This window comes from Hirundo rustica, chromosome 7 (assembly GCF_015227805.2).
Source record: "Hirundo rustica isolate bHirRus1 chromosome 7, bHirRus1.pri.v3, whole genome shotgun sequence".
In the NCBI taxonomy this organism is placed as follows: domain Eukaryota; kingdom Metazoa; phylum Chordata; class Aves; order Passeriformes; family Hirundinidae; genus Hirundo; species Hirundo rustica.
Genome location: NC_053456.1, coordinates 18,571,863 through 18,628,731, shown reverse-complemented (window position 1 = coordinate 18,628,731; position 56,869 = coordinate 18,571,863). Strand labels below are relative to the sequence as shown.

The 56,869-nt window shown below is 36.8% G+C and overlaps 1 long non-coding RNA gene across 2 annotated transcripts; it reads left to right on the top strand.

Moving 5' to 3' along the window:
• The first annotated feature begins 6,778 nt into the window (after positions 1-6,778).
• LOC120755147 (uncharacterized) lies at positions 6,779-56,526 on the top strand. Of its 2 annotated transcripts, none has more exons than XR_005701650.2 (5): positions 6,779-6,858; positions 46,276-46,435; positions 48,768-48,851; positions 49,114-49,164; positions 53,571-56,526. It is a non-coding gene; the product is annotated as an uncharacterized LOC120755147 (long non-coding RNA). The 2 variants fall into 2 exon arrangements; XR_005701651.2 differs by lacking the exon at positions 6,779-6,858 and adding an exon at positions 45,297-45,349.
• The last annotated feature ends 343 nt before the right edge of the window (positions 56,527-56,869 follow it).

The window sequence follows — 56,869 nt, the reverse complement described above, 5'->3', positions numbered from 1 at the left end:
CTATAATCCTGAACTTAGCAGAAGGTAAATCAGGCTCTAAAGAAATATGGAAAATATGAAATCTCCTCTCTGTTTGGAGTGAAATTACCATTTTTTGAAAATGAAGTTAGCTAGGTGCAAAATCTAGTTTCTTCTTGCAACCACCACAGCTCACACTGCACTGTGAGAAATTAAAAAAAAAAAATAAATTAAAATCACATTCCTCTAAATCCTTCTAAAAAAGGGAGGGAGAGCAAATGGAAACATGGTTATATTTATTCTCATACACCTTATATTTTTTTCATATGTTTCACGTAGAAACAAACATAGAAACTTCTATTCTACAAATAGATTGTAGAGATTACAGTACTAGCATATTGAAAGAAAACCCCAACCTGATGCTTTTCTATTTTTCAGTTTTCCTGAAGTGAATGAGATTCTTCTCTGTTTAAAAATTACTGGGTCATCTGTAGAAGTTGCACAAAATTAAATGATATTTAACTTCAGTGGTCTTTACTGAAAATCTACAGGCAAAACTCTGTCATATCTGCAGTGATATGGGTAGAAGTCCTGGAAATCTCAAAAACTGTCAGAAGCCTTTTATTTCTAAAAAGTCTTTTGTGTTATACACTCTTTTAGTTTTCTAGTCTTCAATCCCTATTAATCTGCTGTATATATATTCAAGTTTGTATGGATATCTGTTACTGTGTTACCATGTAATTATGGTGTTTAACAGCATTAAAAGAAATTGGACTTAATCTCCTAGAGACAATGTGCTTTTTGGTTTTAAATGGTCCTGTTTAAATACTTCTCTGTTCCAGAAATAACTGTGATTTTTAGACTGTCTTCCTAGAAAATTCAGTCATCCTGGGAAGTGGCATTTGGTGCACTGTCAAAATACTTTTTTTGTTATTTAACTGTACTCCACAAAAGATTCAACTCATCATAACATGAAAATTGCCTCTTTAAATTAAAACTACAACAGCCAAAAAACCAGACAAGAAATCTTTTTAAGAGTCTCGCAGAAAACATAGACAATAATCAGACAAAAATGAGACCCACACCTGAAATCATTGCAATTTGTTGAGGACAAGTGATCCTAAAAATCACCCACCGTCATCCTCAGCACGTGATACATTATGTATCTTCTTGGATTGTGAATAAGCAGTAAACAACAAGAACATTACAAAGCAATAAACCAGTATCTAGTGAATCGTAGCATAAAGAAGACTTCCTTTGGAAAGTTCAGTTGAGAGCGTATGTCTATAATCCATCCTATTCTCTTGCTTATAAAAATGCAACCTGCTCAGCTGTGCTTTATATGTAGATGAGATTAAAACCAAATTTAACTTTTTGTAAGTAACTGATGACACACAAGTTCCAATTTTCCAACTGATCTGTCCTACTTTTTTTTTTTCCTAACAACCTTCATTGTTGCCGTAGCTCAAACGGTAACTTCTCTCACTATGAGGAAGATGGGATGACCCCATAAGGTGAGATCCCATAACTGAATGTTTCCTCTGCTGTCCACATCTCCAAAAAAACCACAAAAGGGTAAAGATGAATTGAAGGCAGAAGAATAAAAGAGTTCTTAAGGATCTGCTAAAAAAAAAAATTATCACTTTTTATTTGAAACACATTCAAATGTTTGACCGAAGCACAGTTGCTTAATAATTAGGCAAGTGGTGAAACAAGTTGCAGGGACCTTAGAGAAACTAGTTAGCAGATGTGGTGGTGGAGAAGGTCTGAAATGTTGATGTGTCCCAAGTGTGAATCATTTGTGCCCATTTCAAATCCAGTTTTGCATAAAGTTATATCAACAAGTGTAATGGTGTAACCAACATGGAGGAAATCGCACAGAGGAACTGAAGAACTGCAGGTGATAAACAGGGATGAAATGTGAGTCTGTGCCAATTCACTGATTAAACAGGGAGGAACAGCAGTACATTATAGAGGGCCTTTGTGTGTGTATATATATACACACATGCACACATGCATAACATACTGTAATAATTTGGGGAACTGTTTGTGAACAAAGGAAGTTTGGGAAGCTTCATTTTTACCATTAGAGCAACTGCTTTTCCTAGTGTAAAAGTTTGTAAATGCTGGGGAGATGTCTGACAACATGTACACTTTCTAGAAAAGCAAAAATTTAATACATCTTCCAAACTGTGAAAAGCAAGGCCAGTTTAGAGATGAGTTAAATAAGAATAACTAAAGTGAGATGGTTTGTAAGTTGCCTGTAAAGAACTGATAGATTTACTTAGAAACTAAAAGCAGAGGAAAAAGTTTTCCTCTTACGGGGAAAAAAAGAAAAAAAAAAAAAAAGGGGAAAAAAAAAAAAAAAAAAAGAAAAAAAAGATTTTTTACCAAAAGCCATTCTTCATGGTCTGCAATTAAAATTCCTTTCATTTGGTCTTTCCCTGTGGAATCTTTTGACATTAGAAAATGTTGATGAAAACAAAAGGGGGAATGCACGTGTCACAAAAAGAATGAGTTAAGGAAGAGATGAAGCCAAAATCTATCTATATGCTTCTCTCTAATACATCTATGCTATATGGCTGACCATACAGCACTCCCCTTAGTTGTAAGCTTTTCAACAAGGGGAATTCTGGGGCCATCCTGTGTACGCACTCCCTTTCATTCATCCATAGCAAAAATAGGACGATGCAAGTGCTAACAGGGTACAAAACAGACCTACAGGTATTATGGGATTTCCATTCTTTTCCATGTTATGTGGCTATGCTAAATTAATATAAATGTTTCTGAGTGTGCTAAGGGAAAAAAGATGTTGCTTGTTTTGACAATTTTAATGAAGGTCTAACCTTTTACATTAAACATCGGTTGCCTTCATTTACTTTCTGGCAGCAGTTTGTATGTTTTCAGCAAGGGACACAATTTAATGGCTATATACCAGATTATTTAAATGAATGGTTTTAATGAGTTCTTTGAATAGGTTTCTGTAAGAAGTAAGCATGAAATTACTTTCTCAGTTGGGATTTTTTTCACATATTTTAAGAAAAACATATATAATCACTTTACAGAAAACATGGGCCTTAGTTGCTTTAGCATTTCCACACCTTTGTGTGCTAATAAACTAGTTATTTCTTATCAATGAGACACCAGTATAGTAAATTGATGTTTTAATATATTGTTACTTCCTAAGAAACATTTTTTCCTATAGAAAAGGGGAAAATACTTTTCCTTTTAACAGAACGGGATTATTTAACTGTTCAAGTCTTAATAATGAAAGGATATGGACAGGCCGGATACAATAAGCCTAAATTAAAAGGCTCCAAAAGTGGACTTCATTATTAACTTATTAATACTCCTAAGAAAGAAATACATCCAAGTTCCACTGGGATAACCTCAGGTGAATTCAAATTACTTTGAATTCACCAAGTGATTTAGCATCAGAATTACTGACCTTGGTATTTACTGACATTTACTAGTTTTATGTTATTTGTTGCAATATGAAGTCTTAAATACATCCAAATAAATAAGTTTGGGCAAAGTCTGAATATATTTGCAGTTGTCTATAATGAAGTCTTTCACTTCTGAAGCAGCAGAGTGTTCTTTATATGATTGATGTTCTTCTTTAAAAGTGGCTTTATGGTTTAGTGTGATTTAATTGACCGGATATGCTCTATTAATTTTTTACATATACAAATAACAGCACTGCAAAGAAAATGCAACCTGAATGAGAGATTTTAGAATATTTAATCAGCAGTATTCTTCCTCAGAATAAAGTATGTTTTTCCTTTGGAATAATGTAAATAAATGGGCCTGGTGTTGAAAGTCTGGTAAGTCAAGAGGCAGTCCAAGCAGGGTTCCAACATTTGGCAGTTTATTCCTGAGTATAAAGTTAGTAAAGATATTCGTTTGTGCATAAGGTAACTGATGTAGTTCTCTGGCATTTTGTTTCAATTTTTCAGATTCCACTGTGATTTCTATGGCTTTGACTTAGTTTTACATATTGCTGCTTCTAATTTTGTTCTAACTTTCTTTATGGCTTCTGAGTGGAACCACTAAAACAATCCAAGGAAAATGCATCATCTCATTCTTCCCTCCTCCTGCCCATGGAAATGTACTATGGCTGAAAGATATTGCATCTTAAGCAATGAGTTCGCTGAAACCTTTCTATGGCCTTTTATTATATTGTGATATAAGTATCTTCTTGTGTCGGTGACTTCTTGATGATAGAATTATAGTCAAGATGTGCTTTCTGAAGGCATCCTAATACAAATGCTGTTGTTTTCATGGTAAGTTTTTTATCTCATGGTATAATATTTAACTACTGAAATACTTAGCAGTCATTAAAATTAATAAACACCATGGTTACCAGGAACCTCTAAAGTCTTTAGCATTAGCTTGATGCACATCAAATGCTTAGTAAATACCTTTAAATATCTTCAGTATTGTTTAAAGAAAAGTATTCAATTTTCTCAAGAGAATAATGCTGTTTAAGTCCAAAATAGTATTCTTTCTCACTCAGTAAGGAACTCTTTGTTCCAGTAAGACTAAAAATAGAACCAATTTGCTCCTACAAGATTGATCATGTTTGCAATACTGAATGATTTGCTTCATAGGAAGAAAAGTTTATTTTGTTATCTTAAAAATATTTCTAAGCTCCACCTTAAAAGCACTTGAGCATGCCACCTAGAAGCAACCTATGGCTATTTTATATGGTCTTTAAAGTGCTCAGTAACCCCATAAAATTTTAACCTTTATTTTATTGGTTCCTGTTACTTTGTGTGTTATATGTTTAAAGCCAATAAAAAGATTTTTTCATGAATCACATGAATTTTTATTCTACTGTTCACATAAAAAACCTTTATAATACCTTTTAGCACCTCAGTTTTGTGTATGAATTATATAATTGTCTGCAGGCAATATTCTGAGCTGCAGTTTCTGGACCAGAAGACCCTGGGTATTAAAATGAAATGGGTAAATGACTTGACTGTATGGACTGGCAGAGTCACCTGCTGCAGAACACTTGATTGTGAAATCAAGTATTAATATGTCTTTAATTGTGAAGCGAGGTATAACTTACTCAAAAGTGATATTTTGTTTACTTTTTGTTTTTTAACTGATAAGTGAACAAAGTGGGGAATTAAAATGTGGAAGGTATAAAATACTCCATCAGCAACCAAACCTTGCAGGGGCATTTCAGTTTTCACGCAGAAGAGGTGAAAGACTTGGTGAAAGACTTTCTAGCTATTATAATGAATGAAGTCACCCTATTTAAGATTACTAACCTTTTCAGTATCCATTACTTCTGTGAAGCATTTTTTGAGTTTCAAAGAAGTCTAGCTTCTCCCCAGATAGTTCAAAGAAATCACAGACATTTCTCAGGCAAAAATCTGATGCCAAATAAAGGTTGCAATTTGACCAAGCCTGTCATGTTAACGGCAATGAAAGCCAATGGGTAAAATGACAGTAAGCTTCTCATTGAAAGGGAATCAATACTGCTCTACAAAAAGAAGCAAATGCTTTTGAAAGTTTTAGAGTGTTTGTAAATAGCTTCATTTGGAAACTCTTCTCTCAGCTATAATGTGAGACCCTAAGATTAGCTCAGTTGGTCAGAGCATGGTGCTAATAATGCCAAGGTTGTGTATTTGATCCCTGCTTAGGCCATTAATTTAAGAGCTGATGATCCATGTGGGGCCCTTCCAAGTCAGATTATTCTGTGATTCTGTGAAATATCTTGTTTTTTTCCTCTTCTAAAAAGCACAAGCTAAACACAACTGCACACTAATTTACCTGTTAGCTTGGCAATTAGCACCAGTCAGAAACCACTAAAATGAAACAGACCAATAAAATTAGGCAGTAAGGAAAGCTATAGATAATAGTAGATCATGAGAGCCACTGTTAACAAACTGATGCAAACAGTCCACAGGACATCCATGGGAGTTGTGGCCAGTGCTTCCCATTCCCAGCAGGGCACAGCAGAGGGGCAGTGTGAGGCTGGGGAAACTGCTCTGGGTTCTCTCTCCATTCCTTCTCTTGAGGTGTCTGCCCCGCCCAGGCACTTACCTTCCTACCACCCAGTGCCTCAAAGTGGCTCCGCAGCTCCTCCACAGTGACAGGAACGTGCTCCACCAGCTGAGATCCACCTAGGGTCTCCTCCTTGAACACATCTGCCCTCCTGCTGTCTGATGACATCTTCTCCAGGGCAATCCTATCTGGCACCAGGGATGGCGGGAGTTGCGAGTGCTGGAACATCAGGCCTGGTCTTGTAGTATTGGCAGACTCCCATCTCTGCTTGAGGAGCTCCACGGAGCCCTTCTGCAGGGGCAAGTCTGCCAGCTCCAGTGTGCCCTGCCAATGGAACATGTACCTGGGGTCAGAGGCCAGTGCATAGTGCCAGCAGAGGCCACCACAGAGTGGCTCGGGAGCCCTTGTGGGTTGCAGGACAGGCTGGGGCAGAAGCCATTTCCCAGTGGAAGATGTGAGATCCAGTAAGATCAGATCTAGTAGGAGTCAGTGAAAGGGCTCAGTGTGTTCATACAAGAGGAATATATAAATTACAGAGTGAATTAAAGGTGCTGTTCAGACATTTTATTCTTAAGTTTGACGGCAGAATTGCTGTCGATCATGAATGGAAAAGTAGCAAGCATGCAATTAGTGAGAATTCCAAACAAAGTGGGGTTAATGAATGAGTGCCTGGTAATCAGTGTGTGCTGCATGAAAGGTGTTTTGACAGGTGATTGCTGATTTCTTTAATACCTGATACAGCTGTCTGTGTTGTGGGTTGAGTCATAGCGTTTTAAAGCAGCTGCAAGACAGAAGGGCTACTGCATTAGCTGGGAGACTGCTTGGGTAGCCTGGAAACACAACCCAGCGTAGTTCTTCTAATTGCACTGTAGCTCTTGTCAGGTAAATTGCTAAGTGTTGATATCCAACCTTTCTGATCAGTTGACTGTGCTCACAAAGGCTTTGTCTTTCTTATGGTATGCTCGGGAAGGAAAATTGCCATTCTGTTGTTTTGCACCAGTTGATGAATTCTGCTCCCTGTTTCCTAAAATCGGCTACCAACAGGTTTGATTTTGATGTTTTCTGCCCTGTAGCAAATGCTCAAATATAAGTTTTCACATCTCACTCTAAAGGAGATTTGAGTTAAAAAAATATGAATTTAAAATAGTAACAAGAAAGAAATGTTAACAAGAACTGTGGCCCAACTAGTAACTAAAATCTCAATTCATTAGTCCCTTTCTTTTGGAAAGGAATTTTTGTATGTGTGTAGCTGTCCTTTAATATGCTTATGTTTGATAGAGTTTAATTTAATCTGCATTGTTGGGAGTTAGACTTTGGGGTTTTAAAGTAATTTTTTAAACCAGAATTAATGTGGTCTGTAATATTTTACTTAGGAGTTAAAAACATATGCAGAGTGCTGGATATTCAATGTATTCCAAGAATAATTTTAAAAGGAGACTTCAAGGTCCACCTTTCTTGAAAAATATGGAAAGGAGTTTCTTCACTCACAGTTTTCACCTTCTGTATAACCAGAAGTTGGCAAAAGACTTGTTTCTCCTTTAGTTTTTTGACAGAACTACATTTTGATTATGGCTAACATCCTGCAAGTTTTCCTTAACTGATACAAGCTGTCTCCCAAACCCTTCCTGCAAGCAAAAGAGTGAGATCCTTCCTTCTCCTACCATATGTACTTCTTCTATCAAAGATCTTGAATGGGTCTGGCTTCTGGCCCAGAGAAGAACAGCTGTTGAATTCCCCAGTTGCAAGAATGTTCATCCTAACTCACAGCTGTAGGTTAGAAATACTCTTGATTTATGCTGCGCCTAAGGATTGACTTTAGACTGTGGAGCAGGCTTTTCCTAATTTGCTTGAGAATGCTTATGCAATACCTACATTCTGCTATATTCTGCTTTATTGCTGGTGGGTCCTTTTGTTGGTTTCAGTAATTTTCAGGGTATGTGTTATGCTGTCTTTCAAAAATAATCTGGAGAACACGTGCTTCTCCCTCACAGCTTTCAAAACACTGTTTACTAATTGTGGTAGCTTCTTTTGCTCTTGTCTTGTGTGGGACCTATGGCTGAAAGACAGTGGGTAAAACGAGTATCTGCTTTGTTCACATGCATGCGTTGAATGAAGGGAAGTTGCGTGGAAACTCAGTAGTTTGTGAAATTGGATTCCCACCCCAAAAGAGAGATTTTATTGCAATATCTGCATTTGTGTCAGAAATAAATATGAATGTCGGCCCGAACTTGGCTTTCAGTCACTTTCTAAATATGTATTTTAATAAAAGTGTACCTCTGAAACTCGGGGAAGGAGGGGAGAACCAAAACAAAAAACCCAAACCAGGTCTGGATGTGTTCTAGAGGTCATTGGAGGTTTTCACAATTTTTGTTGCTGGTGTCTGTGATCTTCTAATTTTTTTCCTTACTTGTTCATAGTTGTTTCAACCACTGTAGAATATGAACATTAATTTATGTCAAGTGAGATATTTGAGGAAAATTTGATATCTAGGATTGTAATTTATTTTGTTTCCTCAGCTTTTTAGTGCCTTATCCTTTCTGAAAATGTCGGAAGAAAATAGAGGAAATGAGAAAAGCATGGATTTTGACTTTGACCTAGTCATTACTATAATTTCATACTAATGCTGCTGGTTGTAGTTTTTAACTTTTACTGTCCATCTGTAAAATTATCTTATTTAAATGACAGAGAGAGCACATACTGTTGCTTTTATCAAGTATCAGATTTTTTCTTTTATTTTGTGTCTGCTATTTTTGGCTCTCAGCTGTCTATATTTGTCCTCTGGCCTATTTATTTCTCTCCCAAACATACCTTGATTTACTACTTCCTAGTGACAGTACTTATTCCATTATCCAATTAGCTGAGATGCAGGAAAATTTGGATCTGTGGGTCTGTGATTTTTCTCTTCTGAGGAGATGCATAATAGGAGACTACCCACAAATGGGACTGGTGGCAAGGCAGAACTTACAGTCTGTTACAGTCATGTTTTCAGTCCTATGGCACCTGCTCATAACAGGTAAGTAAGAGCCCATAAAAATGAGTAACATATTTTAAAAAAATATTACTGTGATAGGAGTAAGGTTTGAGTCAGATTAAAAGTTTGCTGGGAGCATTGTCCTCTCATTTTCCTTAGTTTGGAGACTCAAGTGTACTTCTGTGGCAGAAAGTGGAAAAATGAAGATCACAGTATGAAAAAAATTACATTAGTTAGTGAGCAGTCATTATGGGAGAAAGGGATGGTGGAATTTTTGTCAAGAAGGTACCTAAAATGCTATATAACCTTCACAAGTAGGTCTTTATGAATGCTGCCTATAAACCTTTTGCATTAATGTGTTTGTTTTATGAGGCCAGTGAGTGTACAGCATTCAAACACTGCAGTCAAATTGTCGATTTTCTTTTTTGTGTGTTTCTTCTCTGGGGTCTTTTGTGTCTCTCTCCCGTTAATTTAATAAGAGGCCTACAGTAATTCTTCATTTCATGTTATAAATCTGATAAATGTATGCTTTTTGTGAACTTTTGTGAACAGCTATAGGAAGGTCTATAGATTTTGTGGACTCAAGAATTGCAGGGATCCAGTAAATGTCAGGTTTTGTTTTTTTTTAAAGCAGAAGTCATTGATAAATCTGTCTTTACAGTAGGATATTAAATTGGTGTTGTTTTTCTTGCACTGTCAATGAGACATGCCTTCCTCTAACGTTCAGACTGTGTATTCCATTAGTAGGTGAACATATGCATTCAAGGAAAGCTGTTGAGGAAGACTATATTAAGTTCTGCTTTGCGCTCCTTTGGCAAAATGGCTACCTGCATTTTCAGCATATTCTTGCTGCCTTAAATGTTTCTTACATGTAAACTCTTTCATTTGTTCACTACCAGGGGAGTAAATAGAAATTATAAAAATGGGAAAATGATACAGTTTATTTGTAGAACTATTTATGAATAATGTTGCTTGTATCCCCATGGGGTGATACCGTCATGCATAGTGTACTGGTAAATCTTCTCCTAACTTTAGGAAACAGTCTGTAGTCAAATAACTGGCATTTGCCACTGCATATTGATCTGAATTTCTTTCTCAATTAAAAACAAACAAAAAACACCCCCCCCCCCCCCCGCAAAATAACCACACACACAAAACAAACCACAAAAAAACACACAAACAAACAGAAAAAACCCCAGAACCCCCCCCACCCTAACAAAACAAACCACAACACAAAAAAGACTCTCACACCAAAAACCCCAGAAATATCTTGAGGACAGGATGTGACAAGTCCCTTTCATGATCTGCCACACTACTTCATCCAGCTCTTGGATCTGAGATCTCCCTTTCTCTTTTACCCTGATTCCAATTAATCTTCACTGTCAGGAACCCCTGGCATGAAGCTCCATTGGACATATTGGGATAAATTATAGAAAAACAGCACATTGCAAATGAAGACTGTTTGTCATTCAACCCCATGTTTCCCCAACCTGCTGAAGAAGACCCCCCCGGGATCTAGAGGAAGCTACAGATCAAGAAGTCATTCTGGGAGAAATGGATGATCCCTTATTTTATAAGAATATCCCTTATTCCCATTCTGGGAAGGGGCTCAGAGGGATGAAAGAGGGGATCAGTATCTGCCTAAGTTCTCCACTAAATCTAGTCAAGAATAGAATAAAATTGTTCCGTTGGAAGGGAGTGACAGCAATCCTGTAGTCCAACTGCTATATTCTCTGGCCACATTACTAAATAATCTATCTTTTACTTAGGACTCTTTTTATCTGCACAAAATAGGTGGGCACATGTTTCTGACACGGTTGCTAGAAAAGCTTACAGTTTCTTCTGCAGGTAAGCAGAGCCTCCAGTATCTGTAACATTTCTTCATTTACATTTCAGACACTTCTTAACAAAAGCAACCCAGACTAAGTTTATGAAGAACTAAAATAGTTCTTCATTACTATAAAATGTAAAGCACTTCCAAATTCCAAGTCATTTTTGAGAAAATACATTATTTGGGGCTATCATTTAACATGCCAACCTTTATCCTGATATAAATATGCATAGGTAAATAATAAAACTTTAAATATTGTTTAAGCTTTGAATTATGACAGATGCTCTTCTAGCTAGTGTAACAAGGTTCCAGTATTTTAAGACAGATCCCACTGAAACATTAATTTCTCATATCTTACCAGCAAAATCAACTCATTTTATCATCTAATAAGAGAGAACTAGAAAGTGCATAATTCATATTCATGGGATTGAGGCAAGACATGCTTATTATTTTTCCTTTTATCCCACCATTCTCACTTATTACATGAGCAGTATCAGGCCACCCACTTGGCAGCCTATTTACAAAAACAAAACAAAACCAAAAAAGCACGAATTGCATATTTGCACTTTCTTACCGCTGTGTTCTTTGCAGTTGAGTTTTCTAGTTGTGACTCTGCTGCGCTCATTTTGAGTGTATTTAAAGGAAGACAATTTTAAACATTCTCTAATTCATCGGTCTCATTTGACTAACGAACATGAGGCTTGGTAGACACACGTCTGACAGTAGTTACGAGATACCAAATCTCTTGCGTGCTTGCGTTGCCAATGTATTATTTAGTGAGGCATGGAGCTAAGGTATGCTTTCTGCCGTACCTCTGGCTGTGCTGTGTGCGCTCACCTTACACTGCTTAGCCCTGGCAAAGGCTGCAGGCAACAGCTTTTGTTTCAGTCTCTTTGGCAGGAAACAAAGCACCTTCCAGTAAAAAATTGTTGGTTCCTGGGTACCTTGGAAGGGTTTGGAGAAAAAGTACAATTGGCAAGTCGTAAGTCAAATGGTTAATAAAGTGCTATGTCAATTCGTATAATTCAGACCATCTAAAGATACCACGTTCCAATGCAGCTGGCTTTCTTAATAATAAACAGAATTTCTTTTAAGCAGTTTCATTGTGAACCAAAGCACAGAGAATAAGTCATACAGAAAAAAGTTAGAAGGATTTTTGAAGATCTTCCACTCCCTTTCACTCTGTTTTCATCTGCTATGTTCCTGTGTTCATCCGCTATGGGGTGATACTCTGTCTTTTTTTCTCCCCCCCTGTCCTGGTCCACATTCCAGTGACAATTGCATGTTAACAGGTGAAGACTGTGGTCAACAGATGCTGCCTTTTGGCATTTGTCCACCTCACCACTGTGGACAAACACAGATGAATTCTGGGTTTTCTGGGCCGCTGACCCAGTGGGCAGGCATGTGCTACTCAGCAAAGCCAACCTAGCCTCCAGAACTCCTTTTCTGAGGACACTAGCCAGGGGGACACGTCCAGGGACAGAATATGTTCTGCAAACTTTCCCCAAATGACTTGGTATCCTTAGGGACATGTTCTTGGGTGGACTATGCTGTAGATAATAAAAATACCCACACATGGGCAGCACCTGTTTTTCATTGTTACTCTCCATTACTTGGCTAACTTCAGGTTCTCTTGCATAGCCAGCTGGGCAGGAATAAATGTTCAGCCAGCTCTGGCATGCCATGCTTGGTTTTCTTTGATTTACGCTTGTTTTTTCTATCTTTAGCGTAATTGAAACATTTTTGACTTTCAGGCTAAAGCTCCTTGTCCCATAGAAGCTTAAAGGACTCCTCAGCAAATTAAAAGGGTACACCAAGGTACCTTCTTGTTTCCACTCTTGTGCCATGTTTTTTGTATCTCATGAAAATGATAAGAAATCTTACTCTAAGAACAGAAGACCATCGAATATACAAAATAACAAATTTACTTAAAATATTTTAAAACTCTTTCAGTTTCCCCCCATACCTTTCAAATAGTGGCAAAACTTATACTGTAATAAAACTTACTATGCAACAGGTTGATTATATGTGACTCGTGCTTCAGTCTAGTGTTTAATGAGAGGTGGGTAGAAATCTGTGTGCAGAATCTCCTCTATCCTGCCCTTGGCACTTTTATTTACTTCTTTGTAGTTAGTACACAGAATTGCCAAATCACTGTGAAGGTTTTTTCCCCTCTTTCGAGTTTGATCATGGCTAAATGACTACAAGGCAACAGGGAATTAGGCCTCTTGTTTTATGGTGTGTTTTAAACTGAAGGTTCAGAAAGCTCATGGCAAATATTGCTGAGCATGAAATCCCTGTTCTGAGGATCATCCATCTCATTGCTACACCTCCATAATTTCTCTGCGCTCCCCCAGGTCTGTCCTTGTGAACTGGTAGAATGCTCCTATATGCTTTTAAAGCTCTTGTAACTGAACCTAACTAGAACTACAGAGGAACTTAAGCAATTTATTGCATTTAGCTTTTGCTTAAGAAAATATATTTAATCTCTTACAGTTTTTAAAATAGGATTATGTTTTAAAATAAGAATTTTCTTGATCAATATCAGCTTTCTGTCATTCCTGATAAGTCTTTAAGCAAAGTCATTTTGAGGCTATTTTATGTACATTTCGGTCCTCTGAAAGTGGCTGTCTTGGTTAACCTGTTCTTAGCAAAAGTGAAAGTAGAGAGAAATCCTACCAATACCTCTTTGTTTTTATAGAGAATGAGGGAAAGAAATCTTTAATGATATAACATAAATTACCGCAACTTGTTCCTCATGGTTATGATAAAAGGTGATTCAGATTTGCACATTACCTGTCTGCTTTAGGGTACCATCTGTTCTACATTTGTATTTGGCTGACAGTGAATAAATGTCCTTGAGAATAGATTGCAGGAGGAGGGTGCACAAAAAAAAAAAAAGTTTTAATGTTGAGTTTTAACAAAACAATCCCTGATACTTGAGTTAAAATAAGGAATTCTGAGTTATGATCTATTTCAATGTAGGATTCGGGGGGGGGGAGGATTTCCTGCACAGATAGAGCCAGTGAAATGGAAGTAAGGAGTTTATAACCTCATCACTGTAGTCAGTGTTTTGGGAGCCGTGAATTGCAGCCACATGTAAATGTTACGGCTTCATCTTGGCCGGAATATATGAATCAGCACACAGAGCAGTATCATTTTGTGAACTTGTGAGCAGAAAAGTCTTGGCAGCATGCATTAAATATCTGGGTGGAATTCCCAGGATTATGCTATGATTCACTCAGATTGGATAACTCTTTAATTGGTCAGTTATTTTCAAATTGAAAAATTGCAACTGGCTAGCTTGTTGGGAAGAATGTGTTATGACTGTTAATGATAATTCTGGTAGTATAATTTACTGAAAATAGCCCTCATGTAATTTCAAGAGACAGTGGCCTCCATTAAAAGCACAGCTGATGACAGTGGATGGTCACCCCTCAAACTCTGGAGACCAGAGCTCACTGTGCTTAATCGCTCATTATAGAGAAAAATACTAGGATGCCTTAATTTTGCATTTAATGTCTCTCAGGAATGTCTGGTGAGATGATGTATGACATTCTTTTCAGCATGATTGATTTTATTCATAATACTAAGAGAAATCCATACTGAGGGATCTTGAAACAAGTATATTGTAGTTATCGCAACCATCTTTCTGAGAATGTCATGAAAAGGATTTCTGGTCAAGTTTTCCACATGAAAGACAGTATTACTAATATATATTGTTTACATTATTTCTGTTCTCTTAATAGGTATTGTTTGCCATGTGCCTTCATGAGGGAAAATAAAGGTTTCAGTGGAGCAGTTATTATTCTTTTGAATATATAGTTATTTATTATTATTATTGCATCAAATTATTATTATGATAAGCATGTGAATATCCCCTGGGAGTAAATGCATTTTGCGTTTATTCTTCCTGTAGTTCAGCACATGGGAGCTTCAGTGTGTTACGGTCTGGTATCAGTCAAGACAATTGTAGCATTGGATGTCAGTTTTGACAATACTAAACAATTTGAAAATTATTTGGTTTCAAATTTGATACTGTGTATGAAACAGAGAATAAAAAGGTTCCACCTTTTTGAGAGAAGCAGAGATCAATGTGGACAGGCCCTGAGGTGACCTAAGCAACTCACCAAAGCTCAGTACAAAGACTAAGACAGGCTAGTCCAAGTGCCTTGCGTAACATCTGTGCAATAGAGGAGTGATCTGAATGAAGTATTAGTATCAAGACAGACCTTAAAGACAACGTTGAGAAATAAAATGAGTACTAAAAGGCTGAAGCAGCACTTTGAGATACTTGGTGGGCAGACAAAAGGTGTGTAACCTGACCAGTATAGGGAGTATGCATGGAATAATGTACCTAAAACTCATGCTAAACAAAAAATAGATGATGCAGAGAAAGCATATCTATTGTTCACCATTCTTGTATTAGGCATGAGATTTTTGTATCATAATGTTGATTGAGTGTATGTAAGCTGATCCACTTTTGCTGTAACTAGAGTTAAATGTAGGGAAACAGCTTCTGACATGATGAGAAGATCTTGGCATGGATCATGTCATAATGGAATCTTTTAAAGTATTACATACAAGGTTGTTATTTTTTTTTTCCTCTCTCTTTTAAACCTGATTAATCTTTTCATCTCATCACTAGGGTTTTATGGCTTGAGAGTGTCCATATCAGTGCCTGTGGTCTTCCTCTGGTTTCTCCTAATCTCAGAAATCTTCCCACTAGAAAGATTATGTGGATTTTTTTTTTTTTTTTTTTTTTAATAAGAATGTGGTAGGGTTGGTGACTGGAGAGGAATATTCTTTTTTTGCTTTTGTTCCTTCACAGAACAGTAGGAGCCATGTAGTAAGACATACTTTCAGTGAAGTTTTATGCCCAAGAGGCACAAATAGGTCTGTAATGTTACTGTTTCAGCTTGTAAGCCCAAGGCCCTACAAAACCGCCAAAACAGGGAAGTAAATAAAACGTGAGACATATGTGAACCTGTGCTGTCAGATGTACTTAGAGACCTCACAGAATAGGGTATTGCTGTAAATGTCTGCATAGCTCTCTTTGCAAGTGGTTGCAAAAGGATGAGGGTAAAGACAAATGGAAATGTGTTAAGATAGACATTGTCTCTGGCTGACACATATTTGCTTGTTTACCTCTGAGATCCACCAGAGCTGAGCATAGTACTCCAGACAGCATCTCATGATGGCAGAGTAGAGGCACATCAACTTACACAGGTTTCAGATAGACTGTTATGTGTTCTCTTTCTGTTTAACTCCTGGAATATTCATGATTTTCAACTTACAACTGCAAAGAAACTCCACTTGCTTTGTAGTTAATTGTCTAAATAAAATTTACTCTAAGAGTATGATACTAAAGGGTATTCTGAAAGAGAAGGTGCTGAGAACACGCAAATAACTCACAGCTCTTCTGCCAGCTGTGTCAGAAAACTGCAGCCCATTTCCAAAGTAATAAGCTTAACAAAGATAGGTCTTACTGCAGAGGCAAGAGACAGATTTATAGCCTCAGGATTGGCAAGTAATGATTTGGAAAAACAGGTGTTATTTAAAAGATTTAAGTATTCAGAATGCCTGGTAGCTTTTAGGTTTTAAAGTAGCCTGAAACAGCTTTGGTCCATTGCTTTATTTCTTTTTCAGTCTTGTGAATATATTTTCTATGGTCTACTTGAAACAGCATTGCAGGATGGCTTTGCCTTCTGTCAGGATGTTCTGCAAGGAACCTCTCTGTCTTTTGTCTCAATTGGATTTGCAAGAGCACTGTCAGGAGGACATGACAGCATTTACTGTGTCATATGAATAAATCTCAGCATCAAGACTGCTTGCTTATTTCATCTTCTTGTCCTTGTGCTACACTTTTCACCCTGACAGTGAAAGAGGTTTCATTACTAACAGTAGCAGAAATAAATTGATTTTCTTCTGGGAAAGATAGTGTTAATACAGTCTAAAACTCTGAAGAGAGAACAAGGATTTTTGATACATTTTCAGTTGTATTTCTGACTGGGCAGGGGAAAAAAAACACCCAGGAGACTTTACAAATGGCTTTTATGAAGCAGCGGAAGTAAAAATTATTCTAGAGCAAAACACAGTATTCTTTTTATTATATTTGCATTCAGAAGCATCCATATTGTACTGTTCCGGTTTCAGTTATGTGCGCAGTCAGTAGCTGTAGAAAATTAGTTAATCTCATGAAATAATCTCATGAAATAAACTTAGCAAGAAGTTTTCAGTGAGTGATTATGACAAGTTTTACAGGTCAGAGTATCAGGCCCATGTAATGGGGGTTTATAAGGAAAAAATGAGGGAAAGTGGACAGTTCAAGTACCATTTTCAATGAAGATAAAAATACCAGCAGTTGTTAACCTGGAGGAATTCTACTGAGGAATGAGTGTGACATCATGTAATTGAACAGAAAAAGCCATAGCCAGATCAACTGCAATGCTGAGTAAAACACATACAAATCATTAATTTGTTCTGTTGTTTTTGCTGATGGGTTTTATTTACTTTTCTCTCCTTGAAAACTTTCCACTTAAGTGGATGACATATAGGTAAGTGGTAAAGAGTAGTATTGGAAAATAAAATGTAATTTGTGTTTTTATTTATATCTCTTTCTTAATCTGTGGTGTACCCAGGAATGCAAGCTTAAAAATCCAACAGTAAATAGAAGAAATTAAATATTCTCATCTTTCTTTGAACAGTTAGGAGCCCTTCTAGTGCAGTGTTTTAAATTCTTGTCCAACCAGAGAGGACAATTAGACCTTCTAGAAAGGACAGAATGGTTGAAGAGATTATAATTTTTATTGGCTTGCTCTGTTTGTTTAAATGTGACCGTGAGAATGGTAAAATCAATTAAATACTTTCTTATATATTTATCTGAAACAAATTGTTCCTTCATTTGTTTATATGTTGGGTGGTCACATTGCTCACACTGCAACTGCAACTTAGGACTGCAAATATCTAGAGTTGATTCAGTATGAATGCTTGTTTTGTTACTCTTATATAGAGGTATAATGCTTTTTATTGAAAATGTCAATTAAAGGCAGGCTATCTCTTCACTTGTCACTTGAAGTACTAATTTGAGTAAGATGTTTTAACAAGGATTGGATTTCTTTGTTTGTTTTGGTTTTGCCTGCCCTGGTGAGCCTTGAGCTGATGCACACACATTCTTACAGCTAAATATGCAAACTACTATCTTCTCTTCACTTTTTCTTTATTCCTGATGCTTTATGTGAAATGGAATTACAAGTTTTTCCATGTGATCCCATAGTTCTTCTTCCAATAAGGTTACAATGCTCTGGCTTTCCTCCAGAACCAAAGCAATCCCACCAGCCTGCCCATAAAGAAGAGTATTTCCTTGGGCAAAAAGGCATTTAGTTTAATTTGCTTCATTACTGAAACTGTCTCAATGGAAGGGACAGCGTTGGTAGTGTGCACCTTCTAGATGGTCACAGTGGGAGTTTATTTGTTCACTAGGTCTTTCCATTAAACTTCTGGAAAGATACTTGGATTGAAACGCCACTGAATTAATTTTCCTGCCTCTGAAGCATTTTGCCTCCTTTCACCTTCTTCCTCCTTGAATAATTTCATCATAAGTCACAGTATATTTGTATGCTGGCAATGCTCTAACAGAAGACCTGTTTTCTATTATATGCAATGATGCACAATTTTTTTCTGAATGAGATTAATTTACAACTTCAGAAGCTGCTTATACTCCTCTCAATTAAGCCTGATGTGTCCTTATTGCCAAGAAAGGCAATTATAATTTTTGTAATCTGTCTTCTAATTCATAGGGACAATGACTTCTTTCTTCTTGACTTAAGAAGACAAATTATTCTGTGATTACTAATCAAAGTTGTGGCTAATTGATTTTGGTTAGCTTGCCAATGAAATATTATTTCTGTATAACCACAAGATAATTAGGGTGCTAGGAAGGAAGAAGGAGGATGTGCTCTGTGAGCTCTTACTGAAAAGCCTCCTCAGAAGAAAAGGACAGTGCTAACAGGAGATGGTAGTCCTTGGGCATTACATGTGTTTAGGGCCTGCCACAGAAGATATCAAAGTGCTCTCCGGTCTCTGCTTAAACAGAATGAATATTTCTTTGAGAACTGGAGGTAGAGGGTGTAGAAATTGCTAATAACGAGCCCAACCTTTTAGCCGCATTTACATTATACTCTTTTAAGCAGGTAATGAAATAATATCCACAGTATCATTAATTTTCTGTAGGACCTCCCACCTCACAGATTCAGTGAAGTGACTGTATAGGCTTGAGTTAAAATTGATTAGATGAGTGAAGTCATTTGTAGGGCCTCACAATCTGCTCTTTGTCATTTTTACCGCCAATCCATGGTATTTTCGCTTTCAACTCCCTGTCTATACTGTAAGAAAATGATTTTTAGAAGAATGTGATGAGTTTTCTGTGGTGTGTTAATAGCTGCAGTGGAGCCAGTGGTCCTGCTGGGATTCAGAATTCTTTTAAAATATGAGGGATGTTGTTTAGAGTGCATGGGGATATATATTTGAGACATTAGCATTACTTTTGGTATTAAAAGGAAACCTTAAAAATAATCCAGGAAGAGTTTAATATCAGGATTGGGACTTTTAGCATGCATCAAAGCTTCCCTTCTGGCCATTCCTTGCCTTCCTAAACCATGCAGATTGGCAGCAATGTTGTTCTGAGGCAGCCGTGCTTTGAGTGTCTCCTAATACTTGTTAGCTGTGGCAGGCAGCCCCCACCACAGTGCCTGTTTTATTATTTATTGGTGCACTCCCTCTTTCTGTAATTGGAAAAACAAAATGTTTGGATTCACACAAACCTGTTACAGATTACTGATTTCTTTGTTTTCTCTAATAAGATTTAAGTTCAGAGTGGTTTTTCAGCAAGGAGACTAATAGAGAGAATACTAAATAAGGAAAAAGTAATAATTCTGTCAGTATGGCTTTCCTTTCAGCTCAGTTTATTCATGGTCTGGGGTAAGCAGCTACCTGAGAATTGTGGAAAAGAGAATACACCAGAGCATTTATCTTAAGAATTTAAAAATAAAAGTCTGGTATACCCAATAGCATTTTTAACAGCGAAAGGGACCTAAGGCATTAATATGTAATATTTTCAGGTGCATTTGGTAATTTTTATCACGTATTCCTAGTCCTGTATTTGTGTGACAACTATTTGCCCTATTAGGCTGTTATGGTTTAACTCTAGCCAGCAGCCAAGCCCCAGACAGCCACTTGCTCACTGCCTTACCAGCAGGATCAGGGTAAAAGATACAGAACCCAGGGGTTGAGGTCCAGTCAATTTAATGTGTAAAAGAAAATCTGCGCACACAAACAAAGCCAAACAAGGCGCTCATCCGCCGGTTCCCACGGGCAGGCCGGTGTTCAGCCATCTCCAGGACAGCCAGGCCTCCACCACATGTAACGGTGACTTGGGAAGACAAACACTGCCGCTCCAAACATCCCCCTTCTCCCTTCCTCCACAGGTTTGTATGCTGAGCGTGACCCCATGTGGTGTGGGATGTCCACCCCTGTGGTCAGCTGTCCTGGCTGTGTCCCATCCCAACCTCCCATGAACCCCCAACTTCCTCTCCGGCATGGCCGTAGGAAAAGCAGAGAAGGCCTTGTCGCTGTGTAAGCCCTGCCCAGCAATAACAAAACATCTCTGTGTTATCAACCCTGTGTTCAGCACAGGTACAACTCCCCACCAGCCACTGTGAAGAAAATTAACTCAACCCCAGCTGAAACCAGCATAAGGGTATAGTCACTACCAACAATCAAGGATGTGCAGCTTTTTTAAGTGCAAAACCCCGTACCAGCTTATCCAGAGGTTATTAGATGTGGAAGGCCCTTCCCCTGCCCAAGCAGATGAGGCTGCCTTTGTGTGGCAGTGCTGCTGTTTTGTGCAGATTACAGCCTGCATCTGTTGTGGTGAGCCAACCCACCACCAAGGGCAGCAGCACATCAGGAGGGAAACCCTCATCTCAGTATACAGGGAGTCTGATACTTTAGACTACATTGTTCTCCACATGGGAAACCAGAAATCTTTTTCTGTAAGGATTGTTTGTTTTTAGTGTATATTATGCAGCCAGACTGAGATGAAGAGTGACTTGGTGTTTGGCTAAGTAAGGCTTTGATAGAAATGACACATCCTGTGTTGTAGCCTCAACAGAGGCCCCTCATCCCCTCCCATCTCTGCAAGTCCCAGCCTCATACTAAAGCCACTCTGTCACCAGAGACTCCCGAAATAGCCTCATCTGCAGAGCTGTTGGGAAGTTGGGACTGTTGTCAGCCCAGAACTTCTGTGCTTTTAACTGCAGAGTGTTTGAGTGGTTTAAAATTAGTTCAGTAGAACTGTAATCAGGAGCATTTATATCTATGCGAATAAGTACTTTTCAAGACTTGACAACAGTTGGGCCACTCAGAGTGTGTGTGGCCAGATCCTCTAGGAGCAGAGTGGGTTTTTTTGTAAGCTCCCTGCCCTGGAGACTGTCTCTAATGTTTGTTAAGAGCCTGAACCTAATATTAATAAAGCAAACGTCATTAGCATATGACTGCTAAAAATTCTGGTTGGCTTCATATTAGAGAGATGCACACACAGAAAAAAACCTGCCTAGGATGTCTTTTTTCTGTTTTATCGAGGGATAGGTAATGTTTTTCTTCTTTTTTGCCACATTAGGAAATTCCTATGTAAAAGAAAAAAACCTGAAAGCTGGTTATATGTACAGTCTTTTTGAGAGGAAAAAAAAAAAAAATCTCAATTTAAACACCTATATTTAGATAATTTTGTGGGAGAGAGACAACATAACATAAATTTAAAATTTGACTATATTATGCCTTAAGGGAAAAGACAGTGATGAAGAGTGTGGTTTTTAGTCAAGAAGTAGGTGTCATAGGATTCAGTGTTGCCAAATTCAGTGTTGCCAAAGCAACATTTTTCCGTAATGCTGCTGTACTGAAATTAGTGGCTGCTGTGCAGTGATAGATGCACAATTGTATGGTCTGTAGAGCTGTGCATGTCAGGTAGCATTCTCTATGCATACACCCCACCTCTGGTGTGCTTGTTGTGCTGGACTTGATGTTCTTAGCTGCAGGTTTATGTTAAACATGTGAGCTGTAACAGATGCTTTTTAATGTAAAACTTTATAAAATTGTTTTTCTAAATGAGATAAATTCTCTGACATAGCTTCTGGAGTTGTTGAAAGACACCCTTCAGGCAACAATATTGTAGTACAGATTTCTGAGTGTCTTTGAGCTGTACCATGAGCAAATCACTTGCAATGTCAGCAATATGTATGTATTTTGTGTGAGACCCCAGAATGTCAAGACTTTTGAGGCTTCTTGAATGCTTGAAATTTAACTCTGTTAGTAAAATGTTGATCCAGTTATGTGTGCAGTAAAAGTATTGCTGTAATCTACTTAGCTGCAGCTCTGCGCTGTTTTCCTCTTGCTAAACCTCCAGTGATGAGGTGCAGCCTTCTTGCTAAAGAACATTCATGTTTCAGCCTGATTAACATTTTTAAAATATTCATGAAAAGAGACTGAGAAATTTTGCTGACACTGTTTTTAGAAGAACTAAATGCTCTGGAGCACATATTGAATTGTATGTGGCTGCTGTAGTAGAAAAAAAATACCCTGGAGATGTCTTTTTTTCTGGGCTCCATGACAAATTTTACGTCCATCTGCACTTTAGTTTCACAAGAACATAAATATCAAACTATTTTAACTTGCACCCAGCTGGAAAGTATATACTTTATGAGAAGAATGACATTTTTTAAGAGTACTGTATTCATAGGTTATGGATCTCATGTGGATAATAAACTTGAACCCTACACTGTATCTAGTATTACATTATGGAAAAACTTGTCTTTTAGGAAAGTTTTTAGATTGTGTCCTTGCTTTGTGGAGGACTCAAAAAAAGGACAAAATTAATCTTGTATATGCCTGTAGGTAATGGTTAAAAGCCATCTGAATTTAGAAATTGCTGTTGTTGTTTTCCTATGGAAATATGAATTATCTATTTATCTACACAGAACCAGTTGCATCTTCAGATGGGAGAGAAGAAAATATTCTCTATGCTGGTCAGAATTAATTCTCCCTACTTCATCAATAGAATAATTATCTCTGCAGTTGTCAACAAAATACAACAAATTATTTTGTGTTCCAAGATAATACAAAGTAAAAAATATAACACAAATGCAAAGTATTACAAAGTAACTTAGTGATTACAAATTTGAACTTGATGATCTTAGTATTGACCTGGCGCTAAAAACACCGACATTGTGGGTTCAATGCCTGTATAGGCCATTTGCTTAAGAGTTGGACTGGATGATCCTTGTGCACCTCTTCCACCTCAGACTAGTCTTTGGTTCTGTGACCTTGAGGTCTATGAGGAAGTGATGCTGAATGATTTTGTCTGGTAAAATGAAATACCAGTTATTTAGGAACATACATTATAACAAGGAGAAAAAAAAAAAATAAAAGAAAAGCTTAAGGGGAAAAAAAAAAAAATGAAAAGGACAAGAGAAACTTTAAATATGGAGAATAGGGACCAAGAAGAGAAAGTCAATTAATGAGTTAAGAGACAGACAGCTGTCGTTGCTGTGAAATTCTATGATTTCTCTCATACACTAGCTTTCTTGTGAACAGAAAAAAATGGTAGAACTAAAGTATATGCCTGTTTAGGAAATTGAATACATTTTCAGTACAGTGATAAAATATCCATTTGTTGTTTTGTGTCCCCACTTCCCCCCAAGGCAAAATAAACAATAAATTACAGAAATGCCTCTAGCAGAATTTTCCTGTCAGCATTCTAGGAGTCATGTCTTCTGCAGACAGGTTTTGCTCCTCTTGCAATTCAGACTTCTACCTACAGTACTAATTGCCTAGGGAAAATACTGTGTGTTGATCTATTTAGTTTTTGTGTAGTCTTTTCACTTTTCAGATGTTCCTATCTACCTCCATGCTCAGCTTAAAATCCTTCTCTCCAGCTCTAGCTGCATTTTACTTTTGCTGATCTCAAGCTCAGTAATTCTTCTCCAGCCTCTGCTTCTATAGGAAAGACTCCCCTGAGTTTATTCTGAATGTATTTTAACTGTCATTTAAAAACAGAAATCATGTAAAAGTTTTCTCAGTCTATTTTGTTTCATCAAATGCAGCTGGCAATATTTCCTTCATTCTAGCCTAAAGAAGATAAAAGTCAATGGAGTCTGAAGTCTGTATCAATGCACTGATAAGGACTCAGATTGACTCAGAAAGCCAGAAAGTTAAAAATGTATGATTCTTAGGATAATAATGTTATTACATATGTAAAGGTAGAGTTGTATCACACAGCAAAAAATAATGTCATGTCAAGGTCACTGGAGTGTATATGTGAGAAATAAGTATTTCTGATTTATTTCTCATAACTCCGCAGTCTTAATGTATCATTAATACAGATTTCCACATTTAAGATCTCCAAGTTTTACTAAATGGAATAGGAAAGGGCTAGAAGATGGCATTAAGTTTTATGAAGGACTTAGGGCGGCCTTAAATGTGTATATGGAATTAAATATAGAAGAAACTAATTTTATCTTTCCTTATTAAGTATTTCTAATGGATTTTTCAGTCTAGTATGAATCAGTGTTATTAGATAGCATTAATAATGTCTAATTGGGTCTTTTTTTCTTGCTGTTCTTTGATATCAGATCATCAGTATACTGAGAATACTTCATGAGTAGGTATTTCAAATGCTGTCTCTTTTACGCACTTTATCCTTTCTAGTTGTTTTTCATGTTAGCAAACAAGTATTCTGAAAACCCAATTTTGTTTATATTAGCCCTATTTAATGTAACCCTCTTGTAAGGTTTTCAGGATGAGATCTTGGACTTTGGCTTTTCCATCTGTTGCCTGGAATAAAACAGCAAATGTTTCCAGACGGTGTAAAAATGACGATATAAAAGCAAGTCTGTAATTGAAAGCTTTCAAGGTGCACAATATGGCAATATACACACGTGATACAGTATTTCTATAATTTTTCTGGAGTTATTTAATTAGTGTATCTATCAAATATTGTCCAATTAGAAGAGCAGTTGGTTGGGTAATTTCCCCATGGGTTCTGCTTCATCGGAGCCCTCCCCAGTCTTTTAGCCCTACACTTTATTATGTCTACGATGTGTGGTGCAAAACAAAGTGTCTTTGCTAGACTAAGGGCAAGACTCCACAGAACTTTGAGAATGTGTTACCAGGAATGTGTTAAATTATGTGAGAGGGCAGGAAAAATATTAGAAGTTAAAACTATGTATTAACAGTCTACAAAGCTACAAATATATGAAAAAAAAAAGCTATAAAAAACTAAAAATCTTTAGGCATCACATCCACTAATTTTTTTCTGGATAATAGCTGGATAATTTTCTGGATAAGTTTTTAAAAAGCCGGCTCTTATAAATCTAGGATTTTTATTAGAAAGACAGGATGTTAAAGCTGACTCTAGAGATAGGAATCCAGAATCACGTGGTAGTGGTAGCTCAGGTCATGCTGTGCATCATACTTGGATTTTCAACTATTGTAGAAACTGCATTTTCTCTACAATGGTAGCATTGCCCTCAGTGTGGTAGCAGTATTTTGCTCTGTGCGTGTTGGCAGCATGTGTTACAGTGGCCAGGCTCTTCTCGACAGTAACGAAGTTCTATTTTATGGTCAGCAGAAGGGGAAATGCATTTCTTCTTGTTTCATAAGCAGATAATCCCATGTTAGATCATCTAGGGTAGATTCAGAGCAGTTTTATTTTCCTGCAGAGGAACAGCCTAATCACTGCAGAAGTGATTAGGGCTGTGCCTGACCCTGCCATTGTCTCTGGCCCTGTCCTGAAGTTGCTACTACACTTCTCGGTTCCCATTGGTGCAGTGGCTGGTGCAGCCTTTTTGCTGTGCTGCTTGCAGCTTGCCTCCCCTTGCGGAGCAGCTGCCCCTCAGTTAACCAGTAAATCTTTCTACAATTCTCTGACATTGGGGGGGAAACGTTTGTGCGTAATGTTACTGGCTGATAGGTGTGATTCCAATCCATGACTAATGGTAAAGCGCAATTGTTATTCCCACATTGCCATTAGGGATGAATATATTATTTTAACGTGTTCTCCACCCACAGAAATTTCTCAGTCTCTTCTAATTTGCATGGCATTTTACAAACAGCTTTTTAGGAAAATTGAGAGCATTGAGGAAAAAGAGACTTGGTGCAAAAGACTCATATTGCATTGCCAGCCACACACAATAAAAATTGCAAGTTAGAAAGCAGTCTATCTGTTAAGGAATTAAAAGTGAAGATAAGCATCTATTTGAGTCATGCAGTGCATCCCATAATCATTATACAGAACTGCTGGTCTGTGAGCCAAGCAGTGCTCCAGCAGAAAGTAAGGGAACAGTTCAGTATGTAGAGGCAGAATCTGAGAAAATATGTAGATGTTATTAAAACTAGCTGAAGAAAGTATTCTCTAAGTCTGCCTGGTTTGTTTGAGATTAAAGCTCAAATATAATGATTTAGGGGAGCACCTAATCTCTTTTCCTTATTAATATTTTTTCCTTTGAATTAAGATAACTTGAGAATTCACAGTAATTAAGATCTTCTTTATTAATGCCAATGTCAAATTTTCATATTCAAAGGGCTTTGAAGATCTTGGAAACTACAACAGGAAAAGAGATTGAGTGTGCAAGAAGTAGAATACCTGGTAACTAATGGGTCAAGACTGAGCAAAAAAAAAAAAAAAAAAAAAAAAATAGAGTATTTGAGCTTTGCAGTCTCATTTGATTCCCAGACTAGATTTATGCCAACTGACTGCAGTATGGAGCAGTCTTGGAGATATTCTATAGTCTTCCAAATGTCCTCTAAATAGCAGCCTGCTGACAGAGAAGACAGAAAGTCTGGTAGTGCCCCTTGAGCTTCCTGTACTGAGGCTGGAAGCTGGAGTAGAAGTGCCAGCTTTGTGTCTGCCAGAGGGACTCTGTACGAATTCTGCAAAGACAAGGAAGTTTTTGGCTGGGGAAATTGAGTTTGTTTCTGGTCTTTGTGTGGCTAGAGAAACACGAAGGGATTCATACACACTTGAGGGACTGAGATTTTCAGTCTATGATGTATATTTGATGCATTTTATGCTATCTTATTTGGAAATAAATCCAGGCATGTACAGAAAGGAGCTGTTCAACATTACCTTATTGCCAGAGCTCCAGCAGCGTGCTTAATACTGTGCAATATTTTATGAGTTACTGGCAAATTCATGGGTAGTGTTGTCAAGCTAACCATATGGTTGCTTTTAGAGAAATCTACCAGTTGATTTGCTGGGTCAATTTTTTGATTGATTAAGGCAGTATCAGTTAGTTGACCTTCAAGTTTAGTTATCTGAGAAAATATTATTTTTTGGAGCAATCTGTAGGCTGGCAGTGACAAACACCTGAATTGAGCCTAAGTTCCGCAATTTACCTGAAAAGTGTCAAGTGAACAGCTGTACTAGGTCACTGTGAAGATTTCACTCATCTCCCTAGTGAATATGGCATGTGGGACAATGTTGTGTTATGCTCCAGAGAAATGAGACTTGGCTTCAGGTTCAGCTTGTTTTTCTTTATCCTATTTCTGTGGTAGTACATAAGAGGACATAATTTATGCAGTGTGTCAAAACATAGTGGATTTATTTTGATTGTCTGATGTGATGGCTCTGTAGTTCCTCCAACTTAGCAGCATTAATGTTCTGACCAATTTAGATTCCTAGTCGGAAAAGAGGATGAAAGACTTCTATGTCACAGCTTTTCTTCTTGGTCCCTACCCCTTCTGGCACTCAGACTATAAGTGAAAATGGGAGTGATGAAGACCTTGCACTTGTTCTGTGGCTTGACTTTTATTCTCCCTATTCTCTCCCCTGTTTTGTGAATACTTGAGGCCTACTGCAAGTTGTATTATTTTTCCCTATCCTATTGGACACCAAAAGAAGGAGGACACCATCTGTATGGTAGCTACCAAGAACCATGTTTACATGATTTGAGACCCCTGTGCTATCTGATATAAATGGCCTGGGTGAACCTGTTCTCCAGTTGTCTGGGAAAGGCTTTGTATTTCATGATTTTATGACCACCAACAGCTTTTCCATCAGTTATGATGTTCTGTAAAGTCAGCGCCAATTGCTTTCATGTCATCTGAGAAAAAGTGCACATAGCCTAGAATTCTGTATAAGGATGTTTTGAGCTCCATTGCTGATTTACTGTAGGCAGGTACTACTTGAATATCAAAAGGATCATAATGAAAATAAAGGTATTATTACAAGATTAAGTGGGAATGGTCTTGGACAGCTGAGTCATATTTGACATAAAAGGTGACTTGAGTTTGCTATAGTAGAAGTATTCTTGGAACTTACTAAAGCAGAAAATACTATTAATATGACAAAACTATAGCTTCCTTTTGGCAATTCAAGAACATTAGTAATGTGTGCTGTGAAGTTAGATACTATGTCACTTGCCAAGCATCACTTGGTAGTCTTGGAAATACTTGGAGATTTGCTGATTTATTAATATATTGTCTGCTGCTGTTTATATGATCAGTCATCTGCTCTCCTTGCATGTCTAACAGCCCTCTGGGAATTAAAGCTGTATTTCTATTATGCTAATCAAAAGTTGGTATATAAAGTATTTCTGCTGTCAGGGGAACTATAATGAACAAGAAACACTGAACATGATCTGTCTGTGAATCACCTCCACATGCCATCTCCCTTTTTGCCTTTTCATCTTTTTCTCCCTCTAACAGTCATCATCACAAAGTAGTTCTTCAAATAGTTATTATTTTAAAGGAAATAGGATGTAAATGTGAATTTTAAAAACAAGAACAAGAGGCACTTTTCTCTTAATTCATCAGAAATTTTGACACTTTTGGGTTTGAACACTTTTATAAGCACACATCACACTGCAGTGATTTTGTCTATGGAGAATTCACTCCTAAATGCCCTGTTTCATGGTGCTATTTATTAAGGCCCAAGTACAGCTTTTTAGACATTTCCTGCACTAGTTAGCATGTGCATTCTGAAATAGTGATAGTTTCTCTAGTGTCAATGTTCTTGCCTACAGTGCATTATGGATACCCTTACACAAAAAATTTCAGTCACCCTCATTCATTAACCATTCAAAATACTGGTTTTGTTTCTGCTGTGGCGCTGTCTTAGTGGCAGTAACTTTTCTCTGCAAGGATTCATTAAATTCATTAAATATGTTCTATTTTATTCTGATCAAATATATAGGAGTAAAAATAGAATTACTTTTGGTATTAAAATAGTAAAATAACAAAATTACTGTGAGATTTTTTTTTTAATGTCAGTTATGCAGAAACAGGTTCATCATAACATGGATTATATCTGTCGTTTCTTTTGCATTTTAAGATCAATTCTTATGATCTCTTAAAGTAGACAATACTTTTCTTTTAGCACTCTCCAGTGTCTGGCATTGGCTCAGTGATAAACTATGACACCTTATGTACCGATGATAAACTTGTGTACCTTTAGAAGCACTTGTATATTCCAACACAGTCCTACCAGGTGTTTTGTTGCTTGGCCATACCAATGGAATATTAGTTCCCTACATGAAGGTGCAATTAAAAAAACACTTAACAAAATTTACTATTTTTTCATCTAGATCTCATATTTTTTTAGCTGTTGCTGGTTACTGCACAAAACAAAAGTTCTATCTAAAGCTCCAGGCTAAACTTCAACACTGGCCAGAGATTGTCTTCAGATTCTGGTGTTAAATTTTAACCCACATATGACTCAGACAATTATTTCAAACTGTAGCTAAGCAGTTGAACAAATTTTTTAATTAAATGGCTTCAATTCTTGTTGAGATTATTTTTTAAGTACTTTTAAAGACTGTTCTATTCTTTCTCTACATTCTTCCTTAGTCATCTTTTGGCTACCATGCAGGGCAAAAAAAGTAAACTTGACAGACTTTTCATTTATTCCAGGCAGTTCTAGGATTTGCCCGTGTTCTGGAGCTTTCCTGCTCTCTTTGATAAATGGTAGTTTTATTGGAGTTTTTTCAGTATTACTTTACTCATCGGGTGTTGGGAGTGCTTGTAAAGCTTGTTGTGACTAAGTGAGGAGATGTTCAATGATCATCTTGTCCAACATTTTTAGTACCCATTTTCTATTTCAAGGGCTGGTCTTAAAACAGTTCCAACTTGTTCTGAAGGTCCTCACAAGTTCCAAGTAAACAGCAAGTAATTGGCCTTTGTAAGTATAGTTGGTTTTGTATTTAGGCCACCCGGTCAGGAATTTTGGTTCAGTAACAATGCAGTCAACTTTCTATCAGTAAATAAATGTAGGAGAGTTTCTTATTTGTGAAACAAAACCTGTAACTTCCTTTGTAAGTTGGGAGACTCCTGGACTCTGTATAGGGGTGTCATTAACTTTGACAGATATGGAATTAGACCTTGATGTGTTATCTTTTCTGTATTTATTGCTAAATAATAAATTTGGAAAATAAATCAGAAAAGGGTTTATGAATGCTGTGGAATAGGCTAAGAGGGTGAGGAGAATTCAATGTCTTGCATCAGGACAGAGCTTGCTAAAACGATGAAATAGATTGGATTTAGGAAAAAAGGGCTCATGAAGCTGAAAATAAAGCACGCATCTAGATCTCACAGGAATTAATAGTAAACTTAATAATGTGGTGTGTATGTGATAAGAGTTATCTCCCTTGTACTTGATTTTGAATACATGGCTAATTCACCTATAGAACTACTTTTGTATTTAAAAATTGAGTGCACAATTATTTTATCTTGTCTCTCTACCTTAGAAGAAGAGCACTGAGCACTGTGCCATACCATATTTGTACTGGAGCATGTGCAGCTGAGCTGGTTTTAGAAGTGTTTGACCAATGTTGGCCAAGGTTGGGTTGGATGTTAGCGATCAGACCACTGGACAGAAACTTGCAATGGTTCATACTAAATACTCACAAATAATTGTTTGAAAAAGGCATACTGAATAGAAGGAAATGGCCACTTGGTAAGTCCAAAACAATTGAGTTCAGATATTTAAAACACAGAAGAAAGTTATCAGCTTTAACAATACTCAGAAAGCAGAAACACTGCACCGTAATGATAGAATTAAGTATAAATGTTTAAACAGAACCATTATGAAGGAATGAAACATAGTTTACATTATGGAGCAGAAATAGTTCTGTGACTAGAGCATTTTACAGCATTTGTAACAGAAGTCTTCCACTGATATCATACTCATAGAAACAATAGTTTCATAAAATATAAAAAAAAGGTTTATGCCCCAAATAAACAAAATTTAGCTATAATCTATTTTAGATCATATACAATATATAAGCTTATGGAAAACAAAATTTATTTATTTAGTGTATAGTGTACACAGCAGACATGAAATAGAATGCATCAAAACATCATAGTTTTCTCATTTAATTAATCTAGAAATCAGAGAGACCTTCAAACTAAATTTTCAAGGGATCATGAGATCCTGAAAAGAAGAGAAAGTAATGGTTGTAATTGCTGCTTCTGTTGAATCTCTAAAAATTACTTTTATCTTCTTGATGTGTACTTTTGTATATACAATGCCAATTTCAGAAAAATGGGTGCATCAGAATATACGTATTGTACCCAAAAATGTGCGTGCTGTATTGGAAATAGTCTGCCCTCCAATTTCTTTCTTGTTGAACAAATTCCTGCTCTTTTCTACTTAAATAATATTATATTAGAAGCTGACTTTCATTTTGATGTGATTTTTATTCATAACAAAGAAAGTGTTCAAGGTTCTCCTACTGAAAGTAAGAGAACCATAATTTTATTCTTAAGTTTTTCATTTTCTTCTTTTTTTCAGACAGAGTTGGGATATAAAAATAGAAATACATTTAATGGTGCAAAGTGCCCGGGGGCTTAAAGCCTGCAATTTGATGTTTAATTCATAATTTTCCACAATAATTGTAGTTATTTGTTGATCTTCATACAATTCTTTTCAATATTTATTTGAATTTAAAATTAATGACATGAGGTTTTTTTCTGGAGTTTCAAGATCAGTTTTCCAGTCATAAAACCAGATATCCATATGCCATTCACAGTGAGCACTTTTTGCAAAGTGCTCAACTACATCAATTATTTAATGCTTTACTTCATCTGTTTCTGTTTGCAAGGACTGCTTCCTTTCTGTAGACATTAATAACCTTGATTTGCTTTTTATATGTATTAAGTCTAACTTAGTATTGGTCTTGTTGACTACCTTAGGTTGAATGACAAAATAATTGTGAAGGTCATAAAGCAGAATTGCACTTCGCAACTGCTCTGCAATACTTACAGTGTTCTTGGGGTTACATTAGTGGTAACTTTTCAAGAATATGAAAACTAGGAATCTATGTCTTTATGGGCAAGATTACATATATACAATTAAAGACTATCCAGACTTAGTCTCCTCCTAGAGCTACAACTGAATGAGGATTCAGAGAAAGGATGGCTGGTGACATAAAAAAATCACACCACAGGAGGACCAGGATGAAAAAATGTATGTAGCTCTATTTAAAGCATGTTATTCTTGGATGGGATCAGGTGATTGTGATATCAGCTCTCCTTTTATCTGCCTTTAAACGTTTGGGTAAACAGAATACATTGTTAACAGTTAGCCCTGATTGACTTCTTCAGAAATTCTAGCTGTTTTTTATGGCTGCACAGTTGAACATCTTCAGTGAACTATTCTTAAAGTTGGAGATTCTAAGGAGAGACCATGATGGTCATTTTCTGTGATGTCTTGTTTTCTCCATGGAAACCGCTAAACTGTAGTCAAAAAAGCTGTGCAATTACTTTGAACTGTCCTGTTTAGCTTAACATTGACATGAAATTGGCTTATTTCCATCCCTATAAATTAAAGTATCAATTATTAACAACTATACAGAGAATTTGTCAGAAAGGTGCATGGGCACAGTTTAGCTGAAGGAGTAAAATTATCTGTATCAGTTGGAGGTAAACTGCAATGGTAGAAAGAACTGTACAGGGATAAGAAGAAGTTGATAGAATATTGTATATGAGATCTTACATCAAGTAAAATGGTGGTATTATTATTATTATTATTATTATGTTTTATTTTTTTATCTTTCTCTGTTTCCCCTCTCCTTCCCCCTCTTCTTTTCCAAATGTGATAAATTGTGCATTGAGATGCTAAGGATGCTAAAGCTGAAGTGGCTCAGTGATTAACATTTCAGTGAATAAAATATGACTTTTTAAATGGTTGTGTTCATAGTACTATTTTAGCTCTGTGCTAAGTGTATAATTCTCATATTTCTGCCATTCCTGAATGGAGAAAATTAAGACAAAAGTATAAACTTTGTTTCTGTCTCAAGCAGTGAAGTGCATCCTGGGTTCTGGGGTTTCAGGTAAATACGTGGGTGTTAATCTTGTTTTGTCATACTGATTTCCTGGCTCATAACTGGAAGTCAGAAAGTGATGTTGAAGTCTTATCAGTTAATCTAATAAACCTTCTGCATACAAATACTTTGTGCAAAACAGGTTATGAAATCTAAGGTTAAGCTGAGCCGTATAATATACATTCAGTGTGGAAAGCAATCTAATCAATGACCTGTTCTTTCCCTGAGACAATGATCAGGAAACACATGAACACATAACTCTTTCCTGAATTAGATGCTCTGTCACAGAGTGCATTGCAAAGTATTATAACAATTGACTAATAGAGAACATATGGTAAAAAGAAAATAATCATAGCAAGAGTAAGTACCGAGAACAGAGACTGCTAGATAATTTGAAAATGGCACTCAAAACCAGAATATATATTAAAACATCAGCAAGAGAACTAAAGTGGATATAGAATAACATTTTCCCCATTTTCCATGGAGAATCATAAAAATAATGAAATCAGTGACGTCTTTTATTAAAATGCAGAAAATGCATCAAATTAAATTTTTGCATAGGAAAAATGTCATTGTGAGTTTTATATGTGAAATTTTACTCTTAACCAATTTCTGTCAGCAGAGCTATAAAACATTCTAATAGCAGATTCTTTGTGTTAGCAGTGCAGCTTTCAAAATGGATGAAACACACAATACTACATAAATTTTAAATTAATGCAAGGTCTTTGTGTTTTCTTTTGCACAAATGCTTCCAGAAAATGAAGTCATTATGTTAAATAAGATGGTTTGGGAAGACCTTGTAGGTGATGTGTGTTTACATTGTAGAGAAATATCAATTTCTGCTCTACTGTAGATTCTTTTTGATAAAGTCACAAATGTTGAGACAGATGTGTGATGTCCTATGTTATATTTGTACCATGCCTACATTGAATATGTGTGCAAGGTTTTTTTGCCACCTGATTTATAGGGGAGGGACAGCGCAGTAACTAGAAAATGTAAGAGGGAATTTGGTTATCTTTCTACTCTGAAGAGAAACTTCTGCCCATGCAAAATTGCAGGTGCCAATGCAGCTTCTGTTTGTATTCCTGGCAAAATCCTTAAGTTCTTAAATCTATGGTAGAGGTGCTCTGGTAACCAGACGAGACAGTTGAACTTTCTGGTTCTGCTGAGATTCCTAAAGCATAGCAGGTTTTTTTTACCGTCTTTTCCCAGACTTGGAAAGGTTAACATTTTGGATATTTGGGAATAAATTCAGGGTTTGTACCCTAGCTGAAGATAAAAATGTTGTTATTGGCTCATATTTTGTCTTTTTCTATTGATGCCTCCTATTAGTGAAAACGTAGTAACTACACTGTCCCTGTAGTGTGAAATACATGGAACACTCCAAAAAGCATTAAAATAACCCAATGACTTTAAAGATGTGTACAGAAAGAAGCACACATCTAAAGGTCTGCAGAGCACATTTATGTTTTGGGGGATTTTTTTTTTTGGTTGGTTTGTTTTGTTTTTGTTTGTTTGTTTGGGGGGTGGGTTGTTTTTATTTATGTTTTATTTTTTGTTTTGCGATAAAAAAAATTCTTTCTTTCTGGTGACAATTATACGTATGCAAAAGGAACTGATGTATTGATGAGAATAAGCTGCCAACCTATATTTTTTGATTGATTTGCCAGTAGTAAGAAATGTAATTAAAAAATATTCTCATTATGCATTAATTGCTGAAAATTACTAATGGCAAAATAGCTTTAGGAAATGTTAAATACCCACATCTTTAGTGGTTTGCTGAAATACTTTCTTGCAGCCACAAGCTGCAACATCATCAGGTCAGGTGGGCATTTCCTCCTTCAACTTAGAGGGTAGCTTTGAAGTCAAATTATTATGTACAAGGGTCTGTAATATTCATAGAAATATGAATGGAATAATAAACTCTGATTTAGTCGAGCACTAGAATTTGAATTAGGCACTTTGGCAGGAGAGCTGAGGTGGCTCTTGTGACCCTTCAGTGCTGTAACACATCTGATTTCATATCATACTTGACTTCATCCTTAGTCTGTGCTGCATTTCTTAAAATCTCTATTTTGTATTTATTCTGAGGATGGGGAAAGAAAAAAGAAAAAAAATCCATGTGTTTTTTCTTTTAATAATTAAAAAAATGCTTTGATACATCTTGCATGATAGAAGATGTCAAATGAAGTTATCAAACAGCGAGTACACATTCATTTAGCTGAAATTTCTATTGGAAATTAATAGCAAAAGATTGGAAATTAATAGTGAAAAATGTAGTAGTCAAAGTAAAAAAAAAACCTACCAAGTTCTTTATTTGGTATTTAATTCATTATTTCATGAGCTAAAAAATATTAGTATTCCTTTTAAAATGTTGCAACTAAAGCTATTAAAATCAATGAATAATTTTGCAAATTATCCTGTGTTAGAAGGATTTTATAAATTACTTGGTTAAAGAAATGTATTTACCTAATAAAAATTATTTACTATACAGCATAGTAGCAGTTATTTGCAAGATATATGATACTTGAGTGTACAGATTTGAGATGACTGATGTTGACAAGAAGATGCTCCAGTTATCTTTCCAATTTGGCAAAAATAAACAAGGTGTCAGGCACTGAATTGTCAGGGTCCTTATCTTGATGGTACTGTAATACAGAGGACACAATGAATACTGTTTGTAATTATCCATAGAGACACACAAAGATGGAAAAATGATACTTCTTTTTAGTTGAATGGTGGGAAATAGACTTTGAGGAAACTGCTCGGAGTCCTTAAGCCACCCCACACAGTGTAGGTAGGTATGGTACAGAAGGCATTTCCCTTCCTATTAATTAGAAAGAAAGAGAGAGAAACAAAAAAGAGAATAGAGGAAAAAACCACAATCATAATGTATAAAATGCACATCACTAGATATGAGGGACTTGCTGATTGATATAAGTAATGCAGAAGGGCTACTCAGTCCTTTCTGGCATTTGTGGAGTTCTTCTGGTGAAGTAAGGAAATTACTACGCCTATTTTACAGATCCTGTGATATCTAATCCAACTTAGTTGTCTACAATATGTCAGTGCAAGTCTGATTCATTCAATATATATTATTGCATAGGTAACTGTAGCAATAAGGATTATTTAAGGTTTTATCACAGGATAGCGTATATTAAGAGAAGAACAGTTTATTTATAGGAACCAGGTGGTTGCTAGTTCTCAGTTTTAATTGCAGCTGAGGAGTCCTAGAACAAGGTATGTAAAACAGATGCTGTTACCCTTCCACTTGTATATTTTTGGGTTCAGGCTGTGTCATCTTCCATGTCACAGCATAAATTAGAGTTATTGTAAGGCAGCTAAATTACATGATTAGTGGCCTGCACAAGATCAAGATTGTGGTAGAGACTGATCAGGCCTAAAATTCTCCCTGGGTCCCCTGTAAACTGTTCAGCAATTAGTTGGTACTGACATAAGCAGACTCTACTGAGGATTATCACTGTAATGGTGATCTTTTCATGTTAGTGTAATATTTTTCCACATAACATCTGTAATATATCTGCAAATTTGTCACATTTTTGTTTGGGCTTTTTTTTTTTTTTTTTTTTTAATTTGTTCTGCTTTATTTTCTTGGGTAATACAGCTATTTGTTGAAATTTGTGTCAGTGGGAACTTCTTAGGTGATTTATTAATGATTTTAATGTTACTTACATATTTTTCATAAATTATGAAATAATAAACTCATAAAACACACTATCAGGAAGGATTATTTTTAAATAAAATATTATTTTCACTAGATTTTGCCTAGAACACAGAAAAAGAAACCAGGTTTGAAACCTTAAAAGGTTTGAGACTAAATTAGAACACTGTATAGAATAAACATTTATGTATACTTCGGGTTTATCACGGCATAACTTTAAATGGAAGTGAGATCTCCTTTATTTTGCTGGCAGATAACACATAAACTACATTTAATCTTAAGTAATACATTACTGTTTCTAATGGACAGGTATATAGACATGATGGTACCCTGCAGGGCTGGGAATTGGGCTTGGGGATCTCTTCCAACTCAGCTCATTCTGTGATTCCATGATATATGTGATACTTAGGTGTAACACAGAGCTACTTACAATCTGTGTCACAACAACTACTAGAACTTCAGTGGGTTAAACTGGAAAGGGGGCTACTGAAGCATTTTAGATAAAGCACCTGGATTAATAATATTTAAAATGGCAGCCAAACAGTTGTGCACCTTCCTGCTCAGTGTAAGCAAATGGTTTTCATAGGCCTTAGAAGGTTGAACTTAACAGTAGAGCTAGACCCTCATGTATGGGAAGGACAATATAATCCTTTGGACGTTTGGATGTTAATATAATATGCAGGAGTAGTTCAACAAGTCTATTTGCCGTTTAAGTTCAGTAAATAGTCAAAAAACTGTGGAGTTTTGTTAGAATATATTTTTTCAGGGACACGTGTATAGATAATGTACAGTGATGTCGTTTCAGTCAAATATAATGAAAGTTTGAAAAGGTCAGGAGGCCTCAGGAATCTGGGCATGGGTGTGGTTTGAAGCATGCTGAGTATGAGGCAGCGCATTGTCAGAATACCTACATCTTTCACAACAATCAAATCTAACCATTCTTTTTTTGCTATTTCTCAAAAGAACTGATTCAAAATCTAAAAGCTCAGTTGTATTATCTGCTAGTTTTTCTGTGAAAATAAGAGCGTGGATTACTCTTCTGTTTAAAACTTAATTTAGCATCAGTGCGTTCCCGTGACCACATGCTCTCTGTTCTTGCTCTGCTAAGCTTGCCTAGAAGCTGATCTGCATTGTAGCTAATCAAGATGCTTCGCTTCACCTCACCTTTGTCAGCGTACAAAAGCTCATGTCAGGGAAGCTTTCAGAGGTAATCAATCCAGAAAAATAGATCAGCCAAAGGAAAACATGGTGAATAAATATTTCATTGCACTATGTAAACCTGTTGTTTTAAATAGCAAAACAAACAGCTTGGGCTGTTTTCTTTACATATTTCAATTTTTCTTTTTTTTTTTTTTTAATACAGGAATAATTTATGTGTTCATATGCAAGTATCATTCCTACAATTGGAATGATTTGTGCAGTATTGAAAAGCTTTTAAGTACCTTGACCCCTGTCATATTTTGGGAACTGCTTCCCAGAATGGAGTGATACGTCATCTCAAGGTACTAATGTACTTTTACTAGAGCATCCTGTGTTGATTATTATGGCCACAGCAATTTGTTCCACCTTACTCCTTTTAGAGGGGCCGTGGGCTTTGCACCAGAGGTTATACAATCTTGACATCCTAAATACTATGGATTTATGCTTGAAACAGTATTTCCCTGCCTTACACTACTAGGAATGTTGTTCTCAAATTGGGAATCAATGGTGGACATGCACACATATGCCTGTTGTTTAGTGTAGGAGTTTCTATGGTCTGTAGCTTAATGTGTGGGTCTGCAGTTAACAGGAACTTAAAAGCTAAGTGTCACAGTTGAGTGACTTCACAGCCATGTAATCTCCACATGACAGTAGCAACTCAGTTAAAAATGGAATGAAAGTGATTATTAATGCCTGTGGAATAATGGCTTGTGTTTATCAGCTACCTTTTCCATGGGGATGAAATGAGATCTAACTGTATAAAGACAGCAGGTCTGAGTTGAGACTTTTTTTCATAAATAACAACATAAGGTAGATGCATATACTCTTTTCCAAATTTTTAGACATGCTGAACCTTTCTATGATGTTCCTACAAGCTGCAGTTCCTTTCTAAGCATGAAAATTCATTAGATTGTAACTGTTTTACATCCAGCTGGTGGCTGGTCACCAGTGGTGTTCCTCAAGGCTCAGTACTGGGTCCAATATAGTTTAATATCTTTATCAATGGTCTGGACCACGGGATCAAGGGCACCCTCCATCAGTTTGCAGACACCACTAAGCGGGGTGCGAGTGTTGATCTGCTGGAGGGCAGGAAAGCTTTGTAGAGGGATCTGGATGGGGTGACTCAATGGGCCAAGGCAAACTGCCTGAGGTGAAGTGAAGTGCATTTGAGTTACAACCTCATGCAGTGCTGCAGCCTGAGGGCAGAGTGATTGGAAAGTGGCCCGGTGGAAAAGGACCTGGGGGGAGGGAGGTTGCTTGACAGTGGCTGAACACGAGCCAGTGTGCCCAGGTGGCCAAGAAGGCCAGTGGCATCCTGGCCTGTGTCACAAACAGTGTGACCAGCAGGGCCAGGACAGTGACTCAGTATTGGTGAGGTCACAGCTCGAGTGCTGTGCCCAGTTCTGGGCCCCTCAGTTCAGAAAGGACATTGAGGTGCTGGAGCGTGTCCAGGGAAGGGCAATGAAGCTGGTGAAGGGTGTGGAGCACAAGTCCAGTGAGGAGCAGCTGAGGGAATCTGGGGGTGTTTAGCCTGGGGAAAAGGAAGCTCAGCACCTTATTGCTGCTTGTAAATACCTGAAAGGAGGTTTTAGTCAGGTGAGGGGCTTTCTCTTCTCCCAAGTAATAAGCAATAGCAAAAGAAGAAATGGCCTCAAATTGTGCAAAGGGATGTTCAGTCTGGATTTTAGTAAAAAATTTTATGGAAGGGGTTGTCAAGCATTGGAACAAGCTGCCCAGGGTAGTGGTGAAGCCAACATTTCTGGAGATGCTTAAAAGACATGTAGGTGTTGCACTTCAGAACATGGTTTAATGGTGGACTTGGCAGTGCTGCATTAACAGCTGGACTGGATGATCTTGGAGGTATTTTCCAATGTAAATAGCTCTGTGACTCTAAGTTCAGTTGCTTATATTTGTACCTAGAAAGAAGGATTTTTCTTTTAACTGAAAGGGGATGTGGCTAGAAAGAAAAACATCTCCATTCTCCATTTCCAGGAAAAGCTGATACAGCGCTCACATCCACACCAGGTGGCCCAGCAAAATTTTAACAAAGTCCTTCATGATCTTTGAAGAAGCTGAAAACCTTAATTGATGGTTATGTTTGAAACATAACCATCTGAAATGGAAGGTTATTATGTTTACATTTTTAGTGGCAATGAAAGATCCAGCTTTTACTCTGCAGTGCTCAAGTCCTTTTGGTTTTATGTTTGTTTTAGGATTCCTGAACAAAGGATAGTATTGACCAGGGGTTGTAAAAAAGGTAGCACATGAAGGATGTTGTATACATAACTGATGTGGTATATGTAATTGTAGTATTTGTGCTTAAAGGTGAAGAATACTACCTTCTCTAAATGTGTGTGATAGAACACCCGGACTTTTCTTGTTGCCTACCAGCGTAAGTTGGCCCATGTATTTTCATCATGTGTTACAAGTATGTCCTCCAGGCCTCTCTGGGAACATTTCCTTGCTTGCTTGCTGAGTAGCTGGAAGTAGGATGTTACAGTCATTCGTGGTGTTCTCCAAAAACTTTAATTTTCACGTGTCTTAGTCACACAAGAAGTTATTTAATACACATGAATATCTCAAAGGGGGTGCCAAGAGCATGGTGTCAGACCTTTTTCAGTGGTGCCCAGTGGTGGTGTGAGAATTGTTTTATTAAGTTATTAAGTTATTTTTGTAAGATTTTTAAGTTACTTTTGTAATGGTTGAGTCCACTGTATACCCCTGTGTTCTGTATTGGTTTTCCCCTTATGAGTTAGGTTGTTTAACCAAACGTTTTCTGTCATTCATCCCTTCCCTGCACCTGTTGCTGTCAATCCCCCCCCTCTCTCCTCGTGGTCGCCCTGTCTGTCACTTGGAGACCCTTCCCTGGCTTCTGGAAAACTCCGGGAGGGGTGTCGAGTGATAGGCTGGGGCCCGGGAGACCCCCTCCCATCATTTTGTGGTTGGTCCCCAGTTTTAGGGTTCACACCCCCGGTTAACCCCCCGATTCCTGTGACTGGCTGACCGGTTGTCGCCACCCCCGTTTCCACCCCCCCTTAAAAACTGCCGCGCGCCTGCCCTCGGGGTCTCTCCTGGGCAGCAGGTGCAGAGTGCAGAGCCCCGCGCTCCCTCTGCCTCAATAAACCTACGTTACATCCTGCTCGGGAGAGTCTGCCTTTCATTCAGCTGCCGCGGTTGCTTCTTTCATCTTCGTGCCCGTCGCTGGTGGTGGGATCCAAGTCCCCACAGGGAGGAGGCGGCTCGCTCTGCCTGCTGCCCCAACCTTACCACGCTGCCACAGTGACACACACTGAGCTAGCCTGTGGCTGCGCTGGTCAGCGCGAACCGGACACTGCGACACAGCAGTATAATGTGGAACAATGCCCATAAACTAAAATGCAAGAAATTCCACTTCAACATGTGGAAGAACTTTCTTCCATTGTAGGTGGCAGAGCACTGGAACAGGCTGCCCAGGGAGGACGTGGAGCCTCCCTCTCTGGAGACATTCCAAACCCAGATGGAAATGTTCCTCTGTAACCTGTTTTAGGTGACCCTGCCTTGGCAGCATGTGGTTGGAATAGATGATCTCCAGAGTTCCCTTCCAACCTTGATTTTTCTATGATTCTTGGAAAGCACTCATTACATCAACGTAAGAGTGTATTTGTCCACTGGATTTAGTCATCCTGATCTTAACCGTATCAACAGTTGAAGTTTCTATCTTCTGCTGTTCTCATAGTCTTCTACTTCCTGTTGTAGCCTGTTGCATTGGCTATATAGAAAGTCTTGAATTAAAGGAGCTAAAATATCCCATACAAGCTATCATTCTTGTCCTGAAGGTTAACTTGCACATTATTCCTGCCTGAAAAAAAAAAAAAAAAAAAGTTTGTGGGAATTACTCCCTCTTCTGGACCTTATGTTCTAGGGCTTGACAGATTTTAGGTTAGAGTATAACTTCTGTCTACTCTGTCATAGAGGTTAATTTTAAATTGCTTTACCAGGAAGGGTTAAGGAACATAAAAGTCTTATTTTCAGTGGATTTTAGTGATTTGCACTTAATAGAATCTTTATGTGAGTGAAGAGTAAAATGAAAATGTTTGTGAAATCCCAATTATTTACACATTTTCTCTGAGAATATGTCTAGCTTCAATATAACAAATGATTGTGCTCAAAATTTTCATGTGACACTGTCTGATCCAGTTAGAATCTCTTCAGAGTCTCTTCAGAGGACATTAATACATTTATCCCCTAACAATACTGAGGGGAAAAAAAAAAAAAAAAAGAAAACAAAGAAAAAAAAGAAAATGAAATAAAAGAAAAAAAAAAAAAAAAGGTAGAAGCATCAACCAAAAACTCTTATCTGCAGTTAAATGATGGGATTTATTCTGATAACCAAAGGGCATGTATCCATTCAAAATTCTCTACTTAGTGACCGTGAGATGGCTAATCACCCTAAATCACAGGAATTTAAATTCTGTCAGAAAGTGAACTGTCCCCAGCAGTGAGGAGGTATTGACTTAGCTCTTTGATTCAGTTGCTGCGGTGTGATGATCAGTTTGAGACTTAGATAAAGTATTGTCTGAATGAGGACTTTATGCTCTTTATTATTTCTGTACAGGCCACATTTGAGATTGGGTCTCCAAATTCCCGAGGATGTAATTGCCAAGTGTAGTTAAGTGTTTTCAAAACTTAGCAGACACCTCTGTGCATCTAAAAATATCTAAACAGCTTGGCAGTGTTGTCTGAAGAAGCTTATGTGGCACAGGATGAAGTTGAGGACAGAACTGGGAATGGATCCAAGATCATTCAAAGCCTAGTCCAGCACATCAGCACAAATCATCTTCCTCCTGAAATTTACTTCAACTGTGCCACAATTCTGTGCTCTATTCATTAATTTTTAAAAACAGGTACTATGTACCTTAGAGTGAGTTTAAGATTTAATATCTTATTGTTTATTGATGGCATTGAAACCTTCATTAAAAACACTATATGGCCCTGAGTATGCCCTTAAACTTACTTGAGACCAACATATTTTAATGACTTGGCATAGTTGCTCCCATTTTCTCCAGTGAGAGAGCAATTTCATATTCAGTATGTCCACAGTATTATTCAAGCATTCCACTGACAACGCTTCACTCCACAAATAACATTTGTAAACAAAACAGTACAGGAGAGACCACTTTTTCAGACAAGACAGTCTAGAGACACCAGTAATAATTTTTAACAAATGCACATTCTAAGGCAGAGCAGACATGCACAGAGGACATCCAAGGTTTTTGTGGTTTGTTTGTTTTGTTTTGTTTTTAAAATCTGATTACATCCTGTTTTTAAAAATGGTGCCAAGTGTTTTGCCTCCTACTTTCATGCTTTCAGGATTAATTAGAATGCCCCTGATAGTCCTTTCAGTATTTTAAATCTTCTAAAAAAATGTAAGTGTATGAAAGAGTATAGTTTACATTACTATAGCTTTCTCAGGAAAAGCCTTCTTTTAATAGAAAATTAATATGAGGTACTGACTGTATGGAATCCATAAGTGTCACTGAAATTGCAATAAGCATTGCAGATTCATTCATTGTGATAGTAGCAGTCTGAGAGCTAGATACAAAACTAAGAACTTCTACTGTCAAGGTCAGGTGATAGCCCAGATTCTATTTTTATTAATTAATCAGTCTGAATGCCTAAAGACATTTTGTCCCTGCAGAATTAAAAATTCTGGACTGAGTTCTCCAAGGCAAAGTTTCAGTCCTGTTGCTCCACGGATAGAGAAAGTTTTACAGTTGAGATCTTTCCCATTCTCAAAAGAAAATATGGTAATTCCACAGTACTGGAATTACCTTCTTAGCAAGTGTTAATAAATATCTTAATTAGACTCATAAAAGTGTGGAAGTAATCATGTGAGATTTTGCACAACAAGACTTTAAAAATATACCTGAGGTTGGGAGAAAATTCTCATTTAGAAAAAGACATATATTGCAAAGGCATCAAATATGGGAAATTTGAGTAGGTTTGTAATGAACACCGCAGCTTAATAGGGAGGACACATTCAACCAATGATGACTTTATTTGATGTCACATGCTTTTGATACATAAATATTTTAATATATTTTGCTAAGTTATAAGTTATGTACTAGGTTATATATTTGGAAGTCTGATGGAGTAGTACTGTAAAATTTTACATGTATACAGTTGAGGAGAACTTAATAGACTGAGTTGTGTGTGGAAAGTTTCCTTCAGCATTAAAAGAAATTGTGATTTCATTGTTAATCTCAGATGGAATTGGATTAAGACTTCATGTCATCACAAATGGCTATTCCCTGCTCTCATGTTCCTCAATACATCTGTATTGTCAGGCAATATCTCACAGGATTGTCTGACAATTCAGAGTTTGAGGCTCTTAGGACCATGTAAAGCTTTTTTTCAACCTTGACAAAAGCTGTTCAGCTTGCTAACATTTTTCTTTTCCTTTTCTTTTTTCTTTTCTTTTTTTTTCCCCCTCAGATCCTGGCCTGACTAAGAGGGTGGTTTTATCACATATGATATTATAGTTGGGTAGAATAGGAAAGTTCCCTTGTGGAGAATGTTAACATTTGATCCTTTTTTCATTCAAAACTCTCCCTTAAATTCCTTTTATTCCTTTTGTGGTGTGGCTGAACAATAATATTGGTTTGAGTGTGTGGGTTTCTTTAAACTAGTATTCCCCTTCCTGTTTTCAGATATAGTCAAACCTGAAACCAAGAAAAACCTGGCTATTTTTAGAGTCAACTTTTTAATCAAAAGTAGGATGTTCTGGAATTTCAGTGCATTTCAAGGAATTGAAGAAGCGTAGACTGGGTAGTGCTGAATTAAAGTGACAGCTCTATTGTCTTCTGATCAATAAGTTCCCCTAAAGAACCCAGAGACAATGACAAATGAAGAAAAGTAAGTCATTTAGAGAGCAAGACTGCAAATGCAGCACTCATGATGGTTTGAGTGCGAAGTCTGTGAGCAGAGCTGCAGTAAAAGAAATGGAGGCAAACACAGCCCTGAAAGAAATAAAATATCCTGAAAATGTTGGTTTTTTATTGCCTGTGCCATATACTACACAAATTAGCAATAAATTATTTTTTACGGGAATACTAATTATGATTGAAACAGGAAGTAACACTGAATGGTTTGATAGATGTGAAACAAATGTTTAATGAGACAAAGGATAGAAATGAAGGGTAGTAAATTACACTGCCCTGTCACCAATGAGATATACTAAGGCTATGGGAGGTATTTGTGGGTGAATGCTTTATCTTCTTTTTTAGGAAAGAGAATGTAGCTGGATGACTCCTGACTAAACTTGTCACTACTTAACTGTAAGCCCTTTCTATGTGTCAGTAATGAAACTTTCTGTCCTTGACCTTTCTGTATATTTTTCATTTCATGCTTTTTCAAGAGAAAGGGGTGGGAAGGAGTGACAGATGAGAACAGAAATAGAAGAGGAGGATAACAGGAAAGGAGATGGTGTATTTAACAGATACTGAGAAAACAGATATTTTTCCTCTTTCTGCCACTAAATTTAGGTATGACTGGACTAGTAAGATACTGTTTTGGGCTCTGTTATGCTGGAGTCTTTGTCTTGAGGATAATTTGTCTCTAGGTAATGAAGAACGGAACGGATGTAAAGACATTAAATCTCTTGTTTGTAAGTGGCCTAGACTAGCCCTCTTTTTAATGGCTGCTCTTGTAGATTGAAATGAACCTCTTCTGGGTTTCAGTCCAGCAAGGTCCTGAATTTCTTTGTTATCTTCAAGCAAGAGTTGGGTTCAATGGGTCCCTGTTCAAAATTAGTGGTATGTCCAAATGAGTGACTGAATGACAGCCTCATTAGCAGTATTTTGAAGTGCTTAAGAGCTTCAGTATTTCATGAGTCACATTTTGAATAGCTACATTTTTTAAAGCATTTTGTCCCATCTTGCATGTAAAAAAAACAAAACAAAACAAAAAACCAACCTCCTAATACTATGCAAATACACTTAATGATTCATATCTGCAACCATACCAGCAAGGAAAAAATGACTATAAAATGAAAGACACAATAAGATGCGTCAGATAAGATTTTAAAAACTTTGCCAGTGAGGAAGAACTGAAAATCCTACACTTAAAACCTATTAATAGAATATTGGCTCAAGTGTTGTAATTATTTTTGCAGCATATATGTCAAATTGTTACTAGAAAAATATGGCTGCTCTTCTTCCTAGAATTTGTATTACCTTGGTGGTTTTCTCTGTTCTGCATATAGGACTGTGCTGAATTTTAAGAGATCTGAATTTGGCTGGGGATGAGCAAGCAGCTGTAGCCTTCAAACATTCTTCTTGAGAATTCTACAGGAGATCTGAGCAAAAGAGAATATCTGATTAATCACCCTGTCCCAAACCAGCCACAGGAAGTCATTGCTTCTGGTATGTCCGGGCTTGACAGATGTCTGTCAGATCATTGTGCATTACTGTTCAAATATCTCTGAATTTTTGAAGACACAGATGTAAGAAGCAACATAAAATGTCAAAGTGACACTTTTTTTGTAAGATGCAGAATAACTGAGAAAGTGACATGAGATGCAGAATAACTGAGAAAGATGTTTAAATTTTTCCACATGTTAATATTTCAACCTGTTACTCACAAACTAACAGCATGAGACTGCTTGATGCTGGCTGCACAGAACAAACCTGCACAACAGCAAATCTCCTTATCTGACTTTATGGGACATGGACCTCATTTTTAAAGAACCTGCTCTGTAGTCTATCTACATCTTGACAAATGATTAAAATGAACCAGCTGCTAGTTTCAGATACTTCTTTCCATGTTTTAATAAATTGCACAGTTGCTGTCCAGAACCTTTATGAAACCAAATGTATTTTTCCAAGTGTAGATAGAAGACTGGTCTTGATGTATAGGATGGGTCTGACTTTAATAATGAAGGGATCAAGAGTGGTGGTGCCAGTAGCAGCCAAGCGAAGAGGGAGCTGAAAGGTGCGCAGGGGAGCGGTAGGAAAATGGCAAACCCACAGCGCTTTTGTTCTCAGTGGTAAACACATTTTTGGGGGTAAAACACCTCCTCTTCTTGTAAGGTTTTGCTGTTAATATTGCTGTTGTTATTGTGTGTGTCTTATCCTTGCTTTTTGCTTTCAGTAAATTGTGACTCCAACTCATATTCTCTGCTGTTTGTCCCGCTTTACCAGAAAGCGCGAGAGAAGGGGAGTGGATTATTTGGAGTTTAATTTCTGTCTGATGCTAAAACCAGCATGAAATGTCAAGCACTACTATGAATTCATGTGTACTTTTAGTAGTCTTTCTGTCATGTTGGCCAGTGGCTTTAAAGTGAGTAGGACAGAAAGAAATAACTTTTTTCTTTTGCAGTCTCCAGTGTGAATCTTTTGCATGGGGAGGGAGACAACTAATTTCAATCCAAATAGCAAGTTGTATATTAAAAAATTATATTACTCTCAATGTTAAAAGGACTAATAATCAGGGCTATTTTTTTCCTTAATATATGTCCTTACAGACATTTGATCCATTCTTTCCCACTCTCCCTTCTTAGACACTACACGGAATGGGTTAAGGCTAGATTAAGAATTTGCATGAATTCTTGTTTGCTGTCACTAAAAGCTCTACAGATTTTGTCATTATTTTTCTTTCCCCGTCATCCCTTTTCTACTTGCAGTGAATGTTGGTTTGTAAAAAACTTTTCTACTTTGCTTGATCTATTCTGTTTAATGAATGAATTTATTAGATAGGATATAATTTTAAGTAAGAGTTCTGAGCAATGTTTATTTGCTGAGATCCCTAGAGGGACATTCTTGGGGCAAGAATAGGGCCAAAACTGTTCAAAGGAAACAGTGAGAACTCAGACCTAGCACTCTTTGCAGTTTGAATTTAGGTATATAGTGTAACAACTACAAGAAAGAGACAGAAAGACCGCTGTTTTTCCTGGCTGAGTAGAAAGTCTTCCCAGTAGAGGCAAATATCACTGATGCAGTGATGGCTTCTGGTAAAAATGGTTGCAGCAGATCTCTAGTTCTGGTGATCCCTTTATTTACAAGGTGATCCCTTTGCTTAAAATTGGACATGCCACAGAACCTACATAGCTCTAGCTGTGTATTTTTTATTCCAAAAAAAAAAAAAAAAAAGTATGCACAATGGCAACGAAAATCTTTGTTTCCAGATGTTCAGACACCTTAAGTATTTTTCAAAATCACATTCAAGTACCTGCATAGTAGAACTGAATTATTGTCATAGAGAAGAGTAATTTAAATTCAGAGACTGAGATTATATTTTAATGGCAAAAATCCATTTGAAAGGGAACCACTACTCCCTGGCCCTATTAGGGGAACAATTTCTGAGAGACAGCAACTTGATGGCTGAGTAAATGCCCGTGCTAGTAAAAAGTTTATGTAGCTGCTGCTTTGTAATAAAAGTAATGAGCCCTATGTTGTTGTTCTCTGTAAATATCAGATTACAGCCTGGTAAAGTAAATTTATAATTAAAATAAAAATTATCAATAGATATTTTTCTGTTTTGTATCTAGGCTGGTTGTGTTTTTGTTTTGTTTTGTTTTTCCCTTAAAATTTCTTATTAGCATTTTGCACTTAAAATAATTATCATAAATTTTTAAGTCTTTTTTGCAAGCTCAGGATTAATTTCTGTTCAAGCAAGAACTCACAAGAATAGTTTTGATGTTGTCCAACTTTTATCCAAACATCCTTTGTTTATATTTTCTGTGCTTTTTTTTCTCAGTTCAGCACAGAAATACCTATGTTCAAGGCAGTCAGCATTGCAGTGGTGGCTCTTGTTTTGAGAATCTTTCAGACTGATCCTCCGGTAAGATCATGGTTTGTACATAATGGGCAAGTACTGTTTTATGAGCAGGATATTGAGTTGAGCATTTAAGATCTTAGATAGCAATGCACACAAACATTCTCTTACACGATAGCAGTGTTCTCTTTATGGTGCTCCTTCAGCCAAGCAGGTGATATTTTAAACCTATAATTCAGTACTGAATCTTGATTAGCCCTGGATTCACATCTGGTTTTGTAGATGGGTCAGAGGGCACCTGTAATGTTTAACTTCATTTTTATGTCAGTCTGTATTAGGAATCAAAACAAATTCAAGCAGAAGATCTCAAAAGAATGAGGTAAGGTTACCGTCTGATCGGTTTTAATCGTATTTTGACTTAGAAAAATCACTGGCATAATTTGTGATGCAGATACATACTCCCCATGTCGTTACGTACAAAAGTACCGCTAGCTTCAGCCGCAAAAGGAATGCTGAAGGGTGAGAATCTTCATCTGAATATTGAAATGTAGGAAAAGAATGCTCCTGGGAGTTTTGAGGATCTTCACAAACAATGTATAGCAGAAAAACAAAATTTAGGGGGTAGATATTGTATATATGTTCTTTTGAGAATTGGATCATGGCAGGAATGTTTGCTGGGAGCCTCTAAATCTCAGTGTTACTCATCAGCTTATGAAAAATTTCAGTATTTAAAAAGCTCAGCTGCTTTTTAAAGGTATATAAGGCCAGCAAATCAATTAGTGAATCAAGATAAGTAATGGTAAGCATTATCAGCCTGGCACTTTTTTGTAACTACAGTTTTTCTATATCTGTGTTTACAGCAGAGACAGTAATCTCAAGTTCACACTCCTGATTTAGAAGTAGACATTGTGTATCTGTAAAACGCAGAAAGAGCACTTCTGCCCAGGTTGTTTGACTGGTGGAAATTATTCCAAACAAACAGATTAGCATTACACTCCCATGGCAGAGAATGTAGTTAATGAATATGACAATAAGCTGAAGTGCATCTAATCAAATTGAAGTGAAATTAGTATTACCAAATGATAGTGTATAACTACAATTTTTAAATGGAATTACATCAAATATTAATTTAACATAAAACACAGGGATAATTTCTCTTGGACCATGGTCAAAGATGAAGGTTTTGTTTTATTATTCACTTTCACAAGGAGAGTGTCAAAATTCAATCACCCTTTTGTTTTATTGATATCCAGAATTCCATTAGACCTGGCTAGAGGAGAGGGAAGATGGAACATGCCAGCTTTTTATCTCTATGTTCATACTTCTTGCAAGTAAAAGCATAAAATGGGATTATGCAAACCTCCTTGATGTCAAGATCCTAGTATGCTTTCTACAATTTCAGCTGTTAATCTATGGGATAGCTACAGTTACAAATTATTGTTTGCATGTTTTGGTATTCTAAGTCAACAGCACCTGTACATACAGAAATTGTTGCCCATCATTTGGCATGATTATCTCCTGACAATTTCAGCATTTCATTGGGAAGAATAAGAATTCGAATCCTGATATAATCAGGCTGTTCAGGTAAAAATCTCTTTTGCAGCTCGGGTACCTTTCTTTCTTCTGACAAGCAGCACTGAACCAGTCATTTCTGATGTACTAGGGACAAGAATAGATATGTTAGTAATGCTGCTGAGGGTCAGCGTAGTCAAAGAATTTAATGCTCTGATGCTACTGAGCATTTGTTTTACAGTATAGCATACTTTAGGATCAGTCAGGCTTCTCTGACATCAAAGCTTTATCTAATTGCTTATATTCTCTTCAGGTGATTAAAATGTAACCTAAAACAGTTTTGAAGTTTGGACTGTGTGGTATGTTACACAGTTTTATCAATATTATCTTTGCCCAAGATATTGAGATATCAAGTCTCATCAGATGACTTTATAAAAATTTCCATGTAAATGCCAGGTTTATATACAGGTACATGAAGTCACAGAGCTCATCTTAAGCATAAACCCTATCCCTTGATATCATGGAGGTTTTTATTTTGTTTTGTTTTGTTGCAGGCTTGGGGGTTTTGGAGGGTTTTTTTAGGGGAGGGAGTTTGGGATTTTTGGGTGTGGGGGGGTTATGTTTGGCAATATTTTTTGTAATTAGACGTTTTAGTTAGGAGGACACAGTGCCACATGAAGGGGTACCCTCTGAAATGCAGTGCAGTTAATGGAGGCAAAAATGAGTATAAGGATCCAATGGCACAGAAACAAACACCTGAAGATAAAATGCTTTAGTGGATATTTATCAGGTAGTAACGCTGAATCAAGTTGAGATTGATTTTTTTTTTTTTCTCCCCATAATTTGTGTATTTGGTGCTCATGTTGTGATAGTGAGTGAGCAGTAGAATCATGCTGACAAGCAAGAGGGGAATACTGGTGCCAGAGAAAGCAGCTTTATTGGTACAGCCCTGCTTCTGGTTCTACAACACTGACATCACAGAATGGGCCAGAGGAAAGAATACATGAAAAAGCTTTTTTTGTCTGCTCTATATCTCTTACCACTTACTTAGTGTTAGATTTATTTTTACTTACATTTCCATATTTACTAGAAGCAGAAGAGTGATTGAACCATTATATATTTAAGAACTGAAAATATTTTCTATCTGTGATTTCTAGAAGAGCGTTTAAAGAATTTTCAGGCCTAAAACAAATTTAAATTTCTAATCTTCACATCACTGCACAATCAAATACATGAATACATAATTACTGAAACTTGGATATACGTTTCGGTGTGTGTCTATACAGTGTTACAAGAGAAGCATCACCTCAGTGGGTTGCTTTCACATGATTTTGACAGAGATAGATGAAAGTCAGATTTCTTTGTGCCTAGCAAGAGTACTTATGTATGTTAAAGAAACAACAGCTGTGTACAGCTTATCTAAAAGATTATGAATAGATAAAAAAAGGTATTTTTCATCTCATATAATCTCCAAATGAATAATCAAAACCAATGTGAAGCAAATGGCCGTGGTTGAAATTCTTAAACATCTTAAGTCAATGGGAATTGTATTATTGACTTTATTGGGACCAGTATTTTAATTTATACATTGAAGTTCCAACCTTTATAGAAATGCCACAGGCAGGTCATTAATCATAACTATATAGGGTTACACTAGTACAACTCTATACATTGACTTCTGATATGGAAAGTTACTGTTTTATTTGTACTTGTGGGAGGGTGTGGTGATAGTGCTCACAAAAAAGTTAAATTAAAATGGGGCTTCTTATTCAGGATGAAAAATATATGCTGATTGCAGCAAGAAGTCCTTCCTTTTTTGCTTTTTTATAGAAAAACAGTTATGAACCCCAGCCTAAGCCGGAACCTGAGAACATTAGCTTTATTTCTTCATATGTCCTACAGCTTTTATATCAACAGTCATTACTTCGAGGTTAAGGCACATACAACGCTAGATATGAATTTAATATGGATTATTTGAAACAGAAAGGTTATTTTAAATTAGTACTGTTCACAAATATGTTAGATCTTTAAAACTGAAAGTACGCACTTTTGCAAAAGAACTGTGAAATGCCATTACTAATTTGGAAACATTCCTTGCTGATAGCCAAAATATCACAAGAGAATATTAAATCACTTCTGAATCATGGGGTTCATTCTTCATTTTCCATTGCAAATTTTTGAGGCACAAACCAGATGATTTTTAGTTTCATGAGAGTACTTTAAAATGTTTTATTTTTTTGGATTGGATGCTAATAATAATTACACTATTTCGGTAACTGCCAAGCTATAAAGCTAGGAGAATTATTACAAAAATAAGTGCATAGAAAATTAAGAGAGTATCTCAATAGTTTTTCAAACTGAATTTTTACTATACTATTTTTCTAATGAGTTGTCTATTATTGCTTTTAATATTAAACATATTGTTAGAAAGGATGATGATCAGAATGATATAATTATCCAGGATGACAGACTGAACTTTGAAAGATAAGAGTGGCTTACATAGTACTGTTGTTTCCAAACTTGAAACAAGAAAAAAATCTTGAATATACTTTGCAGGCTTAAAAGATATATCCTAGGGAAAAATATTTCTCCTTTTAAACAGAGATGGAATAAGTGTGCTAGGATATAAAAAGAAGTTCCTCTCCACCAAATTCTAACTATTTACAGCATTCTAAGTTTCTTCTGTAACATTCAAACAAAATCATTTTATTCACTGAAAAATTACTCAAATACACAAAATTTTTTCATCTATCTTGATAATTTTAGGTCAGTTTTGAACTGTTGCCAAAAGCATGAGGAAACTGTGTCAACCTATTACAGGAAGGCAGACAGAAAAAGATTTCCTCTAGTGTAGCTATATTATACCCTTTGAGGGAATATAAAGTAAAATACAGACAAATACTACAGGTGACTTACCAGGAAAAATGCATTTATCTCTTACTCTGTCTACAGATTCATCTACAATCTTCATCATTCAACCTCGTCACTTACACACAGTTGTAAAAATAGCTTTCAGTCTGAAACACTGAAAAAGCTGACACAGCCAGGAGAATGAAACTTGCTCAGTGATTCTATGATTTTAAAAGGATATTATGTAAAATTAGCAACACCAATGGAAGGAAAGCAATCTTCATTCTGCCCCACTTCCTTCAGGCAGTAATAAGTGTTGTAATTGCTTTTGTCCTTAGTTTGCCAATGATAATTTCTGCTACCAAAAAAGAAGAAAATAGTGACAGAGATATTATACCGTTATGCTTTCATTCATTTATATAGATGCAGGACTGATACTACTCAAGTACCAGCAGAGGGAGATGACTGCAGTGAAGACAATTTCAAAACGTGGCAGCAGTGTTTTACTGCATCCAGGAAGATAATGAAATGTCATCAAGTAGGAATAGTAAGAACCAAATAAGATATATTCAAGTATCCAAACAACCCAGGGGACAAAAGTTCTTTTCTGTATATGTAGTGTTGCTTCTCTCAAAAAATGTTACTCCTCTTAAAAATGGCTACAGTGAAAAAAATCAGTCAGAAAGCACCATTTTAATTTTGGTGCAAGTGACACAGTGCTTCCAAGATGTGATTCTGCTCCAGTTGAACTCCCTCTTTGGAATGCTGCTCAGGCAGCTGGTGTATCCTGCCACTGCAGCCATGCTCGTCCATCAAACTCAAGGAAAAGGCCTCTGAGATTTCAGTCTGGTGGCTTCGGTGCAGACCCAGCTTCATGGATTTGATACAGTTCTTAGGTAATGTTACCTCCTACTCTGACACATCAGCACAATGTCTTTAAAATATATTTTATTTGAACATTTTTATGGTTGGCCGTAGAAGTTAAGCAAAGATATGGCAGTGTTATCATTCTGAACCATGGCGTTGCCTTTCTAGGAGAATTAGGGTAATTCACATAACGGAACATATAGAGGCTGCTTCAGTCTTCATGCAGGAATTACAAAATAGTTACACCATAAAAAAAAAGTCATTTTCTCAATAGTATGTTTCAAAATAGTCTCTTGTGAAATAGTCTTTCTGTGCTGTTGCTTACTTGATGGTTTTTTTGATTGCTGTGTTAAACAAGGAATAGGCATCAGCAAGATACACAATTAAAATGACCACATAAAAGGGGATTACTATTAAGGAGGATTAAGAGAGGAGGATTCTAAATCTAGCTATATAAATAAGGACTATAAATGTAACTCAGTGCATGCATTTATCTGATTGGCAGAAATAATGTAGGAGTCAGCTGAGTAATGTTGAAATGTTCTCTTATATTGTGCACTTTTATCAGATGTATGCTGAGGAGTTCAGGCTCTATCCTGACACATAAAGTGTCACTTTATGTGCATTATGTTGGTGTAATGAGCCTGAAGAAGAGATATTTGGGAAATGAATCTATAAGCTTTGTTGTAAAAAATCTGAGCGTCTTTGTGCCCTTCATTTACATGGATATACTGATTGAAATAGGATAGAGTGTGAATAATTTTGATGACTAATTCAACTATTGCTCTACTAACTTTATATTTCTTTCTGTTCTGTCACATTATTTCACCTCTGTGTATGGCCATGCCATCTCCTCTGCAATTCTGGACATACAGGTGGCTTCCCTACCACTCTACCCTTGCCTGCCTTATCTCCCCAAGGTTGTGCCAACAGTAAAAGGCAAGAATTCACAAAGATACAATTACTTCTAACATAGAAATAGGCATAGAAGACATCAATCTGTGTAACAGTTTTGGATAATGTGCTATGTAGTAAATGGCTCAGTATTATCTCTTTAAGGTAATACTGGAAAAAGTGGAGCTACATTCTTACTGCCATCTAAACCCATGTCACTGTGTATGTGAATTGCCTATCCTGCAGTTCAGAATTTCTATGTAAAAAATGAGGAAAGAGAAGTCACAGTCATTTGAGAGGTTTATTTGAATAGAACTGGCCACTCATTTCTAATCTGGAAACTGGGGTAGCCACAAAGGTTGATTTCTTCCAAGCACGCTTCAGTCAGTAGGAGAGGGAAGCCTGAAAAACACTACCCTGCTATTTGTGAAGAGCTTTCAGAGCCCCATGCTCAGCTGGAAAAGCTGAAAAGCAAACTAGCTGTGCTACATGTCAGAGGGAAGCAGAAGGCACCAGCAGGTACCTTTGAAAATTTTGACCCTAGGAGGGCAACTTTAATAGCAAAACTCAGAAGCAAAGCACTTGACAAAGTATCTTGATTCGCTTTTTGTTTCGTCTTTTGATTCCTATAACGTAAATGATAAAATAAAAGAATGAACTAAAAGATATAACCAGCCCATCAATAAACGAGATACAGGAATGCAGTTGCTGACATTGCTACCTGTGTTTTGCCTCTATTCTGGCAAACAGATTGGCAATTCTTTAGTTAGCATTAAATTCAGCTGGAGAGCTTAAAAAGCTCCATAACGATTAATTAGCTCAGGACCCATTCCAAACTTATGCAAGCATGAAACAGTTGCACTATGTCTAAGACTGAACATTCCTGAGGCCATAAAATTAATTTAATTCAAAAAACATGGAATGGGTTTATTCCCAAAGACAATTTCCCTAGTAGCCCAGTAGCTGTAAACTAATGTAGTCTGTGGATTTGAAATCCAATTTTCTTCCTTTTCATTGTTACATAGCTGTAGCAACAGGTCATATGATCTTCCTTCTCTTTACTTCCATGGCCAGTAAACCAGAATATTTTTACAGTGATGACTAAAGTGCCTTAAGTAACATCCAGGTCACTCAGCTGAAACCAGAACTGATGGAAGATGGAACCGAAAATAGCACTTCTAGTTGTCTAGATGGATATTAGGCTGTTTCATCTTGCACTCTATGTGTACAAAGCTGAGTTATCTGAAAAATTATCATATGCCTATTTTTTGTGAATACTTAGATACCTATTGTCATGTAAACCATGATCTTAGGCTGTTTCATCTTGCACTCTATGTGTACAAAGCTGAGTTATCTGAAAAATTATCATATGCCTATTTTTTGTGAATACTTAGATACCTATTGTCATGTAAACCATGCTCAATATATTAAAAAAAAGCTGTGTAACATCACAGGGGTATTTCCAGTGGGGTTTTTTAATACTGGAAATAACAGAATTAACATATTGTGGCTTTCTATATTATTTTCCCCTTTGAATGAGATACAAACTTCAAGTATTTCCAACAGTTCTGTTGCATTGGGATGCTCTGGTGACTAATGACTCCTTCACTCAGGCTCTGGTCTTTCCGTCTCTGAGGGCACTCATAATATCTAGGCCTGGAACATTTAGATTCTTAAAAGCTGACAGATTTGCTTTTATCAAATCTGGTTAAGATTAGTCTTTGTATTAAAAAAAAATCACTGTGAGGAGGGCAGGGAAGCAAAAACAGTAGTTGAATAATTTTTCTTGATATCCTTAAGAAATAAGCCTTAAAACAATGGTGCTAGCACTAAATTTCCACATTTCCATCTTTACATATGGTGATTGACTTGTGAAACTTCTTCTTTGTTCTTTGAAAACCTTTCATATTTTGAAAGGTGACAACAGGGATCTTTTCTGTTGACTTGCTAGCAAGAAGCTG